General features: G+C 38.8%; 6 protein-coding genes across 13 annotated transcripts in view; 5 read left to right on the top strand and 1 right to left on the bottom strand.

Annotated features, from left to right (window-relative positions):
• LOC102720883 (deSI-like protein At4g17486) overlaps positions 1–2,833 on the top strand; it is a 4,723-nt gene extending 1,890 nt beyond the window's left edge. The window contains exons 2-5 of one of the 2 annotated variants that reach the window (XM_015838948.2): positions 248–535; positions 1,931–2,014; positions 2,129–2,240; positions 2,443–2,833. In XM_015838948.2, the coding sequence (XP_015694434.1) occupies positions 248–535; positions 1,931–2,014; positions 2,129–2,240; positions 2,443–2,446 (488 nt within the window). In that variant the 3' untranslated portion in view covers positions 2,447–2,833. Of the gene's footprint in view, positions 1–247; positions 536–1,930; positions 2,015–2,128 lie in introns of both variants that reach the window. The other variant, XM_040525514.1, reaches the window with a different exon arrangement.
• A 5,326-nt stretch (positions 2,834–8,159) lies between these two features.
• LOC102715031 (NAC domain-containing protein 75-like) lies at positions 8,160–14,148 on the top strand. 2 transcript variants are annotated; one of them, XM_040525629.1, is made up of 7 exons: positions 8,160–8,556; positions 8,633–8,825; positions 9,604–10,271; positions 11,905–12,180; positions 12,782–12,883; positions 13,309–13,395; positions 13,967–14,044. In XM_040525629.1, the coding sequence occupies exons 1-6, from the start codon at positions 8,404–8,406 to the stop codon at positions 13,369–13,371; spliced, it is 1,455 nt and encodes a 484-aa protein (XP_040381563.1). In that variant the 5' UTR covers positions 8,160–8,403; the 3' UTR covers positions 13,372–13,395; positions 13,967–14,044. The 2 variants fall into 2 exon arrangements, with proteins under 2 accessions (XP_040381563.1, XP_040381562.1); XM_040525628.1 differs by lacking the exon at positions 13,309–13,395 and having other exon boundaries at positions 8,162–8,556; positions 13,967–14,148.
• A 4,887-nt stretch (positions 14,149–19,035) lies between these two features.
• Positions 19,036–21,439, top strand: LOC102714748 (solute carrier family 40 member 1-like). 2 transcript variants are annotated; one of them, XM_015838463.1, is made up of 4 exons: positions 19,036–19,650; positions 19,745–20,585; positions 20,665–20,792; positions 20,908–21,439. In XM_015838463.1, exons 1-4 carry the CDS (start codon positions 19,157–19,159, stop codon positions 20,921–20,923), a joined length of 1,479 nt encoding a protein of 492 aa, XP_015693949.1. In that variant the 5' UTR covers positions 19,036–19,156; the 3' UTR covers positions 20,924–21,439. The 2 variants fall into 2 exon arrangements, with proteins under 2 accessions (XP_015693949.1, XP_006657054.1); XM_006656991.2 differs by lacking the exon at positions 20,908–21,439 and having other exon boundaries at positions 20,665–20,796.
• A 7,406-nt stretch (positions 21,440–28,845) lies between these two features.
• Positions 28,846–31,910, top strand: LOC102720714 (acid phosphatase 1-like). The gene is made up of 3 exons (XM_015837921.2): positions 28,846–29,372; positions 30,094–30,303; positions 31,414–31,910. The coding sequence occupies exons 1-3, from the start codon at positions 28,981–28,983 to the stop codon at positions 31,589–31,591; spliced, it is 780 nt and encodes a 259-aa protein (XP_015693407.1). The 5' UTR covers positions 28,846–28,980; the 3' UTR covers positions 31,592–31,910.
• Positions 31,911–32,055: 145 nt separating this feature from the next.
• On the bottom strand, positions 32,056–33,455 carry LOC121054795. The gene is made up of 2 exons (XM_040525525.1): positions 33,071–33,455; positions 32,056–32,377 (listed from the first exon to the last, which is right to left on the bottom strand). The coding sequence occupies exons 1-2, from the start codon at positions 33,385–33,387 to the stop codon at positions 32,056–32,058; spliced, it is 639 nt and encodes a 212-aa protein (XP_040381459.1). The 5' UTR covers positions 33,388–33,455.
• Positions 33,456–46,272: 12,817 nt separating this feature from the next.
• On the top strand, positions 46,273–52,674 carry LOC102720246 (nuclear poly(A) polymerase 4). Of its 5 annotated transcripts, none has more exons than XM_006656101.3 (12): positions 46,273–46,912; positions 47,013–47,090; positions 47,302–47,409; positions 48,815–48,877; positions 48,962–49,123; positions 49,713–49,826; positions 49,912–49,974; positions 50,048–50,377; positions 50,461–50,625; positions 50,986–51,888; positions 52,026–52,062; positions 52,160–52,674. In XM_006656101.3, exons 1-11 carry the CDS (start codon positions 46,799–46,801, stop codon positions 52,029–52,031), a joined length of 2,106 nt encoding a protein of 701 aa, XP_006656164.1. In that variant the 5' UTR covers positions 46,273–46,798; the 3' UTR covers positions 52,032–52,062; positions 52,160–52,674. The 5 variants fall into 5 exon arrangements, with proteins under 5 accessions (XP_006656164.1, XP_015694152.1, XP_015694150.1 ...); XM_015838666.2 differs by having other exon boundaries at positions 51,986–52,062; positions 52,286–52,674; XM_015838664.2 differs by having other exon boundaries at positions 51,986–52,085; positions 52,286–52,674.
• The last annotated feature ends 16,229 nt before the right edge of the window (positions 52,675–68,903 follow it).

The following is a 68,903-nucleotide window of genomic DNA, read 5'->3' as shown; positions in this document are numbered from 1 at the left end:
GTTTAGTAGTGTTATTGTTGTGATGTTTGATCAACTTTTTCTACAATGTATATCATGTACATACTTTAGCCAAGTGTTCTGCCATGACATTTTCGTGCTTCTATGATGATGATGTAAACTTATCTTGGTGTTTTGTGTACTGTCCAGACTTCAGACAATTTGATTGTCACTGCAAATGGTGGTTTCCATTAAAGTCTGCATTTATTTTTAATGATTTTATCTCATTGACCTGTTCTGTGCTGAACAGTCCATGGATCAGAGTTCAGTTTTGGAGCTCACGATCACCCAACAAGTGGTGTTTTTGAGGTGGAACCAAAGTGCTGTCCAGGGTTCATGTACAGATGTTCAATTTTCATTGGCTATACAAGTTTGAATCCCTTAGAATTTCAAGGCTTCATTCAGCGAATGGCTTCAGAATACAATGGAGATACTTATCACCTCATTTCCAAAAATTGTAACCACTTCACAGATGATCTCAGCATCAGATTGACAGGAAAACCAATTCCTGGGTGGGTTAATCGACTTGCAAAGCTAGGTAATAAAATTTATGCTCCTTTTACATCAGTTTATTTAGATCTTTTTAATACTTTACTACTAAGCAGTACATGACACTGGCACTTTGGATAATATCTTGTCAAATAAGATAAGTAAGATTGTGATAAAGTCTATCATTATGTGGGAGAGTTGTTCAGAGCAAAATGAAACAGATATTCAACTTATAGTGTCTGGAGTTTTGAAGTGCCAGCCTATTTTCCTGACTAGTCAGGATTCTTAACAAGTTTTAATGAAAGTTGAAAGGCAGCGAAGCATTGAAGCTTGTGGAAAAGTCATAAAGGTGACTATGCAGTATTGTTTTATACAATTCAGAGGTCTGGATTCAAATCCCTAGGATTTTTGAATTAAATCTGTGCCAAACAGTTCCAAAACAATCCCCTCTGTGAAGCATGTGTTCAGGCATGGGAGAAAACATTGTCAATTGAGAATGAGATGTTGATTTATGTTCATCTAGCATCACCTGTTGGTATGAGCGAGGGAAATGTCTGCACAGATTACAGAGTGGTCATATAAATGATGATGGGATCCAAGATGATAGAATCATAAAGATAGTAATATATGGCAACATATATATATATATATCTGGAATACTGAATGACCAAAATCAGGAGTATGTGATGACTTCACGTGTCAATTGAAATATTAATGGTATTTTTAATATTTATACCAAATTTGAGATACAGGAATACATGGAAATCTATGATCAATAAGGTTACTAATTGTTGCTTTGTTCGTTGTAAAGTTTAGTATATTGAACCTGCAGTTTTTAAATTCATTATTTAATTAGAAAACTCCATCGACCTTTCTCCACTAGATTATGGAGAAAATTGCTAGCATCTGCTGGCAAGAAACTCCGTAGAAGCTGGTCAGGTTCCCATAAACAACATAGATCTTCCAAAAAAAATGGATAATATGTTTGGATGAGGAGGATTAGATTGCAATTTAGTTTGAAGTTATATCAAAGCCTAGCCTACCCTCATGAGATATGTTTCTGTATGAGAAATATGTGAGTCATATGGTGGTTCAGTTTAGATATAGTAATCAATAAATATGTTGTCTGGTAAGGTTTGCAGTGCAGAATTTACCTTTGAACAAAACTGTGCATATTTTTCCAATGGCTACTTCCCCTGTGGTGCATGTAAGTCAAACAGAAATTGATCGAAGTTATCATCTGTGGCTCATCTTGAGTTGACCACCCTTCACAGTACTTCAAACCTATACTTGGAAAGAAACTCATATATATCAACATCTAATTGTTCTGAAGTTGGTAAATACATTTACTGTTCCCAGTTCTCATGTGAATTGTTTCTTTGCAAAGATGACAATTTAGAGTACACCCTTTCCTTAGCATGCATGATAAACCAAATTATTTCAGGTGCCTTTTGCAACTGCCTACTGCCAGAAAGCATGCGGTTGGAGTCAACTGAGACAAAGCACCTTGCAGACTGTCGTTTCTCTGGTAGATACTGTTGTTCCTCCTGTCATAAGTTCCTTGCTGCTTTGTTAGTTGATCATGCTGTTATTCAATCGCATGTTTGTGACTGTGTGCCTTATTGGTTTCCTTTTCCTTTAGATGATTCACACACATCCAGCAATGAGCATTTTGAAGATGATGATCTTGAAGACAAACACCTGCTTTCACAATCTTCTGTTTCTGAAGATGTAATTGTAAAGGAAGTGCACAGGTAACTACTGCTGAGGCTATACAGAATAATGCAGTGTGTAGTTTTGTCATTCATTTTGTACATTGTAATTTTGTATTTGACAAAAATAGTGAGCTCTTTGTATTCTAAGGTGATCTTATTGTGGCTGGTTTATTGTCATGATTGATTTTGTTCGTTCCATTTGTACAACACTGTAATACCCTACCTACTGTGCTCCTTGTAGGTAGTCTGAAAGTCAGTCTGCATGTCTACTCTTAAAGTCGTTTCTTGTTGTAAAAAATGTGAGTTCTAAGTGAGTGGATCTTGACTGCCACGTGTTATCAGTGGCCTGTGCATAGAATTTGTTTCATGTCCATCGATTCCAATGATTGTTCTTTTGAAGTAATTAAGTTGACTATATCCATTGTAATAGAAATTATCCAGTTGCCACATGAAAAAGTTAAAAAGGAGCAGTAACAGGGTAGTTGGCCTACCATATCCATTGCTGTTTGGTTTGGATATACTCGGATAATGTATCATATTGTTCTCTCGTAGTGCTGCAGGAGGTATGTATCATTGAGAGTTATGACAGTAATGGCAGATTAGCATGTCATCCTTCAAACTTTTTGTTGCAAGATGCACTAATTCTTTGTCAGATAAAGATGTTGAAAAAGTTAAGTGCCTAGCAATTTCTGATGGTTTCTGTTTAGTTAAGAATGTTAGACAGTTATAATCCTTCATTTCAATTTTATTTGGTCGGATTGTTCTGAATTTAGGAATCCTCTGACAACAACCTTGAAGATTGTACCACATATATGACCTGGTCAACTCAGTTTAACCTCTCTCACCTGAGCAGAGTTAGATGTACAAGTAGTTGAGGGTTGCTACATGTGGTGGCCAAATTGCTAACTAAATGGTCTCAGGAGGGTTGCATCTGCTCACCTATAACAAAGCACAACGCTCTGCCCTTAATCTATGCCAACTCAGAGTTACCATTAGTCAGGCCGTGTTTTGGGTAAGGGGTAGGTAAGTTAACTTATCTGACATTGAAAACATAATAATAGATTAGTACATGATTAATTAATTATTAATTATTAAAAAAATATAGAATAGATTAATATGATTTTTTATAAAAAATTTCTATAGAAACTTTTTACAAAAAATACTCCATTTAACAGTTCGAAAAGTGTGCGCACAGAAAACGAGAAGAGTAAGTTAACTTATCCATATGGCCGAACGCGGCCTCAGTATGCTTGTCAGGTTGTGCAAATGCAAGATTTGGACAGTTCATATGTAATAATAACGTTTATCCATTTTCTTTTTATTTATGCTTTCATTTGCAAAACGATTTGGAATTTTTTTTTCTCATCAGGATATCCAAATTGTTTCTGTTTAGCTGGAGTCTCAGACGAGGCAGAGTGGCCCAGTAGTACTTACGGACAGACAGGTTTAGTGGATCCACGTTTTGCTTTGATATGTCCCAACAATGTTCAGGTCCGGTTGCCTTTTCCATTGCAAACCTTATCCCAGATTGACGTGTGTATCTAGCTAGGGTTCAAAACAAAATCATCATGTTTTCAAAAAGAAGACCTCAACTAGTACTATCATGTCTACTGGGAAGAAATAGATAAAATGCTGGCAAATTGTTGTTTGACGAACTCAGCACACAGAAAGTTGCATTAATTTCTCTCTTTTCATAAAATGCTCCTCTATGTGTTGTATTTATTAATTTTATGAGATAAAAAGACCTTTTGGACCTTTTGCTTTCTAAAAAAGGATACATATATATCATTGCAAACACGATGTAAACTTAACCTCTTACAATTTAAATATATACTTCATATATGGTCGACGCAAACACTTAATTCATTCCATAATTCAGAATTTTAACATTAGTTTACAAAAAAATGTTAGAGATGCACCGTTCATCAAATCATTCAATGTACTATGAAAAAAATTGGCTGCGCAATAGTTTAGCACAAAAGTATATGTTCTTAAATATAAGACATTGATATTAATCCGTAGTTTGGGAGCACTTCATCACCCTTCAACTAGCTAGCTTTATATTTCTGTTCATCCTTAATATAATACTCTCTCTGTCCCAAAATAATTTAATCTTTCTAGAAGTATGTTATTTCCAGATGAACTTGTTGAAGATGGTGCATTACACCAAAAACCTCATGTTCATATGTTACATTGTAGATAAGATTTTGAGTTATTATGTAAAACTAGGAGCTTGGTAATCTCCAGATGCTCGAAATAACCTAATTTTTTTACTAATGAGATGGTTTCGAGACACTATAATTTAAGTGATGTGTATAAGCATTTTCTTGAGACACTTTTACCTACCTCATTTGAAGAATTTTTCGGTGTTTAATTTTTTAAGTTACTAAACAACTATACATAATGTAAGACTTATACGTATAATTACTATGTGAGGTTGAGATTATTATAACATTTGGAGATTCTCTCGAAAAAAAAAACATTTGAGATAAGTTAGATTTTCATGATAACTAGCTCTTGAATTCAAGGATTGACCATAGCAGAGGCACACATATTTTCTCTTGAATTTGTTTATGATAATATCACAATTTGCGTTCTATATTGTCTCTACTGTCTGAGAATAAAAAATGTTGTGTGTGTATATGTGTGTGTGTGTGTGTGTGTATGTGTGTGTGTGTGTATAGAGAGAGAGAAAGGTGCATGCCCCTTATGTGTGTTATACATTATTTCTTTTTTTTTTTGACGTAATGTTCATAAAGCTTTTGCGCCTCTTGAAAAAAAAGTTACTAATACACCGTGGTGACATGCTTGTGAAACTCTATTTTAAAATTCCCTACCCTCTGATGAGCCAAACAAATAATGCTTTGGCACAATTAATAGGTGTTCATAATGATAAATATATATCACATTTATACAAAAAATTGGGGAGATATGATGCACCAAAAGTGAAAGCATTCAATGTACCATAGGTATAATTAATTAATGTTTGTGAAACAATTTAATGAAAATGCACCCATATATTACCCCCGAAAATTGGCTGTTGGTCTTCGATTTAATTAAGTTGTGTTATAACCATCTTGTAAACCTGGTCGATCATCTCTTAATCCTAGCTTACGGCCACATTCACAGGATCTCTCCGTTCATCAAGGATGTCACTACAATCTCTAGCGCGCTAGCTGGTCTTGAAGGTGCATCAGGTGGATGAACAATCACTTGACAGAATAACATCTCCGTGTCGACATGAGCTAGCTAAAATAATTACTTAGCTTTCATGTTTTTAATATCTTTGGGAGCTGACCCTGTCAAACTTTACTTGATGGGTAGAGAGTATTTTAGTTCCATATAGCATATATATCAAATCCAAATAATTAGTTTGTCAAGAAACAAATTCATAACATAATCTGTGTAGGTATATCGTACACACCATGAGAAAAGGTGTTATTTCCGTTTTTGAGGGTCTAGTTTCAATTCTTTGGCAGCTTATGTGGGAATTTTCAACTACTGCATTCCTATTAAAGTCGATCCATTTTGTAGGATTGAATTCCGATCCTGATGTGTAGTTTTATTTGTTTTGCTTTTTTTTTTTTTTGCCATAGAACATGGCAATAGTTGTATCATTGTTCAACATGGCTATTTCTCTGCCTGGTTGTGGTATGTAAATTAGTGCATGACCAGGCTAACTAAATATTGTTCAATTATAGAAAATGTTATTACTCAATACTGGTATTATTAGAAAGAAATCAAAGTTAGGGTCAGCATAATTAAATTTTTAATTAATAGTTAGATTTGTAAATGTAAACAGAAAATTTACATGCACCCGACAGTTAGAGTTTCAAAAACCATTTTGTTACCAACTATTTTTGGTGATCTCTATGGATCTAATAAAAAAAATTAAATTTGAATTTTGTCCTAATATAAGAATTGCGTATGATTTCACATACAAACAAAAAATAGCACATGCACCACCCCCATGATTCAGGGCGCTTAAAGGCGAGTCAGTAATGGTTCACGACATGTAGAGCCAAGCACCACCTTGCCTTGTCTTCCATCCCCTTGTACTTTTGGTTTATGCTTGAGCTCGTGCAATGCTCGTGACTAATTAAGGTTGTTCCTCGTGCATGTGGCGGAGTCTACTAGCAAAAGCATAAAACCGATTTTCATTTTTTTTAAGTTGTGCTGATGGCTACAAAAACTGAAACGAGTAAAACTAAGGGTTGCTATTTGTAGAGAGGATTTCTAGCCCATGATGTGTGTGCTACCCATGATAGATCAGTACAAATTTAAGAGACTGGGCAGATCAACCAATATTGAGTGTTTCCTATGTAAACTGTTTTCAATATTGATCCTGGGCTCTGTTGCTTATGGATGACAGGTGGTGGATCCGCCGCTATGCTAATTTTTGTCCTTGCGTGCCTTATGCATGAACGTATGGTGATTTTCTTATCCTTTACATGTTTTGCTATTGGAATCTCATTCCTAAAATTAACACGATAGATAAAACTAGTATAACTTTAAAACTTTTTTCTTTTTTTTCAATGTACTAGTAAAAATGCATGGATAATGCACTGGTTTCTAAATTGTGCTTTCAACGCATTTCGATATATACACATACACACATACGATGATTTGACAAATGTGTTTATGTTTTGTTTTCAAAGTTCAAGTCCAAAATTTTATTGGTTTTAAGAGGTTGTGTGCTGCATTTTTTTCTAGTTGACAATGAAGGACTAAGGTCTTAATACACCACATATGTTTTTGTAAAATATGACTACCTCTGTCCCAAAAAGAGTCAGGGGCTGATTTTTGGGATGGTGGTAATAATATACAATAATAGATACATAGGATGAATTTTTCGATGCAATTTCTGTATTTTTTTCTCCAAACTGTAGTGTCAAGTAAAACAAAACTAGAATGTGTTCGGGTAAAGAAGGAACTTTTTATTGACAAACACTAGTTAAAATATGTAATGAACACACATCCTAAAAATAGCAAAACCCAATGCAACACATATTTCAGCATTACTGGAGAATCAATTGGAATAATTTTGCATTTACTACTGTATCAACTCGAGATCAGGGTTTACCCAATCGATGAAAACCAGTCCGGATTCCGTGAAATCCGAATTTTACAGAAAGGTCCGATAACACAAATTGTTTGGTTTTTCTGGTCAAGTTAAAAAATCCAACCTGAATTTTAAATTTTTGACACAATTAGGCCCTATTTAGTTCCCCAAAACTTTTCCTAAAAACATCACATCAAATCTTTGAATGCTTAAATAGAGCATTAAACATAGATGAAAATAAGAACTAATTACACAGTTATGGAGGAAATCGTGAGACGAATCTTTTGAGCCTAATTAGTGCATGATTAGTCATAAGTGCTATAGTAACTAATATGTGCTAATGCAAGGGCATGTAGCCTAGTGGTTGCAATCACCTGAGTAGCACCCAAGGTCCTGGGTTCAAATCTCGAGCATGAATTTCAGAGCTAAGTTTTTAAAGTTCCCGAAATAAAAAAAAATGGATGTATACAGGCGAGCTGTTGTTAAATTCGTTTTTTCATTATTGTCTAAAAACTCCTTCCGACATTCGACGTGACCCTTTTGCCAAAACATTTTGGCAACTAAACAAGGCCTTAATTTGTTTGTGTTTCCATCGATTTTGTTTGTTTATCGACGGTTTTGGTGAATTCCGGAGATACCTGTAGTAAGCAGGTTTTGATAACCCTGCTAAAGATAGATGGCTAGAGAGAGCAGCATAGGTGTAGACATGTCTGTGTGTCCCTTTCTCTTCCAGGAATAGGTGGAGCTAGGTAGAGAGAGAGAGGCAGAGAGCCTAGAGGGACAGCTTGGTCTGGCGTATGTCCAAAGGTGTTTCGTGTGTGCCTGGAGAACCTTTTCCTTTCTCTCTCTAACCTCTCTCTTCTTCCTTCGGTTAAAGCCATATCAACACATGGAATTCCGGTCTCCAAATCTTTATTAATTGCTTCCTGATCAAAACCCCCTCTTGGCTCCCTCCCTTTCCTCTCTCTCTCTCTCTCTCTCTCCTCCTCTTCTCTTCTTCTACCTCTCTCCCTCCCCATGTGAGTGATCCCCTCGTTCCTGCTTGTGTTACATGTGATCATGCACAGGTAGGTAGCGAGGCAGAAACTTAGCTAGCCTGTCGTCTCGGCGAGAGGAAGCTAGCTGGAGCTGCAGGAGGCCATGGATGGTGCTGCAGTGGCAGCAGAAGCAGGCGGCGGCGGCGGCGGCGGAGGTCACCGCCGCCTCATCGGCTCGAGGATCGAGGAGCACCGCAAGTACATGTCGGAGTCGAGCTGCTGCCCCAGGTGCGGCCACAAGATCGACCGGAAGCTGGTACGTACGTACATACATGTGTTCTGAATTCTGGTGGATTTCTGTTGTCTGAATTTGTTTTCGTGCGTGTTTGAAGGATTGGGTGGGGCTGCCGGCCGGTGTGAAGTTCGACCCGACGGATCAGGAGCTGATCGAGCATCTCGAGGCCAAGGTCCGGCCGGGCGGCGCGGCGGCGGTGGCGCTGCCGCCGCACCCGCTCATCGACGAGTTCATACCCACCATTGAAGGGGAGGATGGCATCTGCTACACCCACCCTGAGAAATTACCAGGTTAATTAATCATCAAAAGTTCGGTTAGTTCTTCAGAGGGGTGTTGGATTTGTTTCTTTGTGGTTTCCTTATTTTTGGAGGTTTGCACTTTCTGTTTCTTTTGCTGGCTTCAGTTTCTCACCATTTTTCGGTTTCTTCCTCCTTTCTGTTTCGGTTCATATCTCCTTCCTCATATCTCGCATTTCTAGAATTGTTTTAATGTGTGATACTTGATATCCAAGCATAATACTCCCCACACACACAAAAAAAGAAAGATTAGTATCTATAAGGTAGATTTAATTGATTGATCTGCAGGAGTGTGTTATGCACGGTAGGAATCTAGCTTATAGGAGAAGGGAAACAGTGTTACACCAAATCTTCCAGTACATGTACTGCATGTAGCAAGTCAATTTTAATGTGTTGCTGTGGCAGCACATCTCCTCTCTCTCTCTCTCTCTCTCTCTCTCTCTAAAAAAATCTCTCTCTATCTCTAGAAGAAGAAGAGGAAGGAGAGAATGAAATGTGACATGAGATCTGTCTCAGCCCCCTACACACACATCTTCCAAAGTTAGGTTTTGTCCTCCTCTCAAGGTTGTTATATCCTCCAGCACCCAATGGCTTGACCATTGCATCATCATCACTCTCATCTTTGTTTCTCCTTTCTTTTTTCTCTCATCTCTCTCTCTCTTGCAAAGAGAAACAGATAGTATATAGCAGGTAGCTAGCCAGTGCAAACAGACGTGACATGGGCGACAATGGCGCACACATGCGTGCTGACGTGTGTGTATCATCCATGCAGGCGTCAGCAAGGATGGCCTGAGCAGGCACTTCTTCCACCGGCCGTCCAAGGCGTACACCACCGGCACCCGCAAGCGCCGCAAGATCCAGCCGCCGGCCGCCGCCGCAGCTGTCGACGCCCCTGCCTCCGGCGCCGCCTCGCCCGGCGGCAATGAATCGTCGTCGTCGTCGGCGGCGCGTCAGCAGCAGCAGCAGCATCCGCAGCAGAGGAGCGAGACGAGGTGGCACAAGACCGGGAAGACGCGGCCGGTGGTGGTCGGCGGGCGGCAGCGCGGGTGCAAGAAGATCCTGGTGCTCTACACGAACTTCGGGAAGCACCGCAAGCCGGAGAAGACCAATTGGGTGATGCACCAGTACCACCTCGGCGAGGCCGAGGAGGAGCGCGACGGCGAGCTCGTCGTCTCCAAGATCTTCTACCAGACGCAGCCGAGGCAGTGCGGCGCCGGGGACGCCGCCGCCGCCACCGCCTCGGCGTCAGTCGTCGCGCCTGGTGCCGGGACCGGCAGGAGGTCGACGGAGAGGGACCGTGCTGTAGCTGCTGCTGCGGCGGCGGCAGCTGCAGCAGCGGTGGCGCCAATGGCTTCCTCTAACGTCGTCAACGCAGCGGCGTTCCACAGCGGCGCCATTGATGAATTCAGCTTCGCGCAGTTCAGGAGTAGCTTCGAGGAGGTGAGTGAATCTGATCAATTTTCTAGTAGTTTGCCATAGTTTGGGGATTTGGATTGATTATTCCAGTACATTGTAAAGGTATAGCTTGATAGTTTTGCCTTTTGACACTATCAAACTGAGGGTTTAAAATATCACGGCTAATTTAAAAAGATGAAGGGGAAATTTTGGGATATTCCGAATGAACTACCTAAGAAAGAACTTATGAAATTCAAATGGAATCCGCATGAATAACAATAGTGATGTTTCGTTTATTCGTCGAAGCACATGAAATTATAATGAAACATGTAGAAAAAACCAAATTCAAATATCTTTAGCATAGTTGCATTTAAATTTAGCATTTTACACCAAATCAGTTTTAGCCGGTCGCCCGGTCCATGCCAGCCCCTGGGGGAACGAGACAAGATTTATAGTAACCGTTGAGGTTTTTCGCTTTATTTATCGGCCGTTGGATGTGTTAAACCTCTAGTGCGTGACCGAGATTAAGTATACAAGAAAATATAAACAAAAATAATAGTATGTAAGTGGAAAATAATGTGGACACGAAAAAATCCTTGGGCATATATCACAATAAATTCCCTTTTTGAGATATAATGCCATGGAATTAATCTTTGTCCTAAACGTTTGACTATTTATCTGACTGTGCACGGGACTGCTACGTCCTATTGGATGTATTGACTTTACATATTGGGTTAGTTGGGAAATCGAATCCACATATACTTTTTATTAGTTATTGGACCACTATAAGCAATGCAATTAATGTTTATTTCAATGTATGTAGGTTTTCTTGTAGATGAACGGTTCCTTTTTCTTGGTCAGTGAAATGTAGGTAGGAATAGGATGCGATGTTTTTGTTTGGGAGAGTACGGGCATGACAGCGGAAAATTTTCTTTGCGTCCGGATCAATCTGACCATACAAATGGTAGCATCAGAAAAAAAAGATTTCTTCAGGTGAACAGTTCTTGCTAGCTAGGGCTCATGAGATCTTACCTAAACTGATAGATATTTCCGACCTACATGGAGAATTAAAGTTGGACATGTTTTTTTCATTCAATTAAATGATCAGTTGACATTAGGAACAAAATTACTAACGCACATAAACAGGACGAAGAGAGACACACACATGTAGACCTTCAGGAAAGATCTTGAATCTGGTAGGTATATATATATATACCAGTAGACAATATATATGCATAGTATATTAATGCTGTACTTTGGAATATATGTAATACGGAGTACGTATAATTTAATTTCATCAAACAACAAGCAACCCTAATTAATTTAATACGGACACACTCTGCATATACTCACCCATGCATGCTAGATCAATCTAACAGCAATTGAATGAACAGAGAAAAAAAACTACGATAGTAGCTAGTATAGTTTACTTCGCTTTCCAAATTGGTTCACCTTCCCTATCTACCATCAAAAACTGACAGGTGTAATAACCCATCGATCGAAAGCTCGGGTGTGATGGTCGTGCAGGACTTACTTAATTAATTTGTCCAAGTATATAGATACATATATATATATGCGGTTAATTAATTACTACCACTATATTGTTCTACATATATATAACTTGCAAGCAATTAATTATTTTACAAGTTGAATTAATTAATGTAATTTAATCGCACAGGCGGGAATGGGAGCGTCGTCGTCAGATCACCAAAGTGGCAGGGCTGATGACGAGCGAGTGCTGCGCCACCATCACCAGCAGCAGCACCATCACGACGACGAGCAGGACCACCGCCGGCGGGGTCACCACTACGTCGGGCAGCAGCAGTGCGTGGCGGCGACGTTCCACGTCGTCAGCTCGCCGGCGGACCCCATCGCCACGCTGATCTCGCCGCCGCCGGCTCACCAGGGCACCGTCATGCTCCGGCAGCCAGAGCCGCCGTACTATCACCAGCAGGTACGTACACAGTAACACAGAGTCAATAAGCTAAGGATAATTTTCATTAATAATTTAACCCTCTTTTTTATAAACATGAAAAAGCTATATACTCCCTCTGTTTTATAATATAAGATATTTAACTTTCTTTTGGTTGCAACGTTTGACCATTTGTTTTATTTAAAAAATTATGAAACTATCATTTGTTTTGCTCGTGACTTAATTTATCATCAAAAGAACTTAAGCATGACTTCTTATTTTTTATATTGTACTAAACTTTTGAATAAGATGAATAGTCAAACGTTACAATTAAAAAAGTCAAACATTTTATATTATGAAACGGAGGCAGTATAAACGAAATGATTACTTTATTTGTCATGATAACCTTGGCTAAACATCTAATTTGTGCATGCTTAATTAAGACCTATATTCTAAACAACAACTATAGTTGAAATTAATGTCTACTTCGATCTTTTGGCATTATTGTACGTGCCCCTTGTTAAGACACGTACGTCAGGATGTCCGTAGCTTTAGATTATTAATTATTAGTATTGACTGTTAATATTTATAATTAGTCCTACTGTTTGGTTTGATTTGTGAGAAAATTAATGATGATGAACAGGAGGATGAACGGCCACACCAACCGAGGAAGTTTGATGGGAGGTCAACCTCTGGACTGGAGGAGGTGATCATGGGCTGCACCTCAAGGCGCTCTAAAGGAGGGGTAATAACCATATCTCTCGTACATCTCTAGCTCTCTCTCTCTCACACACACACGCATACACATTGTTTCTTAATTAGAATAATGCAATCGTGGTTTAAGTTTAGGAATCCGGCACAAGTTTTAAGTTCAGAAATAAAGCACAAAGGAAGTATTAACACTACCATGGATCCTAATAAATATGACAGGCCATCGGTTTCGGATAAAGGTTCTCCGTTCTAACATATAGAAAATAATTCATGTTCCAGAGATGAGACCGCATGACATTACTTGTTATTGATGACTAGTCATCTGTGATGAGTTTAGCCTGCACGTATCGGTTCTGATCGACGAACTGCCACAAATTAGTTTGCTCATCACTCACAAGGTCACAAGTTCTACCGCCTCCTGCAATGTATTTACATCTCCACCTTGTACTATTTTGTCAGGGAGGGCTCAGCAGTGATTCTTATAGTGGGGATGGGTTTGGAAAATCTGTCAACCTGGATTGATCTTAGGCATGCACAAAAGGACAGGTTATTTTTTGAAAACCGCGGATCATTGCTGTATTCCAGTTGTCATTTGTTTTATTTCCTTTTGTTTTCAACGATTTTTCCATGTATATGGTTGAAGCTGGTTTTTCATCCCAAAATATTCCCTTAAATTACAAGACGGTATAGATTTGGAAAGTCAATTCTATTATGATGCACATGTAAAGTTGTAAGGAGCTAACTTGATTATTAAATTATGGCAAATATAACCATTCATATTGGCATTCTTATTATGATAGAGAAATTTGTTTACCAAAACTCACATAAAAGGAAACCATAATATGGTAAAAACATACCCCCTCCCCTCCTGTTACAAAAAAAAAAAAGGGGTAAAAACATACATTTGCAATGTCAATTGTTATACAACTTGACGGTGTACTTGGTCCTGAAACATACATTGCTTGTGTGAGAATTGAGATATGCACATTAAACAGGTAAACTATAATTGTAATTTTTTTTTCATGTACACCTTGTTTTGAATTAATAGTTTAACATGCACACTCATGGATAACAATCTTTAATCCTTTTAAATTTTTCACTTTCTTTTTTCTTCCAGGAAACATCAGGTGGTAAGGATGGCACAGAATGGCAGTACCCATCCTTCTGGCCATCTGACAGCCAGGATCATCATGGGTAAAAGAGCAAACGTATCTTAGCTGCACCTTGAGTAGCCAATCTCGGAGAGGCAACCAAAAGCAACAACCAGAACCCTAACAACATCATTGCTACCATGATAGGAGCAGCATATATATATATATATATATATATATATATATATATATATATATATATATATATATATACTTACATGCATGCACTATAGGGCTACAAGCCAAAAGCAATCAACCATAGCAGCATATATATATATATATATATGATATACATATAGGAGGAGTGGCTTCCAAGAAACACACAAAAGGCAAAGTTTGCAACAAAATCCACCACCACCTTTTCTCTCCCCTCTTCTCTCTCTCTCTCTCCTCTGGACTTCTTCTTCTTCTCTATCATCCTGCATTGATCATCTTTCTCTTCACCCAATGTGTCTGGATAATGAGATATGGAAGTTTCATTTGAGTGCTCAAATTTACATGTCTAAAGAGACAAAGATGATATTGAGGCAAAGCAAAAGGGAGAGGCAGAGAAAGAAAAAGGAGAGTGAAAAAAAAACACCAAAACAAAGGTGACATCACAAGGAAGAACATCAATCAGTTAATCGATCGTCGGTTTGCTCACGCGGATTGATGCAAGATCATTGCCGCGATCATTGTTTACCGACGCCTTTCCGACAAAGTGTTTGAATGTTAATTAGTCTAATAATCAGTAGTAATGATACATTTTTATTTGCTTTTGTTGTATTGGTTTGATTGGTTAATTTTGTACACCATCACCTTTTCCTTTTGTCTTATACTCAGAAAAAGAAGCTAACATGTTGGAAAAGAATGAAAGGGTCAATTTGTAAAGATGGCATATGTTCTTATTTCATTGATCCATTTGTTTTTTTTTTGGCAGATATGATTTTTTTAGTTTATCAAGATACACATTTGCCAAGAAATATTCCATGTACAAGAAATTAAACTATCTGAAGATTGCTAGGTAATTAATAAGGTGATGCATTACTAGGCTAGCTTTGGTTCCAAAATCTTCCTTTTCTTAAGGAATATCTTTGGTTCAAAAAAACTCCTCAGTGGCATGCATGAGGAGAGGGAATAAATATGTTTCCATAAGAAATATTCTCTGATACTGTCACATGCAAAAGAAGAGAGAGCAAGCTAGGCCTAAAGAAAAGCTTGTCATATCTCTTGCTCTAAATGAAAAGCTTGATCTCACCTCTCACTCCTTCTGCAACCTCTTTCCTCTCTTCTTTTCTTTTTTTTTCCTTTGCTTTGGAAAAGATTTTAATTGGACCATGGCCAATGCTAATTAAAACCGCTCTCTCTGCATGCATGTGTTTATTTTGCATTATGCATGGCATCTTGTCAGAATCGAAGTTGCGAGAGAATTTTCCAGTGTGTAGTGGAGGAAGAATATGAGCATGCATGAACCTGGTACTGCCCTTTTCAGATTCTTCCAAACTGGGATTAGTGTGAATGTGAATGAAATCACCTTTTAGTATCAGTACCACTTCTTTATCAACAAGCCATGCATGAAGGTGTCACACACATATTGTATATTTGTCAGTAGTTACAGGTAGTAATGTTTATGTTGTATTTTAGTTTAATTCAACATGGTCCACACTGAAATGTCCTAACTTGAACTGGAAAATTTTAAATTATTTGCCTGGTCCAGTGCAATATGGTAAAAAAACAAAGGTGGGTCATCTTTTCACTCTTTAAGGGAAAAACTGAAATGACATATTTACAAATAAAAAAAATTACGAATAAAAATGTTATATATGTGTTCTTATCAATCTAAAAGCACATGCTGAAAAATAAACTATGATAAAAAAAACTCCAAATCAACTTTAAATTTAAAGTTAAAAATTAAAATTGTGGCTAACATGAGGCCGAAAGTTAGCAATATATAGTCTCTATAAAAAAAAAGATAGGGTTGGCTAGGTGGGAGCCCATCAAAGGCTCAGGTTTCTATGGTGCCAATGGAGGTTCTCCGTGTCCATGAAAATTATTGAATTTTTATTTAAAACCCATGAGTCATTGTTGATTTTTAAGGTAAAACCATGACAATATTTTGAAAGTTCTTTGACTTCTGGATCTGAAAAGATTTATTTATCCCAAGTTGATATAATCAAAGCTTCTGATTCCAAGTGGATATAATTAAAGGACAAAAAAATTTAAATAAGTACTCCGAATGCCAGTTTGAAAGTTCAGCTTCTTTATTTTTGGAAGTAGAATTAATTTTGATATCAAGCTGAAAATGGTTTCAATAGGCTGTTCGGTAGTTCTCGTCAGAAGAAAATGCTAAAGTTAACTGTAGCGCTATATGGGCTGGTGCATATAGCAATTGATGGGCCCTGGAGTATGTACTACTGGATGCTGATCTAGGCTTCTGTCTGCAATCACTAATAGAATTTTTTGAATTTTAAATTTTATTTATTAAATAATTTATAAATGTAATTTTTCATTACCGAAATTGACAAAACTAATCTCTATTTTATTGCATCAACTGATATTTATAAAGTGCACCAACAGCACTACTCTCAAAACTTTCGATCTAAAACCAAAAAACTATTCTAAACTTCTAATCTTTCAATTGTAAATCTTACAAAACACACCGAAAACATATCCTCGGAATGTCTCTATATGTAGCAACAAAATCTATCTCTAACTAATAACGAATTTATATTGGACTCGTACTCGAAGCCACCTGGGCCGGCCAAAGCCAAATCGTGCGCACGGGCCGAACCACCGTGATCGGTCTCGTATACGTACAGGACACCGACGTGCTGCACACGTACAGCATTGATGGCGATGCAATACATACATATATCTCCTTTTTATTGCTATAGTAACCGAAACAAACACACACGGCAGCATCAACCAACTAATCATGTATCCATACGTACAAATACATACGTACGCTTTCTCTATTCTTCTTTTTTACTCCTATTTTTTCATGACTTCTCCTGTGCTTGCACATATACCATGCGAATCTCGTTACGATTTCATCCCACATGGTATGCATCTATCATGTGTCATCTTATATTCAACATCATCACCCGGTATTTTTGATCGTCCGGACCTCAGCTCCTTCCTAAGCCTAGTCACGATCCCACTGTCATTGACCGATATTGACCTCCAAGAATCACGACTTTAGTCCAACCATGTCACATGACATCCCGACCATCCAGATCTCAGTTCCTCCCTGAACCTAGTCATATTCCTCGCCATTGACCACAGTTGACCTCAAATCACCTGCACACATAAAGACAGACCAACTGTTTCCGAGCACATATATCGCAACCTAACTCACATTAGTTACACGCACCGACACCAATACCATAATTATTTCTAAACCAAATTCTATTAATTTACAAGCTAATTGTTCATCACAAAATATTGATCATGAATATGATCTTACAGATTTTCAGAGATGCTCTAACAGAAAAACTAGGTGATGGAATTCCATCCAAAGAGAGGATGAGTTAAAGTGGGACAAATCTACTCAGGTTCCCCTGGACGTGGTTGTCTACCTTTACCTAAACAATTTTGAGCAGGCATATTTACTTAAGCCATGTTTATCTATTAGAAAATTCGATGATACCAGTTGGTATTATTTGGTACCAGATAATACTAATTAGTAATTAGTACTAGTATTATCTGATACCAGTTAATATCATAAACTTCATAACTTATATCGTTCAGACTGGATCATGTCCTGTAGTTTGATGCTCTAAATGGCTTCCAGTTCCATCCACGCCTGCAATGTCATTGGTTGCCTACGGTAACACAAATCAACTTGCTCTGACAGAGATATCCCACGGAAGGCGTCTATAATTCCATATGATACATGAACTGACAGCGCTGTATATCATATCAATCGATTACGTCTTTATCTACCTATGTTAGCCTCCAATGGGGCTCGTGTATCAGACAAGAATTGTGACAGTTCCCGTGTAGTTTATCACGCTAGTGTGCAGTTGACCAATGGTTAATTACTACTTAATTCTCTCCAAATCTGAGTTACATCTATAATTGTAAACTTGTGTTGCAGAGACAGAGCAGGTAGCCACTGTCTGTCAGCTAGCAGCCAGAGCTTGCAGGCTGCAGAGCATCTGCATGTCCCTGAGATGGAGACCTCATCTGTTCCTGCCCTTCATCCTGCATGATCCATGCCTCCAATGTGGTGGTTTAGACCCTGTTTGTTCGGGAACTTTTTTTTATTACCGTCATCGAATGTTTGGACACTAATTAAAAGTATTAAATATAGGTTATTAATAAAACTTATCTCTTACTCTGGACTATTTCGCGAGACCAATCTATTAAGCCTAATTAGTCCATGATTAGCGAATATGATGCTATAGTAAATATTTGCTAATTGTGGGTTAATTAGGTTTAAAAAATTTGTCCAATGAAATAGCCTTTATTTATGCAATTAGTTTTGTTATCGGTCTATATTTAAAACTTCTAATTAATATCCAAACATCCGATATCACAAAAACTTAAAAAGTCTTAGATCCAAACAGCCCTAAGAATCAATCTGCACACAGGACAGATCAGACTTCATTTACCTTAACAAGGAGAGGCAGGGTTACCGCATCCTTGCGGTAAATTCGGTTTTACTAGTGAAAGCGAGATGAAATTCAGCCAAGTTTTAATTTGAGAATTTTATAGTCTCTAGGAAATTACCTACTGACAAAAAAATACACCAAAAATTTTAGTACATACTCCCTCCGTCCCAAAATAAAATTATATTTTTAGTATTTGATATTGACTCTTTGTCTCATTTAAAAAATTTACAAATAATATTTTTATTGTTATTAGATGATAAAACATGAATAGTATTTTACATGTAACTATTTTTTCTAAAAATATTAATAATTCTTTTAAATAAATCGGATGGTCAAACATTATACTCGGAAATTTTATTGTTTTTCAAAACTCTACTCGACGGTAAGCCCGGTTAACACGGTTACGGTGGGTAAGAAAAGTTGTGGCTCAGATCGATATATCCACACCCTGATCGAAGTGAGGAACAGAGTGATCAATCAGTGACAGCTCGATCTTTGATCTTGGCTTCTCACACAAACGTCTTCTTGGCTGATCGATCGATCGATCAGGACTAGGTGCGTATGGAGAGCGAGGAGGGGGTCGGGGATAATGGTGACCAGCTCGTGCCTCTTCTTGGAGGCGGCGGCGGCGGCGGCGATGGCGGCGTGGATGCGGTGCTCCTCCGGCGGCTCTACGTCGGTCACTTCCTCGCCAGATGGGGCGCGAGGATGTGGGAGTTCTCGGTCGGGCTCTACATGATCCGCGTCATGCCGGGCTCGCTGCTGCTCACGGCGGTCTACGGCGTCGTCGAGACCTCCGCGGTGGCCGTGCTCGGGCCCATGGTCGGCGCCGTCGTCGACAGGCTCAGGTACCTGCAGGTGCTGAGGCTGTGGCTGCTCGTGCAGAGCCTGTCCTTCGTCGTCGCCGGCCTCTCCGTGACCGGCCTGCTCGTCTACGGCGGCCTCGCGGCGGCGAGCTTCCCGGCCTTCGTGGCGCTCGTCGTCGTCACCAACGTCTCCGGCGCGCTCGCCGCGCTGTCCACCCTCGCCGGCACCATACTGATCGAGCGAGAATGGTGTTCACGTCGCATCAATTCATGATCGATCCCTGCATGCATCTAGAAAATTGTTTCCTTTTTCCTGAGAAATTGCTGCGTGGCGTTCGTGCAGGGTGGTGGTGATCGCCGGCGGGCACCCGGCGGCGGTGCTGACGGGGATCAACTCGGTGATCCGGCGGATCGACCTGAGCTGCAAGCTTCTGGCGCCGGTGCTGTCCGGGTTCATCATCAGCTTCGTGTCGATGCAGGCCTCGGCGGCGGCGCTGGCGCTGTGGAACCTCGCCGCCGTGTGGGTGGAGTACTGGCTCTTCGTCTCCGTGTACGCCGGCTTCCCCGCCCTCAGCGAGAGCAGCCAGCTCTCAAGAAGGCGCGCCGCCGACGACAACGAGGCAGCGGTGCAGCCGCGGACGGACCGGACGGCGGCGGCGCTGACGGAGCGCCTGTCGATCATACCGTGCTGGGAGTCGTGGGTGGTGTACGCGCGGCAGGAGGTGGTCCTCCCCGGCGTGGCGCTCGCCTTCCTCTACTTCACCGTGCTGAGCTTCGGGACGCTGATGACGGCGACGCTGGACTGGGAGGGGATCCCGGCGTACGCGATCAGCCTCGCCCGCGGGCTCAGCGCCGTCGTGGGCATCGCGGCGACGTGGGTGTACCCGGCGGCGCACGCGCGGCTGTCCACGCTGCGCACGGGGCTGTGGTCCGTCTGGGCGCAGTGGTGCTGCCTGCTCGCCTGCGTCGCCTCCGTCTGGGCGCCGGCGTCCGCGTGGATGCTCATGGCCGGCGTCGCCGCGTCGCGCCTCGGGCTGTGGCTGTTCGACCTCGCCGTGACGCAGCTCATGCAGGACCACGTCCCGGACCCCGACCGGTGCGTCGTCGGCGGCGTGCAGAACTCGCTGCAGTCCATGTTCGACCTGCTCACCTACATCATGGGCATCGTCGTCTCCGACCCAAGGGTACATCAAAAACGAATGGCATTGAAGCTCGCTCGTCGGATCGGAGCTAATCTCTTCCGTCTTCTTCTTCTTTCTGCAGGATTTCGGCGAGCTGATCGTGCTCTCCTTCTTCCTCGTGACCTGCGCCGCGGTGATGTACACGCTGCATGTGTATCGAGTGAGGAAGCATCTGTTCCATTTCGACAGGATCATACCCAAGATGAACTGGTGAGCTAGCAGCAGCAGCAGCAGCAGAGTGATGATTAGTCCTAATACGGTGATACTGTTAATGAAGTTGTTGATGACATTTTCTTTTCCTTCCTTCCTTTTTGTGCCGTTGCAGGATCAAAGTTTCTTGAATCTTGATATGGGATCCCATGACCGGGCAGGATTCATCAGTGATTTTCTCGAGCAATTTGACACCGAACAATGTTGGATACTGTAAAATTATCTGTTTTGGCTGAATCTTCTGCTCCATCCACCTGGGGCTCGAAGAATCTCCATGAAACCTTGCATGAATCTCTGTACTCGCTTGATCCCGTGATAATCAAATGGATCCCTGTGTAGGACGACGATTCGATCCATTCCATTCCATTCTATTCCACGGTGATCCGAAAGGGTGGGAATGTTCCAAATGGGGCTTAAAGAATCTGCGTGTGACCTCCTAAGTTGCGTGCCACCATTTGCAAGTTGCATAAAACATGATCCATCGTTTCATTCTCAGATGTCATATGGAGTTATGGAGGCATCATCCCCTCCCCTCACATGCACCTGCACACTTGGACCATATGTTTGTCTGTTTATATGTGATACTTAAATATTTGCCACTAAGATTTCGGGTACCAGTACCACTAGCTGTTTCTTCCTGATTTATTATTAATGCCAGATTGCCACCTAAGGTGGCCTCCATAGCATACTATTTTTATCTTTAAACATTATAAAAGATAACTTTTTTAATGATCTAACTCTTAGCAAATAACTCATAATATAAATGATTTTACAATTTATTCTTACTTAGACATTAAAATATGTGCAAGAGACTAAGAGATAGTCTTTATCTCTCTTCTATCAAAAAATTATAGAGTATATTTTATAGATAGTTTATAGATAACTATTGGAGATGGCCTCAGGTTTATCGCACCGACGATACCCATGTTGTTATTCGGTAACAATGCTTACTGTTGAGGAGGTACGGTGACAGCGGTACTGTACTGTAGTAACCCCACGGGATTTTAATAAATTTACAAAATAATTTGTTTTTTTTTATAAATTTTGTCAGTTTTTTTACTGTTTGCTCCCATTACCGCACGGTAAATCACGTGGGACTCACTGTCATAACTCAATTCTTCGAAAGCAGTAAAAAAAAGACATGGGACCTTAATTTTAATGTTGTTAATAAAAAAGGGACATTTACGATAAATTAGTTCTAACAAAAATTAATTGTAAAGTACTTTTGAATCTTATTTGTCCTTTGTGTTTACGGAAGAACCTATCTGGCCTAGCCGTTTAATAGCAAGTATAATAATAGGTTATAAGCCAGTTAAATACTGAGGCGGAGGAAAGATAGGAGGAGAAAGAGGAGAAGCGGGCCGTCAACTTACGGCTGGCTCAGGCACAAGAACCAAAAAACCCTGTGAGAAAAACAAGTCAGTATTGTATTAATGATAAAGAGTTAACTACTATGTGGATGGGTTAAGAGAAGGTTGTAAAGAGTCTTGTAGCCGGCTTGCTGGCTATATTATTACCCTTCTCTTCCTACTTGTTAACACCAAAATTTGGTAAAATTCTTTATTGGATTCGGATAAGGAAAGACGCAATCACTAATAAAAATTTTATCTGGAAGAGTTTGAATTCAACAAGTAATCGTGAAGACTAAGGTATGGCTGTATAATTTTATCTATTAATTAGAGTTGGTTTAGGATTTTTTTCTTTTATCTCTAAGAGAGTTAGAGTCTAATAGAGACTTATTATTTCTTTTTATCTATTAGGAAACAGGGTCGAATCCAATATGGATTAGAATTAGAGTTCAAATAGGATTTGTTATTTCCTTTTATCTATTAGGAATCATGTGTCATATTCAACATGAACTACTATCCACCCATAGGTATAAATATGTACACCTGAGGTCATTGTAAATCATTACTTCCACATAATATAGATTAATTACTCACGGCGCATCGCCACCCTCCTCATCGAGGTTTCATCACTGGTGAAACTTGGCACCTGACGCGGGGTTGCATCGCATTGATCTCCGGCGAAGGGGTAAGTCCTATGTTCTGCTAGCCATGGAGATCGTATCGGCTAGATCAGAACTGTCTCGATTCGGTCCGATCTTCTGATATGTTTGTACGGTTGCTAGTTATTGTATCAGTTCCAGCTTAGGTTACTTTCGTATCTTCAGTTGATATGGTCGACCATTTTGGGTGATCTACGTTGGTTTGATATTTGTTATTTGACATATTCAATCTAATACCGTCTCGGTTCGGTCTGATTTATTAGATTGCGTTTATCAAATAGTTTATATCAGGTCAATGTATCTTGCTCATTATTTTATTGGAGTTCTAGCCGATAAGTTATCAGTCATCGGCTCGATAGTAATCTAGATTTGTTTAGTATCTTGTCTGACATTGCTAGACGTAGTCTTAAACTATCTCGGTTTGGTCCTATCTTCTAAGATTATTTCCAGTAAATTAAGCTAGATATTTTATAGATCTTGATTAATCGTCAATTAGTTATAGTTGATGATCTTTGCTGATCTACATGTTCATTATATTTATATCAATAGAGCAGCTGATTGTCTTACTGCATTATGTTTACACCAATCGGCTTGATTTATTTAGATCAGTATTGTTTTGTGTTGTATCGCCTTATGAGAATTACACGTTATTTGTTTTTGGTCGATCATAGCAAAGTATTCACTGTTTACTTAATTATTATTCAACTATATTTGTATCGGACTCCTAGCCGATCCAAAGCTTTCAACAACCGTTTGTTCAGCATATAGGCTTAACGTTGCTACATGAACATTCGATCGACTGGATTCTCGGTTACCTATCGGCTCGATAGCCGATCGATTTGTTTTAATATTTATCTTTCTAGTTACAGGACCAAACTGACTGGCACGCCCGCGCATTCTAAGAATTTAGGTTCTGTACTGGAGCGATCTAAGAAAGACTCCCAGACCAACGTGTGTGACACATTATCGGGTCCACTTTTGATGTCAACACTCGTCGACGTGTAGTAACAATATCCATGTATCAAATGCATGTATCCCCATCACGTGACATTAGTTAGGTGGAATGTGGTTTTAGCCCTATGTGGTACCCATGTTGTGGTGGATGAGCCATGTGAAAATCTAGTTATCAATGTTTAGCTAATTAATATTTTTATAATTGTTTGGTCCTACATGTCATTATGTTTCCCTTGCTTCGGCCACTTACCCCTCCTCTCTCTACCCCAACAGGAACACCCCAAGAACTTTACCCCAATAGGAACACCCTAAGAAAGGAGTGACGACATCCATCGTGAGCTAGTGGAGAAAGGGATGATCTTGTAGAGGTCGGTGATGAGATGAGCTCATGGCTGGGAGGTGCTAGCATTGAGGTGAGCTCATGGTGGCAAGAGTTCGGTAGCCCAAACCATTCTCTTCTCTCATATCTCCCATGCAGGATGGCAACAAATGAGCTTGTGGATAAGAGTGGTGGTGTGATGAAAGCAAGGCTAGCTAACAGCTGAGAGATTTTGATATCCTAACCTCTTTTTGAACTTCTTTATGTGACTCCATTGACTTCCTTCCCCCTATCCTAAGAAGAACACCAATAGAGTAGTCATCCTTGGAGGACGGTGGTAGTGTGGACAACCCTAGAGGCAACTCGGTTTCATCACGTACCCCATCCTTGGTTTGTCATCTTCCAAGTCGTTGTTGTCCCCAACCATCTTAGCGACAACTTAAAAGGGATTCGACGAAGGCCCGTGGAGGGGCATGAGGAGAAGGCAGCAATGGAGTGTTCTCTAGGATCAGTTTTCCATCCCCCTCTAGGACTGTGTTCATTTGCGGAGAGGTAAGTTAACTTACCCAGGCGCGAAAAATATAATAATAGATTAGTACATGATTAATTAATTATTTAAAAGTATAAAATAGATTATTATGATTTTTAAAACAACTTTTCTATAGAATTTTTTTAAAATACAGCATTTAGCAGTTCGAGCGTGCATGAGAAAGATGATGGGGATAAGTTAACTTAGAAGCGACGACGAACGCAGCCTAGATGCTACCAACTCTTTATAATGGCTACCACACCATCTTGCCATCAAGCCGCACATTTTGAGGTTGACTCAATCTCTTTTCTCCATCTCTAGATCTGCCCCGATGACATATTGTGAGTCATCACCTCCATCCGAGGAGGCCATCAACCTAGAGTACCTATGACTTGAGCTCTAGGCCTAGGTCCATAGTTCTCTAAAATTATGTGAAATCTCACTATAAATTTTAAAAATAGTAAGATTATATTAACTTAGCCTTACTTTCCTGCCCCTAGGCAATGGTGGTGCTATGAGGCAGTGATGTTAGAGAGAGCAGTGAACGTCGAGGCCAACTAGAAAGGAGTGAGAGAGTAATCGAACTTGAGCAAGAGAAGACCAAGGAGGTTTGCATGTATGCCACATATAGAGTTGCACCATTTTCGATTTGAGGAGGGTGCTAAGTCATCTGATTTAAAAAGTTAAAAAGTGTAAAACATTCAATCATAGAGTTATGTGGTAAATCAAACTTTTGTATTGGCAGAAAGTCTTATCATATTAAATCCTATGTTTCTGTCCTCCACTAACTTAGCCACTGTGCACTGTTCATGTTTTTATGCCTCGACGTCACTCGCAAATCGTGACCGTTCGGTTCACTTCTTGCAAAATCTTGCAGCAGGTACGTTGACCAGCCAAACCAACAACAAAAAACAGGCCCACGTTATCAGGGCGTTACTATACCAGAGAGCCAATAGGAAGGAAAAAAACAGGCACACGTCATCGGTAGATTAGTATGCCAAACTTTTGTAACTTACTAGTAATCATGCACGTGCCATGCACGTTTTCCATGTTATATGTCATAGTAATCATATAAGGGCATGTCTAAAAACTCATCGTACAAAGGACAATCTCTCAGACTGACTCTAGACTAATTAATTTCTCATTTACTCTCTAATTAGAGTCAAACACATATACAAAGCAGATTCTATGATCATCTTTTCATTTTATGCACCAAGAGTCGATGTTTTACTAACTCCATGCAAAACAACCGATTTTCTCTCTGCTATCGTCTCTCTTCCACGTCAGCGAGCATGCAGTGATAGAGACGACAATAAGAGCCATTTGTATGTGCCCTAAGAACACTCAAAATTTACTGCATTTTCAACAATATATAATACAAAGTACATAAACTATATGTCGATGATAATGTATTTTGACATACTATTTTAGAATACACATTTAAACACTAAACAATTCAAAGAAGGTAACAATCCCAAATATAAAATTTGTCATCGCTTGATAAACACTTAAAAAGCTAAAAACAGAACATTTGTTTTTATGCCATTGAAAAGGACTGCAGCATTAATCGGAAAAAAGGACTCCACATCTCCACCACGTACACAAGAGCTCATCTTTGCGCACAATTTCAGATATACCCTTGGCTTGATCTACAATTAAAATAGCATTTAAATGATCACCGATGGGTTTATATCTCCTGCGATGCAAACAGTAATAGTTTATAGGGATTGCAAAACACGTAAATCATTTGTTAAAACTGTCTTCATATTTTCCTTGACCAGAACACTTATTTGGAGTGGACCATATTGCTAAAATATGCACAACCAAATGCAGCCGCTAAAAAGATCAATATTTTTGAAATCCGACTACCCATTTATCAGACCACTATCCTTCATGGAATTCCACAAAGGAGACTCTAGTCCACTGTTAAACTGGAAAAAGGGAATCAACTCCAAAAAATGGAAAAGCCATTCCCTAAAATTGGATTGGCATATACCTTTTTCATTCAATGGAATCATGGAATCCATGACAACAGCTTTGGTGAAGCTACAAATAATAAATAATATATATCCATAATTAAGATGAAAAGGGTTAAAAATATGGATATCAGTAAATTCGGAACACAGAAACACCGACCATAAAAGTATGGTTCCTTATCACTGTAATTATTAGAGACCGGATTCCAAGCAAATTTAGAGCCTCCATTGGCCCGAATATTTTGATCAATCCAGGAAGAGCCTTATAATCCAAAAGCTTTATGGGGATCTTTCTATAGAAAACAATATATCACACAATCAGAATCATAGTTTGTTGGATAAAATGCACCAGCACACTGCAAAATTTAAATTATGAGAGAAAACACATATTTCCGCTAAGAGATGTTACCAAAAGGGACTGCAGAAAAATGAATACATAAGGACAGAACATCTTAGGCTCTTGAGTAGTCTTCAATTAAAATTTTGTGCAAAAAAGGACTATTAGCTGCCTTGAAAGGGGAAGAAAAATAGAAATTCATCTCTGCTAGGTTTGCAGAATACACTGCAGGCACAATGGAACAGGAAATGGGAAAAACATTAGCAATACAAATCATTGTAACATCAACATGACCATATCTAAAATATAAGATATTACAAGAACCTGTCACCATTCATCTAAGGATACCATGTGTTGATTGCTTGCTAGCTGCATCGAGTAGTGCAGAATGAAGAGAGCAAATCAAGCAAAAAAATACATATCATAAATACACCTGATGTATTATAATGAATGAATGCACCTTCCCTCTTCTAGATCGCATCTAGTCCTCTTTTGTGAAGTGCTCCCAATTCTCATTGTTAACATGTTGACAGGGAGCAAGCATGCAAATTGTCATGGTGTAGGGAGCAAGCGAATATCAAAAGCAGAATCTGGAGGATGAGAATCACCTTGGCTATTTTTATACTCTATTTGTGTTCAGTTGAGCCATGCATACTATTACCATGGCATAGGAAGCAAGCAAAATCATGGGCAAGGTACCTGCCTTTGGAGAATGGATGGCTCAGCCGACAGTGACTGCAATGTTGTCCACCTAGAGGAGTTATCGTGACCGATGCTATGACCTGCAGTGTCGTTCAATACTTCAATGCCACATCGCTGAAGGGCGACCATTGCATCGGTGGAGGTCACGCGTACCATAATCGATGACAGTGATGGGTGGAGGTTGTGCATATTGGTGGCGATGGCAACAACTCAAATCTGCCATCAAAATCACAATATTTTCAACTAAAATGTGCAGCTTATATGATAGTCATATTCATGTAAGAGAAAGCAAGCCTGCAATGTGAGCGAGAAGGAGAGAAATGCAGATATACAGATTGAACTGATATGGATACTAAGACCAGCACATAGATAAAATGTCATATCTGAATCTGTGCTTGATCTCTTCACTTCCATCTGCAGAAGGAAAAAGACATGTCGATGTCAAGCCTCAACCTACATGTTCTGCTTGAGGAGGCATTAGTGCAGATAAGAGTCAAAGTTTTTCACTCCCACCTGCAGCGGCCACCATGTGTCGGGGAGCGTTGGAGCGGGGCGAGCAACGGCCTCCGCGCGTCGGGGCGACCGCCTGGAGCGGGGGTGGCGTCGTGCGTCAGGGTGGCGGTCGGGAGCGGAGGCGGCGGCCGGGAGCGGGGCGCTGGCGTGCGTCGCGGTAGGGCAGGCAGCGGCGGAGCAGGACGGGTGGCAGGCTCCGTGCATCGGGGCGGCGGCCGGGAGCGAGGGCGTCGTCCTGCATCGAGAGCCGGGGGGAGGGACAGGAGAGCAACTTCGCTGGGTGGTTTTTACGGAAGAGAGCGTGGTCAGGGGGTGTGTCCCGCGTAGGATTGCAAGAGAGAGTTGTTTCATATCATTTTGGGCCATTAGATATATGCATCTAACGTTGGATAATGGGTGGAGCAACTGCTTCTTTTTATACTAGTATAGATAACAGAGAAAATAATAGTTAAGGGTCCATCAGGTTAACGAAAAAAAAAAAAGAACACTCGTGGAGGAGTGAGCCAAACTCAACCAATCCCCCCGTTGCGGACACCTTGTCCATCTCGAGGCAGCGCGGGCCCCACCGCCAGTGGGATGCGCGGCTCGTGCGGACGAAGAAAAAAAATAGCTTTCGCAGGAAACCGTACGCGGCCACACGTCACTGACAAGCGTACCCCGCTAACCCGTGGGCCCAATTTGTCAGTGGCACGGAAGGGAAAGGGGTCACAGGGTCCCATGTGACCAAGCACCACCTCTATTATACGAGGCGCCCCCCGCCGCCGCGACGCCACCGGAATATTCCGCTCCGCCTTCCCTCTCCCGATATTCGCCGGCCGGCCGGATCCAGCGACGCCGCCGCCGGCCCACGATGCGTTGCTTTCACCTCCTCTTCGTCGTCGTCGCGCTCCTCGCGACGGCGGCGGCTGATGCCAAGCCCGTTCTCCGCGCCGTGACGGACGCCCCCGCGGGCGTCGCCTCCGACTCCTCCGACGAGCTGTACTGCGACGGGTGGAGGCTCTCCGTGGAGACGGGCAACGCGGGGCCGTGGAGCGCCATCCCGTCGCGCTGCGCGGGGTTCGTGCGCGCGTACATGGAGGGGGAGCGCTACGCGTCCGACTCCGCCGTCGCCGCTGCGGACTCCCTCGCCTTCGCGGCGCAGGCCCTGGCTTCGGGCGACGGGGGAGCCAGGCCGGCGTGGGTGTTCGACGTCGACGAGACGCTGCTCTCCAACTCGCCCTACTACGCCGTCAACGGCTGGGGGTAAATTCACGCCGCTCCCCTCCACTGGTCCTTCCGTTATTGCTCGTGCGCAGACTGAATCGATCTGGACAACAGTTTACTGGGGTAATTTTGCGACTGAATTGAAAGTCTCCGGTTTGAGGCCATCAAGAAATTCCTATGTTCTCGAAAGTTGCTGCCTGATACTAATTGGTGAAAACTACTTCTGATATGTGGCATTATCAGGCTATATAATGAAAGTTGCTGCTTTATACTAATTGGTGAAAACTATTTGCTGATACCTGTTCTAATATGTGGGCATTATCTGGTTATATAATGTGCCAAGTACCAGGACAGATGGTATTCTGAGGTGGATTTGGTTTTAGTGCCACGCATAGCAACAGGAGATGTGAATTATGACGTTTGCTGGTGAGACCACAAGAATTAGAAGCATTGGATTGTTTGTGTTGTGCCAAAGCTTCCATTGAAATTCAATGCACTATAATACCAGTAGTCATTATGATTTCTGCATGTAACTGGGATGATAGCTTATAGTGTTCGATCTTTCCTCTGGAACATTGTGCGACATGGTATTCATTTTATAATTTGATGGAAATCAACTTTGTTCAAATCATGAAGATAGGCAGCCCAGCTGTATCTTCTTCTTTTGAAGGGATTTATGGCTCTTTCTGGAGTGTGTCTATATTAGTGAGAACTACCGCTGCCTTACCTTTTCATGCTTCCTCTGATTTGCATTTTGTAGATCTCAGGAGTTCAACGAGACCTCGTTTGATGAATGGGTAGATGTAGCCAAGGCACCTGCATTGCCATCCAGCTTGAAACTGTACAAAGAGCTTCAGGGTCTTGGGATCCACATCATCCTCTTGACTGGTCGAAGTGAATTCCAACGTAATGCCACAGAAGTGAATCTTTTCTTTGCTGGCTACCATTCGTGGGAAAAACTCATACTGAGGTATTTCATAGAACCCTTGTATCAATGAGCTGGCTACTTACTATTCATCATTTTGCATAGGATGCTCCAGTTTGGACCAAAACACTACATGGCCATAGGATCATTCGGTATACTGTATACCTTTTTATGAACTTAGGCATCTTGAAGAGGTTCTGTCACATGTAATTTGTCAGTATTACATACCCTTCGAAAGTTACTGGTAGAACTTTTCTTCAATATAGGGACTGGTGCCAGTTTTCCATGGAACTTCAGAGTTCAGATTCAATACCGATATGATAAATATGTTCATCTTTTGAAAGAAATATTTTGTCCTCTTATTGTTTAGAGTTTAGACACATAACTGGTGTATAGCATCAAACCCATTTTGTCCATTGGTCATCTTGCCAGAGTGGATTATTACACTTAAGTAAATTGTCTGTCATATTTTTCAAACTACCGTTTGATTTACGATTCACCTTCTGAGGCATCTGCATTAATTATGAATGAAAGTGCATACTTTGCCTTCCAATGTTATATTTCCTTGTCTATTATGTTGTGGCAATTCATTTTCTCTGTTACACATGCTGACCTGCGTGTTATACAACTTTTTTTTCCTGGCAGCATAACATGAAACTGTATGAGTTACTACTTCCTCCGTCTTATAAAATAAGGGATTTTGGCTATATATTTACATAACCAAATCTCTCCTTATATTATGGGACGGAAGTATGCGTTCTTTCTTCAAAATATTCTCAGTTTTTTTATGGCTTTTATGCACACACTTCTCGAACGGCTAAACATTACATTTTTAGCAAAATGTTTCTATATAAAAGTTTATCATCTCACTTTTCTAAAATAGATTTTCAATTTGTAATAGCTAATTCAATCATTTATATCATTAAATAGCTATCACAAAAATAAAAGAATCTTCATCTTCTCAAAACATCTTCTCAAAAGAACGTAGCCTAGTATAATTTAAAGCACCAACCTCATTTGTCATTAATCGAACTGATGCTATAGCTATCCCAAAAATAAAAGAATCATCTTCATCTTCTCAAAAGAACGCAGCCGTAGTATAATTTAAAGCACCAACCTCATTTGTCATTAATCTAACTGATGCTTGTGCTACAGGCAATCCCCTGACATCGGCAAGACAGCCGTGCAGTACAAATCAGAAAGACGAGCAGCACTGGAGGCTGAAGGATTCAAGATACTTGGAAATTCTGGGGACCAGTGGAGTGATTTACTGGGATTACCGATGGCTACTAGATCATTCAAACTTCCAAATCCAATGTACTTTATCAGTTGATTTTTTTTGTCCATAATTGGTGGATAAGATTTATCTCCAGACATGTTGAGCCTAGTGGGGTTTGGGACCAATAATGCCCAATGATGGTTTTGTAATGTATATCTTTTGCTCAAAGTCAAAAATAATAATAATGTATTAATTTCCGTACTATGGACTCAACTACAATTATGCATATTTCATCTAGATACAAATTGATGAAACAGCTGAAACTGTGTTGGTTCATGTCTCTCCAGATTAAGTTGGCTTGATCACCATGTATCTACCGTTGGCTCACCATTCCAGCATGTAAATGATACATAATGATCCACAGAAGAAATTAAAACTGAGCAAAACTTTCTTCTGGTAGCTTTGTTTGCATGAGAGTGGAGATACTCCATACTCAGGTAGTCAGGTCCAGCGCTGAAGGGCTCATCTCTGGTGAATAAGCTTCATCTCATTTGCAGCAACCTGCAGTACTGCCCTTTTCAGCTAGCATCTTGACAGCTCTTTCTTGCTCTGGTGTGCAGGTGGTCTGCTGCAGATGTGAAGAGGCTTGTGCCCCTTGCTCTTGATTGCAAGCGATCGGACGAGCACCTGGGCGTCTTCTTGGCGATCGTCTTGATACAATGCCCCGGAGCGTGGCGCGAATTCGACGACCGGTCCGCGACGACGCCATGGCACCTGTGCTGCAGCTTCATCCTGGTGATGTAAGGTGTGGTCTTCTTCGCAAGGTCCTCGACGCACCTGGCGTCGCAGAGCGACGTGAAGGACTGCGACTTGCCTTGGTAGTAGCTGGAAAGCCCTGTCCTGTAGCATATGAAATGTACTTGGTAAGTGCTCATGATTCATGAACTGAAACGGTATATATGCAACATATAACACCACTAGCATAGGATAATCTTGTCTCATGAATATCGATAGAGTTCATGAAAGACTCGTTGACCTTTGGTACAACATGCAAGCATCAAAATTTGAGTCTAGTTATAGTCGTTGAGTACTGCTACCTTCGTCCCGTAATAACTTTATTTTTTTCGTTTCCAACGTTTGACCATTCCTCTTATTTAAAAAATTTATACAAAATTTTTAAAAAATTAGTCACGTATAAAACACTATTTATATTTTATCATCCATTAAAAATAAAAATATTAATCACAAAAAAAATTAAAATAAGACAAAGAGTCAAAACATTATATTAAAAAACTAAAAAACGATTTTATTTTGGGACGGAGGTAGTAGTATCTAAGGTGCTAAGGTATCAAGAGATATCAAAATTTACACTAAAATAATTTTGATACCTACTGTTACCTTACAAAGGAAGGTAAAATTATTCCTTCAAATATGGAACAAGTAGGATTTCAAGTTTTCACAAGTAGGATTTGAAGTTTTCAGCTCTTTCAAAGACATTCGAAGAGTATCTCAACACTGTCAATCCAGACTGAAACTGAAACTTGCAACCAAAAAAACTAAATCATAATTAGAAAACCACTCTCGTGGCAATACCTGATTGGAAGCTGCGCCAGCAGCGGCGCCGCCAGCTCGTAGAGCGGCCCGCGGCGGCGGCCTCCGCCGCCGTGCCGGTCCCCATCCAGCTCCATCGCCTCCTCCTCCGACTCCGACGACGAAAACGAACAGTCACAGCCACCACCACCCCCACTCCAAGGCGCCGTCGCCGTCATCGACGACGACGACGTCACCTCGCCACCTTCGTCGGTCAGGCTCGACGACGCCGGCGACCCGCTGCCGCTGGAGAACCCGGACGCCGTCTCGACGTCGCCGGCGGCCGCAGCAGCAATAATCATCCCCTCGACAACACCCATCTCGCATCAAACTACGTACGTACTCGTACTAGTATCACCCAGCACAAGACAAGATCGATCGATGGATGAACCAAGAAAGCTAGCATGGGATTAATATATGTAAGAAGGGAAGGTGACGGGTTGGATGGATGTATTAATGGTTGGAAAGGTCAATTAATAAAGAGGAGAGGAGATATACATGCATGCGCGCGGAGAAATGGTTTCCGTGGGCGGGAGGGCATCTCTATCTCTATCTTTTCTCTTATCTATCTATGGGTCCGTTTGAGTACTCTTTTTTAGCTGTGCCTTTTTCTATCAGAAACTGTTCTAAACGATCAACAGTTTTTGATAATCTGTATGATAATCTGTAATTATAGATTCTAGAAAATAAAGTAAGAATATAGAAGCTGAAAACTGGATTTAGAAGTTTTTTCAGATTCTTAGAAACTGGCTACTGCTACTAAACAGTGCTCCCCAAACAAGCCCGCTCATGTCCCGCCTGTTCCTCTCCGATCGACTTCACTTCAGCAGATAGGCCTCATCGTCTCATTCCCAACCGGATTGGATATATCATGCCTTGTCAAGAAGACAAAAACGTATATAGTTCGAAATTTGAAGATGGTTTAGCTGGTCAATATTAATTATCTATGGAGGGGTAATAGGTACTTCTCTTCGTTTACTTTGTCACCGTTAACCGCTGTTTTCGTTAATAACATTTAAATGATTAGTGAAAATTGTGTGGCTGTATATTTGTACGTCGATGTCAAAATATAGCACATTTTAATTTAGATATACACAATATTTTACCAACAAAGAAAAGTCAAAGTTAGCAAATAAATAGTAACCGGTGTTAATTATTAGAAACCAGATGGAGTAACTAGACAGCATCATTTTTCCAACTATATTGGAAATTTAATATCAGTGTCTAGTCCAGGTTAGTAATATACATAATTGCAAATACGATGGTTAGATCGCACAAGTCCAAGCTACATAGAAATTAAGGTCTTTTTAGGAAAGCCATGGTGCCCATGGATGTGTAGTTTGAGTGAAATTATTGTGCGGTTTAAATTTGCCGTTGATCTACTCTAAACAATGACAATCTGTCTGTCTCTGCTGCCTTTAGCACAAAATATGGTATCTTCCATGGTTTTATAGCTATTTTACATAGACGTCAATTAAAAAAATAACAATTCCATCTACGGAGTATATTTTTAACGACGCATGCTTATCTCTCTCAACTAATTACTCCCCAATTTTATGACGTAAAATGAAATTCATCAAATTTGAAGCAGTTCAAAACTAAAGCACATTCTCCTATCATAGAAACGGATCGATCAGGTCCTACCAATTGTTTAAATGGCAGTAATTAATTATTGATGACTAGTACCGTTTTCTCGATCGAGTGTTGTATTAATGCGGTCGTAATTGATTAATTTGTCACCGTACATAAATCATAATTAACGCCATATATAACGCACATGCTGGGATAAATTTATGCATGTGTAACTCTGTGTATGGTAACACTTTTCAGAGCAAGGCTAACAATATAGCCAACAAGCTGGTTATAAGGTTTCTTATAGCCTTCTTTTACCCCACACATATACTAGTTAGCTCTTCATCATTAATGCTGGACTCACATGTCACTCTCACAAAGTTTTTTGGGTTCCTGTGTCTGAGCTGACTACAAGCTAACAGCCTGCTTACACTCTCTCATTCACTCTCTCCTCCACATAAGTATATATCTAGCTTATAGCATGCTATTATACTTGCTTGCTCTAATAGATATAGGCGGATAAACACTGAAAATAAATACCCATGCATGCGGTTGCGTGCATGAGACGGTCGAGACCGTTTTCACGATCGTTGGCTGTGCAGTGTGCGTACGTACGTACTACGGAGATGTCCAAACCCTATCTATCCGGTCAGCTCACTAGTGGATAACTCATAAAGCTGCCAAATTATATCAAATTAGATATATGAACCAGGATTAATTAATTGTGTGACAGCAGATAGCTCTCTTCAGTTGCATTTATATATATATATATATATATCCTTGCGAGCCAAGAATGCTTTAATTGTGTGAAACTTTAATTGTGTGAAACTTTATCAGCTTTTAGTCTATATTAATTGTGTGAAACTTTATCAGCTTTTAGTATATATCCTTGCGAGCCAAGAATGCTTTAAAAGCTGATAAAGTTTCACGTGATATTTATCAACAAAGATAATGTATTTTGCTATGACAATGAAAGTCGGGACCCATATATAGGTCGTGTGGATTTTTCTGGTTTGCTATGAAAGTGAACAGTGTTTTTCTAATAAATCTGTGTAGATGATATATATTTGAGAGATGAGGTTTAACCTTTCGTGGTAACCATTTCGGGTTCGATAAGTGTAATCGCCGATAACATTTGAAAATTTTATTGAAGAAAGAATCTAAAACACTTCCTATAGTACTACTTAATTTCTATTGCTATTTGAGAACAAAGTTTATGAAAGTGATAAATTTTAGTTTGTTTCGAACCTCCATCAAAGCTGGAAAAAATGAAAAAAATAAGACACAATCTAGGAGGTAATTTCTACTTTTTAAGTGTAAAATCATATAGAAAATGTTATGCAAAATTATATTATTTTTCTATAAATATCCACATGATTTTTTTACTTTTTTTAATTTTCACATTCATCACGTTGGCTAACCAGGTAGTGACCATAGATCAGAGTTTACAATATCATGATTATCACCGTGATTATCAGACATATCGTCAGGGCACAATAACAATAAACTGTGGATTGGCTCAGTAAATATGGAGGGGATTCAAAAAATAAAAATATGGAAGAAAATAAAAAAAAATGGTGATATATCACTATAATTGCAACATATCATTCGGTTTTCACACGAAACAATATCGTCAAAAACTATCGTGATTATCGTTTCCACCGAAACCACGGTGATAGATCGGTACCTACTGCGCGGTTTGACCCCAAAAGCGATTTTTTTAAAAAATAAATTCAAATTCATGTGGTTTTTGCACAATTATCGTCAATATTCATGATATACCGCTAATGCGTGGTTTTGGCTTATGGAATAATAAGTGGACCCTAACGTGGATTAAAGCGTGGAGTTCAAAATTTGGATTTGTCATGATTTTCCGTGGTTCTTGTGCTATTGCAGGGATCAATAAAGCTGAACCCTAAATATGTGTATAAGGAAGTACTAGGGAACTCAAAATATCAATCTACTCCCTCCGATTTTTTTTAAGTCGATGACTTTTGGATCTACATTTAACTATTCTTATTCATTTTTTGGATATAAAATTATAAGTGTGCTTAAAGTTCCTTTAGTGATAAATCAAATCATAACAAAATAACTAACAATTATATATTTTTTAAATAAGGTGAGTGGTTAAGCATATACGCAAAAGTTAACGGTATCAAATAAAAGAAATAAAGATGATAAGGCTTAGTACTACGGCCAATAGATCAGTCTAGACTCGCTATCGCCTTGAGCTGATGAGAAAAGTTAACCTCTTGTCTGCACAACTAAGGGATGAGGCTCCCATTGTCGATTTCATTGTCGTCGAAAAGGATGTTAATGAAGAGAACTGGATGAACATTACCTCAGATGCTCTTTCTATTTTTGTTTGACCGTGTTAGCAAGGTGGCAACTTTTGCCGAAATCCTTCAAACTACAATAGTAATTATGGATAATACCCCATCCATATATTTTTATATGATATATTGACTTTTGAGTTTAACATTCGTTTGTTCAGAATTTATATGTAAATATGAAAAATTATAAAGTATACTTAAAGTTCCTATAATAATAAATCATATTGTAACAAAATAATTAATAATTATATAATTTATTTGAATAATATGAAAGGTCAAACGTGAATATAAAAGTCAACGGCGTCATATATTTTTATGGAGGGAGTAACATTTAATTTACTCGTACTCCCTCTGTCCCTAAATGTTTGACGCTATTGACTTTTTTATAAACATTTGAGTATTCGTCTTATTCAATTTTTTTTTGCCAAATATGTAAAGCTATATATATGCATAAAAGTATATTTAACAATAAATAAAATGATATAAAAATAATTAATAATTATGTAAATTTTTTGAATAAGACGAATGGTTAAATGTGTATGAAAAAGTTAATGGCGTCAAATATTTGGGAAAGGAAAGAGTATTATTCAATATTTAAGAAAAGAACCTCCATATTAATTTTCCATCTCAAATTCAAACGTGGTCAGAACTCAAAGCTGCTAGATTTAGCATAGTACGGTCATTTGGTTATATACTTCCAGTTTGAGTATAAAGACGGGGTTATTTAATCCATTTTCTTTTAGAAAAAGGCATGTCAGTGCAATTAAGAGCGCAACTAGCGTTATGCAATTGAAAAAAAAGGATGAAAGATTTGTGACAATTAACAAACTCGTTCTGTTGGTGGAAAAAAGTCACAATATCTTTCAAGGTTCAGCATCGATCATATCTCAGATGATCTCAAATGGTTCAAAACTCATAAAACATTAGAAATACTCGTAATAAATCATTAACGGTTTTGAGAATAAAACCATCTAAATCATGAAGCAATGTCTTTTGTGTATGTGTAACCACTAATGATTATTTTTCAATCGTTCGTAAATCGCTTTTAATATAGTTGAAGTTCCCGTAAATGAATTTAGGGTTATTAAGTATTACCTATGTTTTATAATATAATATGTTTGACTTTTTCGTTGTAACGTTTCACCAATCGTGTTATTTAAAAATTTAGTACAAATATAAAAAAAATGACAAGTTGTGCTAAAATTTTTTTTGGATAATAAAGTAAGTCATAAGCAGAATAAATAATATTTTCATAATTTTATGAATAAGATAAATGATCAAACATTAAAAAAATCAAATATCATATATTATGAAATGGATGGAGTAGAATTCTTCAGTGCATATGGATGGATGAAAAGGCGTTTTTTTTCCTTCGGACAAAAATAGTAGAAATAAAATTCTAATTTATACAATAATATATATATGTTCTTGCATCAAGCTCCAAATTGCGTGTATTGTTGTCGGCCATAAACAATACAATGTGATGGATCCCATGTGATGATTGGACAGCTATTAAAGCAACAAAATATGGCATATTAGGCCACACGTTGGCGTTTCTCCGCCGCCGTCGATCTGTAGAAATGGATAAGATTATAAGCAGGGATTCGATCAACCTCATCATTGCTTGCGTTGGACGAAAGAGATAACAAATTATCTTATTTTATAATAGATATTTTAAAATAATAAAATTAACTATTGTAAACCTAAAAAACTACTTTAAAAATATGAGACGATAAATTTATATAGAACTTTTTTTACCGTGTGCGTAAAAAATCGAAAAAAAAATTCTGTTGCACGTAAAAGTTCTTTCTCGATGATGCATGCAGACACTTTCGATAACATTCCTGTGGAGATGGAGAAGGGTATTAATTCGGTGAGAGTTGGACGTTCTATTTGGCTCTGGATTATTTCAGCTGATATTTTTTTATTCAGAGGATAATTAAGCTCGTCATTTTTTTTTCGAAATTTGTTGACGTGGTATATATGCGGGGAAAAATTGATGCTATAGGATTTGATATCGTATATATGCTTTTTCTGGGATGTTCCTGGAACAGTATTAGCTAACTTACGCCCCTCTCTCTCTCTCTTCGCTCGTCTGCCACCTCTCTGACATCTTAAAGAGTTAAAATGGGAGCTTTCTTTTATTTTTGGACTCACGTTTCACCCTTTATCTGATTGAAAATAAATTTAATTTATTACTAAAGAAATTTTAGAAATAATTTATAATTTTATATATTTGCACAAAATTTCTTAATCATAAGAATGGTTAAACGGAGATAGAAAAGTAAACGACTTGAATAAAAAAAATCCTGATGTAATGCTACGTAGAATTAAATATATATATATATATATATATATATATATATATATATATATATATATATATATATATATATATATATATATATATACACACACACGTACTTGCTTCGATTTATCGATCGTACATGCTACATAATTAGCTATATATATACACTCCTATATATATATATATATGTGGGGCTTTGTGAGAAACCCATGAATTAGCTGTGGATAGAGATGAGCATGGTGGATGATGCATCCTGTATGATCGTATCGTGTCGCTATCTAGTAGTACACGTTACATAGCCGGTCATATAAATCTGGGACGGGTCCCTTTCTTGCCGCGCGCTTTTTCTCATTTTTCTTGGACGAACGCACACTCACACAGCACTGTGCTGCGCTGCACTGCACTGCACAGACGATGACACGACGAAGTGATACATGCGAGACTAGTGGTAGAAGCTATAGTACGAGAGGCGAAAACAATGGCCTCCTTTCCCGTGGGCACCGCTGGTATTTCCAACTTCCAAGCTGGATTGCATACGTAGCGCCGGCCGCGTCGTTTCCTCTGGGGAACGAGTACGTGGCTTATGGACAGACTCATTATCAGCCAGCCAGCCACGTTACTTTGACATAAGTCACATCAGACACGTCCGGTATAAGTACAAGCCTTTTTTTTAGATTAATTTTTAGACATGTGTTTAACTGTACGTCTTATTTAAAAAATTATATATTATTTAAAAAATTATATATTGATACGTACAATTATATATCATGTTTAAAATATTTTTAGTAATAAATTAAAGCACAATAAAATAATTAATAATTATATAATTTTTAAATAAAAGGAATGATCTTATAACATCATGAGCTACGGTTGAGACGGTTATCTCTTGCGGCAGAGACATGATTTTCGAAGACAATTTTGTTCAGTGCAAAATATTTAATGCAAAGTATCTTTCCTATCTATCCAATATTCTAGCGTTCGACAGTTCATGATCTAAAAATACGTTACACCGGCATTTATAAATTCGATTTAGGCATTGTTTGTTTCGGCGCAAGATTATTAAAATCTAAATTATAAAAATAATCTAAAACTAACCATTAGATTATTGCACCGGTTTATTATAATCTTGAGCTTATATTATTATAATCTTATAAGCTCATCTAATGATTCATTTTCTAGCTTATTAGGTGGCTAAGAGCATCCCCAAAAGATCATCTAAATTTGGTCATCCATAGATGATCATCTAAAACTATTTTATCCTATATATCTCTTTGTACTCCAGCAAATCATACGTATATGACATCCTCCATATTTCTTTGGAGGATGGAGAGAACGTCCAAATATAGAATTTCTCTCTCCAAATATGGATAACATCTAAAAATAGAGGATAAGATGAATGTTCTGTTGGAGCTAAATCTTCACCTTTCATCCTCTATTATTAGGATAGAGGATGTGATAGATGAATTATTGGGGATGCTCTAGACGTACTATCTTTTTTGTGCTCTAAAGTAATTACCCACCTTACCACATATATTGCCTATACTTCAGCTTATAATAATCTAGCTAAATAATCTAAATTATAATAATCTTAAACGAAAACAAATAGATTCCCGTAAAAAAATGATATTACTGCTTGGGCCGGACGTGAACTGATTAGAATGACCCAATATGTTGCAGGTCAGTAGCATCCAACGCCGAAGAGTAGCCTGTAAGAATGTTTAGCTCTGTCATTTTGCCTCCCTCGACTCATCTCTAAATCTGATTCACATCCCTTCATAGCAAAGCCAGACACTTTGACTCCTTGAACTCTACAAGCCACTTCAACAGAGCTCCCTAAGCGGTTTTGCTATAGAATTCGTGTGACGTGGCATTTGGACCGGATGACCTAGACGCTGACCACGGTCCATCCTCCCATGTTGTCTCCTGGTGTTCTTCTTCTTCCCGACAAGTCGCCGCGGCAGCGCTCAGGTACCGGCGCACGAGGGTGCAAACGCGCGTGGCCGCGAGGGAGCGAAGGATCTTGCGGTGGTCGACCTAGTCGAGGGAGCGGTAGTCGTCGAAGACATCGAGGATGGAGGGAATTGCCAAAGCCAGTGGAACATGTCAGCGGGGACGAGTGGCGTAGGTTCGATTCCTTGTTTTCTTCTCTAGGGCTACTGCCAGAGCCAGTGGAACTAGCGGGGGCGAGTGGCGCAGATCTAGCCGGCATCCGCGTCGGCGGTGGCATAAGGGCTGGTCGACGGCGTGGGCAAACACAACTGGCGATTTTATTGTGTTTTGTTTTACTTTTTCTGTGGAGTTTGTTGCATCGGTATTTTCTTTTGGGTTTTTGTGCAGGTGCGTTCGCTTGCATGCGTATTTCTTTTCGTTTTTTCTTTTTTTCCCAGGTGTGTGCGATCGTTGAGAGACATACGTCGCGCCTAGAAGAGACGAAGGAGAACGACTCCGTTTTTAAGTAGTAGAGATATGGGCCTCACATATTTTGTTTTAATTTTTTAATTTTTAACTTTCATCAATAATGCCACATCAGCACCAAAACATGACTCAATACTACCTTGGAAGTTGATATGCACCAATTTTAGGAGACGAGGGATACATCGTATCTGATTTTATAGTTGAGGGACGAAAATCAAACTCACCCTATAATTAAGGGAGGTAAAAGGACCTTTCCTCGCCTCGGGAGTTATGTTAGATGATGGGCCAGGCCTTTTAATTTCACTTGGGCCCATGCATGCTTACAATAAAGAGGCCCAATATTTAATTCCATTCTCAAGGGAGATAAATGTGCCAGCGTGTGTTCTCAACTCAAGGGACGATATCCTATACATGTGCAATCATCCTTGAACTCTTAAATCATTAATATACTATAAACATATGATTGATATGTAAAAATAACACTATTTGTCATAGAAAAACTTTCAAATTATTATATTTTTAATAAGTCTTATGATTATATAATTAAAAAAAGTAATGATAAAATCAGTAACGGAACTAGGGATTTATTGCTTAACAATAGAGTATAAATCTTTTAGATAAAATTTAACTATAATATAGTAATTTTGTAATGCAATTTTTCGGTCAGACGTGGAGCTTAATCCCAAGCCACCCCACGGCTAGCTCCGCCTGGATAAAACATAAGCAATAAAGAATGTTTAATGTCTAGCTACAACGACGAATAAAGAACATAAGTAAAGGACATAGACCCATAGTATTGAGTGCATTTTATATCATAAGGTTTTCTAATACTTTTTACATTTATATAGATGTTAATAAATCTAGACATATATATAAATATTTATTAATACATTGATTAATACATAATATGAAATGGAGGGAGTCCTATGTTTACATTTATGGTCCAGTTGTTAATTTTGTTTCCTTTCCTTCTCAAGAGAATTAATACTACCAAGGACGAAGTATTCTCACGTTGCCCAGTGGCTCTACTGAGAAAAACTGATAACCCCTTTTTAAAAGCATAGTACACCTTTAGCTCAACATGTTTGCTCATTAAGCAATCACATCTTACGTACAATCTTATCTTACATCTTTCAATAATACTATCTCAAACATAATAACAATCCAGCTAAGTGTGATGATCACGGTTGGCCCAGGCATAAGAACAGAGAAACTACATATCTGAAAATACTTTTTTGTTAAAAAAAATTCAAAAGTGGTGAGTGGTACACTGGGTGGAGCATCTAAAAGCTATGAGAGCACAAATGCTTTTGATTTGCTTCACTAAATAAAAAAAAATTGCGGTGCATTGACTTCTCTTTGTTGGGTTTGGTGGGGTAGTGTGGTTGGACCGAAGCACAAATCCTCCTTTTGGGGCTGGTCAATGGCATTAATCCTCAGTGCTGGGGTCTTTGCTTTCGGTGAACCAGCTCCAACAAAGTTTGTAAACTCCTTTTTTGTTTGGACTAGAACCGTGTTTATAAAATAATTACTATCTTAGTCTTAAAATAGTTTAACTTATATTATAGTCTTTTTTTGAAAAAATAAAAATAAGGTGAGAAGTTGTTGTGATTGGTTGAGATGAAAAGAAAAGGTAAGAAAATTAAATATGGGAACATCATAATTGGTTGAGATGGCGAGATAGGTGAAGATAGTATTATGAGACAAATTTGAAATTCTAGAAGTATTTTGAGTGAAAGGGAGTAGTAATGTAACATCTCAGCCCGTTTGAAGCATATTATAGTGTGGGTTTGGCACATGTGGTATAGAACTAGAAGTGTAGTGGTGATTTAGTATCACATTGGAAGTTTGGTAGGTGAGGGTCTGCTTATAAGCCTTGGTGCTTCATTCATGGTATCCCCGGGTTAACCCATGAAGCGAGGATGAAAGTGTAAGCGGGATATCATGCGAACGTGGGTTCGCTCAATGTGTAGAGCGGACTAATATGGATTTTGAAGGCAAGGTGTTATAAGTAAAGACTATTATTTTTGTTATTAGTATTGTACTATTTAATCTCCCGTGTCGCCAAGTTATTGACTATGACTGACATCATGCTTTGTATCCGAGTGTTGACGTAGAAACTCGAGTTTTAACGTATCACACACGAAGACTTAGAAATCTTTGTGTCACTTCTGTGAAATATCCAAATTCTTACAACTTTAACTGAAAATAGACATGTTAGTCAGATCATATAACATCAAGATACAACGGAGCTTCCTTGCCGGAGACCGCCTTCTTGTTAGCATCGACGAACAGCTCGTACATCCTGTCCGGGCACATCTTCACCACCTGATGCCACAAAGAACGGCTTCGCTTAGCACGGCTCGACATGCGTTTGTTGGATTGGTCGATGGCCATGTGTGCAATGTGTTCTTGAGTGCATGCATACATGGGAGCAACTATGGCCGTCAAAGATGCCGAAGAAATGGTGCTTGCCGGAGTGGTGGAGGGAGCGCCGTCGCGAGCATCGGGGGAGCGTCGTCGGCGCGGGCGCACGCCGGCCAGCAGAGCGGCGACCGCCCGGGTGCTTGTGGCTGGCCTCGGTCTGGGGCCGGCGCCACCCGTGGAGTCAGGCGGCGGGGTTTGGCGGCGTGGGGCTTCGCCGGTCAGGGAGGGAGCCGTCGGCCATGCACGGCGCCGTCGGCAGTGCCTCCTCCTGCATAACAGAATGAGAGAGAGGGGTAGATACAGAGGCAAGCAGTCAACACGTGAGAAAGAGCAGAGAAAGGCACGCAAAATGTGTGATTTACTCGGCGGTATTTCGGTCATAATTATTATTGATCGGTTGATAATTATTATTAGTGAGTAAACAAATGCGAAAATATCACTTTAGAGAAAGGGAGTCGGATACAAGGTCATTTCATCCATTTCAACGAAGTCCACGGTTTGGAGGCCATTTGAACGAAACCACCGGGATTCCCGTTACCGCGGTAACTGGGGCTTCCGTGGGGGCACGGTACGGTACATCCCGCCGGTTTTGAGTTTAAATTTAAGGAGGATTTAAAAATTTTGAGGAAATTTAATGGAAAAATATATATTTTGTGTAAGTTGATATATATTATAGTTTTGTCAAAGAAAAATTCATCAAAAAGTGTATTTCCGACATAACTAAAAATCATAACCGAGAATTCTAGGGAAAAAAAATTAAAAAATAGCCTATTGTTTGGTTGTTACGTGTGAAGGGTGATATTACGGTGTGAAGGGTGATATTACGGTGTATGTTTGGATGTCGTAATGTCAAGAATTTAGAAAAGGTCATGTCAATATTTTCTTGTTTTCCCTATAACATGTCCTAAATATCACAAATATAGTCACAAAATATTTTTCCTATTTTTTCTGTATTTTTTTCAGATTTTTTTATTTTTTTTTCATTTGACATCTCGCAGATTTTTTTATTTGCAAATCTTCATTTCCTTGCCTCATAGTAACCACGGTTTTGGCTGCTAAAACCACGCGGGAAACCACCGTTTCCGCCGTTCCGGCGAGCATAAGCCGCCGTTCCCATGCAAAACCGCGCGCGATGCCCGTGCAAAACCACGCGGTAACCGTGTCTAACATATAGATTTAAATTAAAATTTTTTGTTTTTAAATTTATCGTGGTTTTTACGGTATCCGCGGTTACCGTGCGGTAACCGCGCTGCCGCAGAGCTGTGGTAGGAACACATACATGGAAAGTAGAACCCTGAAAGCCACTCAATTTGACGGCCTAAGACCCTATTTGGATCACTCCAACTTTTTTTAAGTTTATGTCACATCGAATGTTTAGATATTAATTAAAAGTATTAAATATAGACTATTAATAAAATCCACCTCATACTCTAGACTATTTCACGAGACTAATCTATTAAGCCTAATTGTCCATGATTAGTGAATGTGATGCTACAGAAACATTTGGTAATAGTAGATTAATTAGGTTTAAAAATTATCTAATGAAATAGTCTTTATTTATACAATTAATTTTGTTATCAGTCTATATTTAATACTTATAATTAACGTTCAAATATCTGATATGACCCTGACCTAGAACTTCGAAAAAAGTTCATGATCAAACAGCCCGTAAATAACAAATTTCCCGCAAATTTCTCCCTTGCAGAGCAAAAGCTCCCCTCGTGTAATAAGCTTGGAAAGATCTGGTGTCGCGTCGTCGGCGCCACGCGTCCACCGCGTGTCCGCGTGCGCTCCCGCCGCGGCGGCGCCAACAGAATTCAACCACCCCCACCCCGACGCACCTGCAGCGTTATTATCCCAAGCCTAATAATCCAATTAATTAATTAATTAACTATCGAATTACCAATAAACCCAACTAATAATCACTTAATCCTCCTAACCGCGAGCACGGAGACACCACCCTCGCCTCGCTCCCGGGAAAAAATATCCCAATTTTAAAGAAAGAAACGAAAAAAAAAATCTGAATCCTCCTCGAGAAATCGACACAAAACTCACGGGCTCATCTCTTTCTCTCTCTCTCATCTCTGCCTCTCTCTCTTCCCACCCGCCTCGCTTCGCCCGTCTCTCTCTCTCCTCCCCCCTCCTCCTCCCCCCTCGCGGCCGCCACCGCCTAGGGTTCCGCCGCCGCCGCCGCCGCCCACCGGGCGCGGCGGGGATCGCCGGATCCGCCGCGACCGCCCCCCGATCTGGAGGCGCCGCCCGTCCGCACGGCCCCGGGCGCTCTCGATCTGACCCACCCGGCGGGGAGGGGTTTCCTACTCCGCGTGGGGGCGGGGGTGGAGTGCGCGGGGGGGCCCGTCCCGTCCGCGCGACGGGCGCGTTCGGATCCGTGTGCGCGGGAGGGGTGTTCCTTGTGTAATCGATCCTACTAGGAGTTGTATTCGCTGAGGGGTTAGGGGGGGTTGCAGATTGGGGGTCGGGAGGGGATCGTGTGCTCGCCCAATTTCGTTTTGAGTGTTTTGTGCGGCTCTATTCGAGTTTTCGGGGCGGCCTTTTTGAGGCTGCAAGCGCCGATCCGGCGCTAGTTAGGGCTATTGATCCTTCCTCTCCCTCTCGCTTGGGGAGAGGAGGTTGTTTTTGTTACGGTATCCACGAGAAGGTTTTTAGTGAGGTTCCATGGCGGCCTCTAATGCCGCAGCCGAGCCCCCGAAGCAGTACGGGATAACGAAACCGATATCGTTGGCTGGGCCGGCGGAGGCTGACCTCCAGAAGACGGCGGAGTTGGAGAAGGTGGGGACAATTTGGCTTGCCTTATTTGATCATTTGCTGCTTGCTCTACGTTTATATTTCGCGGTTAATATGATGATCTGTTTGTGGACCATAATTGCAGTTCTTGGTTGAAGCCAGTCTATACGAGAGCCCGGAGGAGTCGGCTAGGCGAGAGGAGGTGCTAAAGGAGCTCGATAAGGTAACTAGTTCCGCTGCTATTCTATTTTAATTGTTTCCTGCTTTAATAGAAAAAAAATGTTGCTTTTTTTATCTGTACTTTAATCTTTAGAAGGTGGTGTTAATTTTCTAAATGCGCTAAATAATGCCATGTTTAACACTACTGCGCTTCTATAGAATATGGTTGTGGACAAAAATTCATTTGCTAAACGCCATTCTTGTTTGACTTGCAGATTGTAAAAGATTGGGTGAAGCATTTAACTAGCCAGAGAGGTTACACTGATCAGATGGTTGAGGAGGCAAATGCTGTGCTCTTTACGTTTGGGTCATACCGTTTAGGGGTAAACAATCATCCCTTGTTTCTGTTATTTTTCTACAACATACACCTTTGTAGTTCTCTTTACCTTTTCCATCTCATCATTTGACTTGTTAGTGGGAGCTGGACATGGTGTCTTTTGCTGCCATTTAATAGAGGAAGAGAGCAAATTTCTCTGTGCCATTTATGTTACAACTGATGAATGAACGGGTGTGAGTAATTCTAACAAGCAGAAGAATTTGATAATCTAAATGAACAAGTTCTTAATTCCAAAGTAATTTTGTCGAATGCCAACCTGTATCTTTGCTGCCACGAATTTTTTGACCACAGATGGAACCAGAAGTAACTGCATTAGTAAAATTATGTTTTGTGGGGGTACTAAAGGTGAATAGTGTACAGTTTGTGCTCATGTAGAACCTGGATCCTGGGTTGTATTATCGTTATATTGTGTGCCTCTTGTAGTGAAGTTAGCATTTTGGAAAGCCATCCCTTCACAAATTGTGGACAATGTTCCATATGCTCCATTACCAGTTAGTTTTTACTCCATCCTGTCAAAACTATTTGTTGTTTAGGGCAGATTTGGTCAAACTTCTAAAGTTCTGAAAAGCAATTTCATGTTAAAATAAATTTATAGAATCTTATAAGTTTTTTATATTATGATAGTACTTTTTGAGGAGAATCTATGTATATCATTTGTCTTGGATTTAAATTTAGCATTTAAGAAATTATCGATGGTCGGAATTTTAGAAGTTTGACTAAATCTTGTCCTAAACGACAAATATTTTTGACTGGAGGGAGTATTATCTTAGCATCATATATTGCTTTTTAGCACAGTAAATCTCATTGCTATATAAAGTAAGTGCTAGTTAAGTTATTTCATATAACTTAATATAAACATTAAATAATACAAGCAACAGTTTTGAGTTATGTATAGCCCTTCAACTAATTTAAGTTGTGCGAGTACTTACGTACTCCCTTGCATAGTTTGGTAAAGACTATGCATCTTGAGTTTGATCAAGATAAATGGACCTAGTGATGGCATGAATATGATATTGTTACAAGCTAAACTAAGAGTACAATCCAAATATTCTGCCAGAATAGTGTTTGTAGATAATTGTGGCTACTCCTTAGGGGTGGTAATGGGCAATGCGCCCTCCATTTTGGACTAAAAATTTAAGGGCTGGGTTTAAATGGGGTGGGCTAAAGTTTTATGGATTTTTGAGCTAAAAACTGAGCTGGGTTGTGAGGACCCAAGGGTCTTGGCCCATTACCGTGCCTACTCTGAAAACATTTTTTTTTTGGTTCTTTGTTGCAAAGCTGTTTTGCTTTTGTTTCTTCTTTTACTTGGTTCACGTTTTTCTTAGTCTCTCTATCAATATCTGTGCTAGATTGATTCAAATTTACATAATTTGATGTTTCTGCTTCTGTAGGTTCATGGACCTGGAGCTGATGTTGATACTTTATGTGTTGGGCCTTCATATGTGAATCGTGAGGTGATGTCTTTGAATTCTTTCTGTCATGTACTACCAGTTTAGAGACGTCATGGTTGCTCTCTAACATAGGCACTCTCTCTGCAGGAGGATTTCTTTATTGTACTACATGACATATTGGCACAAACCGAGGAAGTTACTGAATTGCAACCTGTACCTGATGCACATGTTCCTGTTATGAAATTTAAATTCCATGGAATATCAATTGATCTTCTTTATGCCAGTGTCTCTCTCTTAGTAGTGCCACCAGTAAGTGTCTTCAGTTTAAACATTAAATTAAATGTTTACATGACTTGTTCCTGTATGCATATGCAAGATTTTTTTTGGGCACATGCTATTCAGAATAGCCATTTTCTGATATCTAGGATAATCCTGAGTTCGGCCAATACGTAGTATAACTTAGTGGTCTCCTGCCATACGTAGGAAATGAGTCTAGGCAATGAGAAGTTCTATTTTGAGCTTTATCCTCGCTGTGTTGTTGTATAGCCATACGGAGGAAATGAGTTCAGGCAATAAGAGGAGTTATCTCTTTGCTATGCACTTTTAGTGGCTAGAGAATATTCACGCTGCCTACATTTTTACATTGCAACATCCGGGATGTTTAGGAATTAGGATGATAATCTAACCTTTTTGGTGTTGAACTTAGCAGAGTGGTTAAAACTTGAATATTCTTTTCACAAGTGCACTGTTTCTTGTCTTCCTGTTTTTTCACCACTTTTCCAGTTTCTTCTCCAGATGCCCTTTATTAAAAACAAAGGAAGTTTTCTAGGGATCCATTTTGCCCCTTGTTACGCTCTCTTTTATCAAGAGATACATTGTGTCTAACATAATGCTGCAGGAGTTGGATATATCACAAGGATCAGTACTGTATGATGTTGATGAAGTAACTGTTCGCAGTCTTAATGGGTGCAGAGTAGCTGACCAGATTCTTAGGCTTGTTCCAAATGTTGAGGTTGGCCTGAGCGGTTTACCATCTATGCTTGTTGTCTTTGTTCTTCTAGGATAGCTTCTAACGATATTCATATACTTAACCGTAGAACTTTCGAGCAACACTGAGGTGTTTGAAGTACTGGGCGAAAAAAAGAGGAGTTTACTCTAATGTAAGTACATTTTGTCATTATTGTTAATAACAATTGTTTTTGAGTTAGGTTAATGACTTGTATTCCTTGCCAGGTTACTGGTTTTCTTGGGGGTGTCAATTGGGCTTTACTTGTTGCACGTGTCTGCCAGCTCTATCCTAATGCTGTGCCAAGTATGTTGGTCTCAAGATTCTTTAGAGTTTTTACTCAATGGCAGTGGCCAAATCCCGTGATGCTTTGTGCTATTGAGGAGGATGAACTTGGTTTTCCTGTTTGGGATCCACGTAAATATCACCGTGACAGATCTCATCATATGCCCATCATAACCCCAGCTTATCCCTGCATGAACTCCAGCTATAATGTTTCAACAAGCACACTGAGGGTTATGATGGAGCAATTCCAGTTTGGCAACAAAATTTGCCAGGTAATTCTCTTTGCTACTACATTAGTTACTGTTTTAGTGAATTCTTGCTGCTTTGACTATGCATTCTTCACTCTTCAATGCAGGAAATTGATATGAATAAGGCTAATTGGTCTGCTCTTTTTGAGCCTTTCCAATTTTTTGAAGCCTATAAGAATTATCTCCAGGTTGACATCATCGCTGAAGATGGAGAAGATCTTAGACTGTGGAAGGGATGGGTTGAATCTCGGTTGAGACAACTGACTTTGAAGGTAATACATTGCTTAAGTTCTTTGTTGTGTAGCAGCATATAAAACCATTGCCTTCGGAGCTATTTGATAGCCTGGAAAAGTCTGAGAATTTTTAGGGGTCAGTTGGAATGTTTTGATATTGACAGTTGATTTAGTATGTTTATACAGTACAAAAATATCAACCAATTTCGTGGGAAAGCCTAGGGCAGTTATTGCAGATTGACTTGAGAACTAGTAGGGTGATTGTTTTTCATGCCTTTTGTTACCACTAAACAGACTCTTTTATTGAATGCCCAGAACGAACTCTACTAATTATTATTGTTATTTTATATTTTTCATGTGGTTGACTGTAGAGTATCTTCTTTTTTTTCACAAGCACAGATTGAAAGAGACACATATGGAATGTTACAATGCCATCCTTACCCTCATGAGTATGCTGACCCTTCTAGACAATGTGCTCATTGTGCTTTCTTCATGGGCTTATCAAGGAAAGAAGGTGCGAAAATACAGGAGGGCCAACAGTTTGATATTCGTGGCACAGTAGATGAATTTAGGCACGACATCAGCATGTATGGGTACTGGAGGCCTGGGATGGAGTTGGCTGTTTCTCATGTTCGGAGGAAGCAAATTCCATCATATGTGTTCCCAGAGGGCTATAAGAGACCTCGTCCTTTGAGGCATATAAATCATCAGCAACAATCTAATAAAAATAATGTTGAAGATGGAGCAGCGAATAGATCCCCAGATGGTCAGCCCAAAAGAAAGCACGATGCAGCTGGGGCTTATGATAGTGAACCCGGCAGAACTGCGAAGAGGACCTCAATGAGCCCCTCAATTAGTCCAAATCGGCAGAGAACCTCATCACCTCCATCTGGCAATATTGCTGATGCTTCTGGTGCAAGTGGTGGAAGTCCGGTTTCACTTGCCAATGGTCCAGAACAGGCAAATTGTTTGAATTCACCACTGGCATCTGAAAAAAGTTTGGACTCTGTTGCATCGGGCTCGAAGTGTGTGGAAGGGGTTTGCTCTGGTGACTCTTCTAAAGAGCGTGATACCTGCATTCCCAGTATCAAGAACTGCACCACTACAACCGAAGCTGTATGTACATCTTTAAAGCGTGTTGCGGAAAAAGTTGTATCAGAGCTCGTTGGAAGTGAAAGCTTGGGAAGCAACAAAAGTGCGGAGTTATTGGAGAGATCTGAGGAGATGGAGAGTGTTCTTGTTGAAAATGTGCATTTCGGTGGGAATGGAGTTGCTCAGAGTGGCCTCCCCGAAGAGTTAGAGGTCTTGCTTCTGGTGCTTCACTCCTTATTTGAAATTAAGATTTCCATAGATATGATCTGAACTTTTTTATTTGTTTACTTCATTTTGATATATAAAGCCAAACAATGGGATTGAAGTGGTTTCTAAAGCTCATGCAGGTGTGAACCCGGATGTACCCCAGAAGGCATCGTTGAGGCATGACCCTAAACTCAATCCTTGTGCGTTCAGTATCTGAATTGCTCTGTTTTCTTTATACCCTGCTGTTTGGTACTTGTTTGCTACTCTATCGCAGGGTTAGTCTGACATCAACTGCTTGAGGTTGGAAAACGGTGTAAAAAGGACAAAAAAGATAGCGCATCTGCTGGTGCTGGAGTCTATGGTAAGTTGCTCGACTCACAAAGTTTCCTTTTCGACACAGATCTGCAAGCAAGGGGGACTGTTAAGGGAAGATGGCGATAAAACCATGCCAAGCAACGATAAAGCAGCAGTCAAGGGAGCTTTATTACAGGGAAGAGCCCTAGATCTATGGCAAGTTTTACAGAGCTTTGCTTTGTGCTCCATAACGACATGTGTCGTTTTGACCTAGTCGTGGAGCATCTGGCTTCATTGTATGGATGCTGAACTGAACTTTGTGTATGGCGGCATCCCTGGGTTTGACATTGTTGGTCTTTCAGGGATGCTCTTGCCCTGCTGTAGGTCTAGATTTATAGAGAGAGCTGCTCATGTTTGTTTCTCAATGCTCCAGTGTACTCGATTTGTCCCTTGTAATATAAAGATTTGCAGGCTGTTGCTTAAATCCTTTCGCCATTCTTGCATTCTGTTGTGTTTGATTCTGATTGTTCCTGGAACCATTGTGTTAGGATGCATTTAGTTCCTGGACGAGGTGGGTTAGGTTCGATCTATCTAGTATTCAGGGTATCCTTGGATCGTAGGATGAGTTGGTTTTTATTTTTTGTTTGATTGTGTTTGGTTGTATGGTTGGGCTGGATCCTGTTTTCTAGTTGGTGGACGGGATAAGATGGAATAGGTTGATTTTTGTTTTTTTAAGGGATAAGATGAGATATAAATTATCTCTCATATCTAAAATAAAATATTGAATACTAGGATCATATATGAATAAATTAAGTAATTTGATATATGAATAAATTAAGTAATTTGATGTATTTTTATACAAGTATATATTTTAAATAAATTTAATAAATAAAATGAATATTTTCTTTGTGCTTGTGGTCATCCTGGGATGATCCTTTTCATCATTTTGGTTGGCTTGGATTGGATTTGAGAGAAATATTTTTCTTCTGAGTTTAATCCATCCCATCAATCAAACAAGTCAGAGATAGTTGGTTGTATTCTAACCTATCCTATCTATAGAACCAAACATATCCTTAATGAAACCGTTAGCACCATGTCACTATGTTATTTTTTCGCTTCTCTTTACGTTTATAAGCTTAAATTTAATTTTTTAATCTTAAATTTAGAGTTAATTTTAGAGTTGTTTTTATGTAATTTATTCTTTTAGTATTTGCTTTTAGATTACTAAGAATATATATTTAAGGATTATTTATAAATTAGTTTTCGTCTGTAAATATGCCGTGTAGCTAGATGGACGTATTATGGGACCAAATAATCCGGTCTCCTAGGCGATATAGTAATAAGAGCCAGCTCAATAGAAGGGCTAACGTCTAGCTCTAAAACTTGCATAATTGTTATATTAAAAATATATTATATTATCGATGTATAATCACCTAGGCGATATAGTAATAAGAGCCAGCTCAATAGAAGGGCTAACGTCTAGCTCCAAAACTTGCATAATTGTTATATTAAAAATATATTATATTATCGATGTATAATCACCTATAGTACGTATAATGTTTAAGTATAATGTTTTGGAGCTTCTGTTCTACCGCTTGTAATAACTTGTTTTTTCTTCTCTCCTATTTTCTTTCTTCATATAAGCATATAAGCAAAAATATAACGTAGTAGTTCTTAGAGCCCACTTTACATCACCTAGGATCACCTAGGATGTGTTTGGTTCTAAGGTTAGGATGGGTTGGGACAGAGCAACCATTTCCTAATCTGGTTAGTGGATGGGTGAGTGAGTTGGACGTAGAGAGAAATATTTCGTTTAGATTCGAGTCCAACTCATTCCACCAAAATAGTCAGACTGATCCATCACAGGACGATCACGACGCACAGAGGAGATGTCTATTTTATTTATTAAATTTATTTAAAATAAATTATTGATATAAATATATATCTAATTACTTTAGGTTATTCATATGTTAATCTTAATATTTAATATTTTATTCTAGATATGAAAGGTAACCTCTGTCCCATCTCATCTCTTCAACCAAATAAAAAAATAGATCCAACTCATCCCATCTCACCCGTTCCACTAAAAAAAGAAAATAAAGTTACAACCAAACAGAAAAATAGGACCAACCTATCATGCAATCCAAAGATGGATCCAACCCATCCCACCTCATCCATGAACAAAACGCATCCTTACTGACTGTAATACGACCCTTAATTTGCGTTCCAAGACATCCATTACTAGAGCAAGTCCAATAGTATAGCTAGCTAAAAGCTCCAATTCATTTATAGTCAATCTAATAGCCAATTCATATAATAGTTATCTACAAAACATTAATACATGGTCCCACATATCATACACATATTTTATCTTAGAGCCCATGTGCAGCTGACTATAAATTAGTAGTCCACTTTTCTTTTTTTTTATCTCTTTAAAATATATTTATAGTTAGCTTTTGTACATGCTCCTGTAGTCATATGGATGCATTTCTCGTTGGCGCTGACGATGGTCTCTTGAAACGAAACGGCAAGAAGCGGGCATTGCAGCATGTGGCAAAGCTCCGCTCGTCTTCCAAGAAAACAAAATGATTTGGAGTAGTCCAGGATGTACTTTCGCTTGAATCTGAATCATGACCCTGGAACAGTGATCGAGGAGGACCCTGGAAAGACGGCGGTCGAACCAGATGGACGGCCACCTCACTGCCTGCCTTTCTGCCCAACCTACTGCTCCGACTAGTATATTTACTGGAGTACTACTGTATACGCTACACACATCATCCATGATCTATCTTAAACAAAACGTCAATTTTGCAATGCCGATGCGATGAGTCGTCGTCCATCGCCTTGTCTTCGCCTCCATCCATCTCCTCTTTCTTTTCTTGCATCGGTAATCGCCCACACAGCCGCTGCTGATACATTTGTTTTTTCTTCGAACGACTACTAAATATGTATATGTGAACACTCTAGCTAATATTAGCTAATTAAGCTACATGATTAATTAAGCTAATTAGGCTCAAACTATAGGTTAGCCATCCGATGATCAGTATTTCTTAATGAAGGAGTTCTAAAATTTCGCTATAACAGCATGGCCAAGAGCAGCCCAAAACGAACTCTATTCCCAAAATTGTGGGCCTGTAAGGAAATATTAATTAGCCTCCAACAATTAATAAACCCAAATACATTCTCGAAAATTAGAATAATCCCCTTCCCCTTTATTTTCATTCTTTAGGTTCCGGAGAGCTTCTTGTTCCAAATTTCAGCTTTTATTATTGGGAGTCAGTTTTGAGATATTTTTATTGGATATACGACTATATTTGCACCTCAAAATCTAATTATAATTCCGAAAATATTTTTTTTTGGATGAGTTGTTTTTTTTTATAGCATTTGGATGAGTTGTTGGACAAACGTACGTTGGTGATGCTCTAGCATGGGGCTACCCGGCCGCTGTTAACTAGAACAATCAACACCCATTTTTATCGCATTTCATCGTCATGCCAGCTACGCTAATGCATTCTGTTAACATAGGACGGAAGTAGTGGTAATAAGTTAATTAGTATATATATATACATAAGATTTTGAGATTTAGCTTTACGCATCTTAGGATGATATCTATTAACAATGGATGCAGTACATAAGATTTTGAGATTTGCATGCACTATGTGCACACACACGCATGTATATAATCATCTCCATTCTTCACTCGTGTGTGTTTAGGTTGTAACTGACACACCATCTTTTCACTTCTCTGGTAAGCCAAAGTTTAAAATTGATTTTAGGATTTTTCACCGAAGTTTATTTTCAGTATTGTTTTTAGATCTCTAAGAATATATATATAAAATTTTTATTTATAAATTACTTTTCATTTATAAATATGCTATTTACTTTTTTTTATGAAAAAAAAACCAACCGATCGAGCCCTGGAGCTCGAGGTGGCCACTCTATGTCTAGTCATGTTCTTGGAGCTAGGGGCCCATCAGGCATGCCAAGTCAATCAGAGTCCATCTGTACTTTCACGCATGCTTGATTCGTGGCTTAATATTGATCATACCTAAAAAGCCATTCTTCATCTCCTTTTAATTCCAGTGAGGAAAGGTTGAACTACAAGGACTGAACCAGTATAGGTGTGCATGTATGTACTTCATATATACACAGGATCACTAGCTAGGATAATTAATTATAGGACGTACCGGCCAAATGTTTCGAGTATAAAGCCAGAAATTAACTATTAATCCATCTCACCTTTGTTGATATATAGGTTATGGTGGTAACCGTCATGCATTACATTTTTTTTGTGGATCGACTTAATTAGTTCATTTCCTTCCTTACAAACAACAACAATGATTGTACCGGAATCTCTCTCTATATATATATATCACAGTAACACTGCGTGCTACGAAGCAAAGCGATCAACCAACCAACCTCCACATTAGCCCATCCCCTCCCACAACCATCGCCGCTAACAAAAGCTAGTGGAGTTAAAAATAATTGATAGATGCGAGTGTTGAGTTAAAAAATAACTTATATATGCGTGGAGTGTTTACAATGATACGCTGTGGAGTTAAAATTTAACTGATGACAACGCGAAAGAAATATGTGCGTTTACTGGTTGAGGAGTTAAAAATTAACTGACGACCCCCATAACTTTTAGTCCCCATGAAGATTTGCGGAGTTAAAAATTAACTCATATGTCTAGCATGTGTTGTGTGTTATTCGATAAGTTAAACTTTAACCGCATAGTATAACAACGTGATGTGTGTGCTTGTTGGTGGACGTGTCAGTTAAAAAATAACTCAATATGTGTGCAACGTGCTCTTGAGTTAAAAATTAACTCGCGTTCACTGGCTTGTATTCGTGCTTCAGTAAATTAAAATTTGACTAAAAGGAGTCAAAGCATAAATCACTTTATTTGAGGTCACCCTGCAAGTAATTTAAAAGTTAAAATTTAACTGCAACGTCCAAATGTGAGGTGGTTGCTCTGTTGATGGGTGACGTCAGGGTCTGGTTTGGTTGTGGTGGTGTGTCACGCGCTGTTTATTTCGTAGCGCTCAAAGAGATATATATATATATATATATATATATATATATATATATATATATATATATATATATATATATATATATATATATATATATATATATATATATATATATATATATATATCACACTCGATCTTCTCCATTTTTTAATCGATGATATCGTTGGTTTGTTATATATGCTTACATTTAACTGTTTTTCTTATTAAAAAACCATACATAGTTATTATTGTTTTGATTGGATTTATTACTGCATGCATATTTTGGTAGCAATTTGCATTTAGGTATATTTATATAAAATTTTTAAACAGAATAAATGATCAAACATGTAAAAACGAATCAACGACGAGTGTCTATTAAACATAGAGAGGGAGCTGAATATATGTTAGGTCAGTAGTATATATATTCTGAGTGCTACTTCCTGAGTGCGCCATTACATACACAACTACTGGATGTGTTTAAACATGTTTGGAAAAAAAATGTGCTTTCTACTTGCGGGAAGAGTAGATAAGCACTCCCCATATTTGATGAACACATGCATCTAGCTAGCTGGTGTAGTGCATCCGTGGTCCAAAAGTAATTTTATATATATATATATATATATATATATATATATATATATATATAGGTCATTAATTTTGAGCCAAAACTCCTAGCTAATCAATCGATGGTTAGATATCGGTACAAAGTGGATCATATTGATGCAAGCTGAAAAACCGAATGATATCTCAACGTCTTTAAGTACCTTTATTTTTTGGTTGATGCGACGAGTAAACAATTTTGACGTGTGTGCATGTATAGGTGAATGGGATGAGCTCTTTACATTAGATTATTGTTAATGTTTTGTCCTCTCTTGTGCATATATTTTTCAAACCGATAAACGGTCATTTTTTTTAAAACAATTATATATAAGAGTTCACCGTCTTATTTTTCTAAAGTTGGTTTTTAACTTTATAATAGTTAATTATATCGACTATACCATTATATAGCTATAAAATATTAGATAATTTTTCTTCTTTCATGCATCGTAGAAAAAACAAAGCCACGATGGTCTGATTATTATCTGAAACGTAGTTGTCGCGGCCGGCTGGAATCAATAGAATCGAATCAAAATCAAATAGAGGATATAATTCAGGTGGCACGTACGTTCGTCAGTGCGCAGCAATTGCCAAGATGCAGACGACTGCGTGCACTGCATCTCTGTATGTATGCTCACGTAAGCCGTTTCTATCATCAGATCTCTGAATTATCCAGCCTCTGCAGACAATTTGTATGTACTGCTTGCAGACTGTATGTGGAATGACTAGGGACATGTTTTAGTGTTGATATCCTTCTTATTTTTTTTGTCTAGTCTAGTAATTCTATAAATTATACATCCATTTATGCTTATGCTTGTATTTGCAGGATAAACATTGAATTTTCAACCTTAATTTAGAGTCAATTTGGGTTTTTATTTACCGAAGTTTATTTTACAGCCTTGTCTCTTAGATCAGTAAGACTACGTATATAAAATTTATTTTCACAAACTATTTTTCGCTTGTAAATATGCCGTTTGGTTTATTCCATGAAAAAAAGCAAACAATCACCGTTTAAGTTACTCACTTGCACCCTGTGTTTAATTGAAGTGCTAGGTTGTTATATTTTTGGAGGGAGCGAATGATAACTGTGCATAAAAGACATATTTATATAGAAGGATGGTAACTCATTTCATGGACATCGACTAACCACTTGTAGTCCATGGTCCTATGGAAAGCGGCTATTTTCACAAATGTAAAATAAGCCACCGATGAAAAATTATTTGCATGTGTTGGTATTCTAAGGATGTGTTTGGTTGTCATATTTTGGTGAGTTGGGTAAGAGCCATCATGTTTTTATGAGTTTTTGGTTTGTAGATGAGATGAGATGAGATAGACATAGGTAGAAAATATTCTCTTAGATCCGGGATGAGATGATCTGCCAAAAATGACTAGATAGCTCCATCACACTTCACCCACGATGTACCTACGACGGACGGTTATTTGTATTGATATGATTTTGGTGAAATGACATACATAATTACATTTATTATTTATCTATTATTATTTAGAATGATAAGAGCAATTCAAATATTACTTTTATTAATATTAATATAATTATGATGAGTTATTTTTTAAATATGAACAAAATTGTTGTTTTATTTGAAATACCATAGTGAAGTTGACTTCACCAACACAATATGAGAAGATAACCACATGAAGTCATTCCATATCCATCCCTCCATTCAAACATGTCACGTGATGACTCTATCCCATCATATTCCTTCATCCAAATAAAAAACAAGGTTAAATTCATCCCTTAAACCAAACAAAAATATGGAACCATTCTAGGTTGACTCTAACCCATACTGTCTGGTACACAAACCAAACACATCGTAAGTAACCTGGCCAATTAATTGTACTTACCAATTTTCAATTTTTTTAGCAACAAACTTATAGTGAATTTATGGCACCTAATGGATGATCTCTTATTTGTACAAATCTACATGATTCCGTTTTTGTCATTGATGCCTCACTGACACGTGACCCTTAGATAGCTCTATTTAACTATTTACAGAAAACAAGCAATCAAGGGAATATGCCGACTTTTAGGGGGCAAGTAAAAATTTTATAAGGTCAATAACTAATAAACCAGTTAAAACATATAATCCATCGACTAGTTTAATTCAGGAACCTCTCTCTCTCCATGTATAGCTTTCTTAATTACCATCTCATATATATTAAACACTTATTGCAGATTCGAGTTCTTATTTGGCACTAAATGATTTTGAATGAAAAGGTCACCAAATACGAAGTTATAAATAACATTTCCTCATAGGTTGTTTCAAGCATTCAAAAGTTCTTTTTTCAAAATAGATATGAGATCTTGTAATGATTATTTATGTGCCTAAACGATATTAAGGCAAAAGATTTTCAACTACATAGTTGTATATTTCATCGAGATATACAATTTTGATGTAAAGTTTGTTATTATATGGCCACATATAAAAAATGTTAATGTACATATGTACTGCTTCTACTTCTAGAGGCGGATGACTTAAATGATTAACTACCGCATCTAGAAATAAGGGTGTTTCTAAGAGACAATTTTCTAAGTTGTTTGTCTCTGGAACCATAATTGATTTGTAGGGATCAACGGTCGGCTCAAGAGACTGTCTATAGAAAATAATTTTTACGTGTGGTCGCTTAAGTTGACCTGCTCTAGAAATCATGAGAAATTTTTCTAGAGAAAGTTGACTTAATATAAGTGACTATTGAAAAATTGATTTTGAGAGACAGGTGGTGACTAGAGCCATTGAGCTTACCCCATATATATATATATATATATATATATATATATATATATATATATATATATATATGAATCTCCAATGCGTGTAAAAAGAAGTGTTTCGTCACAAAAGTAGTTTTACAGTAGTGTGTAGCCAGGAGCTGCAAAACCCAAGTTTTTTTTAATATTCTTATGAATCGTGCTTATGAGAATATACAGCTCATCTACTGCAAAACTCAAGCATTTTAATATTCTCATGAACTGCTTATCAGAATATCCAGCTCGTCTAAGACAAGTACAGTATAGTCAAGCCATAACCGTCGGCTGGCTCCTCGCCCATACCGTGGGCTGCACCTGCACCGGATCGAGATTGGAGGGATCCATCATATCATGCATCCACACCTTTAATTGAATCGGTGTATCTTCACGAGAGTGAGGGAAGAGAGCAAAGCAGTCGATCGATATATCGTCCAAGCTAGCTAGGCATATGTAGTGTAGCTAGCCCATGCACGTGCTGTCGACCAACACTTTGATGGCTTAGCTAATCGCCATCGATCGAGAGGCCTGGTCAAGTGTGCATTTAATTGTCGGAGAAAAGGAAGAAGCAAGCTTTGGCTAAATTCGTGTGGACGACAGCATGCGACGTACGTCTAGTCCTAGCTAGCTACTTACGCAGCACCTTCTTCACCTACCTATTTTTTTTTCCGCTTCTGCTAGGCCACTGCGACATCTGTGACGGCACACCAGTGACGGGCCTAAAGATTGGTGTCACCTTTAACAGGTCATTAGGTTTGCCGTCGTCGGTGAGCCATCCGGCCGTGGCCCATCACAGGTATCTACTTACCTGTGACGGACCTAAAGAAAAAGCCGTCATTGGTGACTTAGTCACGGGTTTCTTATCAAACCTGTCACTGGTATCCACTTACCTGTGATGGACCGCGGTATTATCTTAGATTTGAATTTTTAATCTTAAATGTAAAACTGATTTTGAGATTTTTTTTATCTTAGATTACTTAGCCTTGTCTTTCATAACGATATAAACATGTATATAAAAGTTTTATTTATAAATTATTTATATTTGTAGTATGCCATTTGCCATTTTTTAAATAAAAAAAAATCAAAGATCTCATCACCTCCTTCTTCGTCGATCTGTTTGGTCACGGGTCACGGCCTTCTCATGGATGGACCAAGAAAAGGACGGCACATACACTCGCAGATATATCATATCGGATATATGCAGATATATGTTGATGTTAACATGCATCCAAACACTACACACACATGTTGCAAAGTGGCCGTCGTCGACATATAAAGCTAGTTGAGATATATGACCAATAAAAGTCTTGTCTTTAATTTATCCTTGATTATGTTAACAAAAAGGAATGAATGAATTTAATGTAAAGAAATTATCTGCCGGTTCTAAATATTACCCCCTCTGTTAAGAAATATAAGGCACGTTAGTGTTTTCTTTGACACAATAGTCAATATATTAATTAATTTTCCTCATAATATGTACTCCACGTACAACTACCAAACTTATATGAAAGTATTGCTTAATACAAATCTATCGGTACCACTTGTACGATACTCCCTCCCTCTGTTTCATAATATAAGACTTTCTAGTCTTGGTTAGATTCATATATATATATATATATATATATATATATATATATATATATTATATCTATCAATTGATGAATTTAAATAAGGCTAGAAAGTCTTACAATATGAAACAAAGGTAGTATTAAATATATGTGTCATTAGATTAATTTATTAGTTAGAAATTTATTGTTGACTTCCCCAAATACGTGCATGCTTTATTCCAACAGATGGAGTAACTATAATTTTTGCAATCATCTAAAAAAACAATTTCACAGAAGAAGCTAATATGTTTCTTTTTGCGAGCTGTAGCTAATTTGTTCTTGTTCCATAAAAATAATATGTCGAGCTACACAAACGTTGTGTAACTTAAATTTGCAGGGCAGGGTCTACAAATGTTGGACTTGTAAAAAGAATAGCTAACTTTTTTCCTCAATATATTATTTCTCGTAACATCCGTTTTTAATACTAATTGGACATGCAAACAAATAGCTAACTTTTTTCTCAACATATTTCTCGTAACATCCCTTTTTAAATATTAATAGCTGACAAGAACTTTAGGGTATGTTTGGGGTTTCTCCTAGAATCTCTAGAAGTCACGAGCTCTCTCAAACAATACTCAACTTATGAGGATTTAAAGTTACATAATTCAGAAAATCAGTTAGAAGCTGGGAAACTTAGTTTTTCTATATTTTGAGAAACCTCCCATACTCCTTCAAACAGGCCCTAAGAGAGGTTTTGCACTATGGATGATGTACACTAGATCTGAAAGCTCTCCGTTAATTGCACATTATGAGCAATTAATTAAGGTCACGAAAATCTCTTTTCTCTGAGAGAGATCGCGATCGATCGATGGAGCTAGGTCACGGCTGATGTCATTCATCTTGGTCGTGTGGGTGAGAACACGACTGCTCAGCCGAATTTAATTTCTGCGCCCTTTCCTGCCATTTTGTTTCTACTTGTCCGACACTCTACAACTTCACTGTCAAAAGAGTTTTCGATCGATCGGCTACGAATCAAAGATCAAGTATAGTCTAAAACCATTAACCAAGATATGACCAAAGACGATCGATATATAATTAATTGTATGCATAAATCTATCTTTGCATGCGTCAAGCCGGCCGGCCCACCATATGCGTGCATGCGTTGATTAATTAATTTCGTTTTTGTCCCAACACATAAAGCAGCAGTGTTCAATTAAGCATCGCCAGCTGCATGTGCTTTCGATCTACTGCTACACCTGAAATTATTCTTTCCTTGTGTCTGGATAACGAGCCAGCTCGGCTCGGTTCGGTCCAGCTCGTTAAGATAACGAGGTGGCTTGACTCGGCTCGTTATCATAACGAGCTTAAAACCCAGCTCGGCTCGGCTCGTTATAAAGCTCGAGCTGGCTCGTTAGGCTCGTGAGCGATGCATAAAAAGTTAACCTAAATAATATTTTAATACGTTATACAAACAAATTTTTATTTCAAACATGCAAATCATATGAAATTGTATTTAAATATTAATGTTTGAACCAACAAATCACATAGTGAACCTATAAAGTACTAAACACATGCATTCCAGGGTAAAATCAATGAACACCGGTGAATCTTGTGTTTTTGGTCTAGCTCGTTAGGCTCGCGAGCAGCTCATGAGCCAGCTCGAGCTGGCTCGTTATCTCTAACGAGCTAAAATGCTAGCTCGGCTCGTTAGAAAAATGAAACGAGCCGAGTCAAGCCGAGCCGAGTTTATCACGAGTCGAGCGAGCTAACGAGCCACAAGCTTTCTGTCTACCCCTACTTGTGTCAGCTAAATGGCTGTTTGGATCCGAGGACTTTTTTAAGTTTTGGTCACATCGGATGTTTGCACGTTAATTAGGAGTATTAAATATAGACTGATAACAAAACTAATTGCATAAATAAATGCTATTTTATTAGATAAATTTTTTAAACCTAATTAATCCACGATTAGCAAATGTTTACTGTAGCATCACATTTCCTTATCATGGACTAATTAGGCTCAATAGATTCGTCTCGCGAAATAGTCTAGAGTATGAGGTGTGTTTTATTAATAGTCTATATTTAATACTTTTAATTAACATTCGATATGATATGGACTAAAAAAAGTCTATGGAAACAAACAGATTCTAAGTCTCCTTTTAAGCATGCTTAGATTGCATGTATTTTCTGTAAAGTTCGGCACACACCACGATTGCAATATTGAGATTAATAATTATGCAGTTTGATCATATATTTTAATTATTTGCTCTGCTTCAAATTGTAGGGACATATATATATGTATATGCTCCCAAGTGCGTTGCCTTGTCCCCAGGGTTTACAAATACATATATAGTGAAGCAATGATGTGATGGAGAGAGTAATTGGAATCCATATCACTATATGTACCTTTATTGTAAAAGTGTGCCACTCATTGCTTGTATTGACAATTGTTCATCGCCATGAACTATAATATAGGAAAAATGTATACAAGATCAATCGAGTACAACAGCACTACTAGGCACAGGATCATCAGAGGCTAGGGGTGGGTGTCACCACCATGCTCACCGGTTTCTAAAGGGTCATTAGTGTTGGATTTTAAACCGGCACAACTTTAGCGCAACTGATGAACTATTTTGATTTGCTGTTAAGAGATGTATATAGATAATAGAGCATGAGTAAGGCAAAGAAGACATTGTGAAAATGATTGAATTGTGAAGCTGATGAAAGCCGATTCGGTTTCAAAAGAGATTGCCGTAGAGAGTTAGGAGGATTACATGCCGGAGATAGATTTAGTTTCCTTTTATAAATTTATTTTTTTTCTTGTTCCTTTTATGGATATATCTTGACCGATTGCTTGTAACCGAGTCTGACTCTAGATAGACTTATGTTATAAATATGTTTACCTAGGGGCCTTGTAAAGGGAATAAGAAAAACAATGCAACTTTTGGCCATCACCACCCTTAGTAGTAGTGTTCGACGGAGCAAGCTCTTGGCTGGGCTACATCAACATTGATCTCCAGCACATGAGTGAGTTCTCATCACCCAATAAGGTATCAACTAGATCAATACTTTCTTGGTTCAATCTATTATTCTGATCAAACATGTATGGTTGCTAGTTATCGTATCTATTTAATAAATTATTTTGTCTCTTGAATTGTTCTGATCAATCACTTTAAATAGTTTATATTAGTTTGTTATATACTATTTGGTATCCTCAATCTTTTACTATCTCGGTTAGTCCTACTCTATTAGATCATGTTTATCAAGTAATTCCTCCATATTTTAATAGATGACACCATTGATTTTTTTTCATATGTTTTGCTATTGGTCTTATTCAAAAAAAATCCACAATTATCATATATTTTGTTGTGACTAGATTTGTTACTAAATACTAGCTAAATGTTTATGTGTTGCAACATGTTACTGAAAATAGCAAAATTAACTCTTGTTGAATTCATTTTTAAATTGGTTTAAACAATATCGCACGTGTGTTATACTGTGGCCCACTTAATAGAGATGGTGGTGTTGACAGACTCGCCACTACCATTGTCTTCTATTGTAGTACAGATATTTTAATTGTAACTCGTATTTTCGTATATTTACACAAAAGTTTTAAATAAGATAAATAGTCAAACGTGTATCAAAAAGTAAATGACATCATCTATTGAAATACAAAGGGAGTAGTTTTTCTCATATTGAGTTATCTTTCTCATTGTTTCATTGGAATTCCTATCGATGAATTATCTTGTTATTTCATAAAATATAAGTTGTCAGCTTATTAAATCGATAGTTAATATAAATCTGCTAAATGTTCTTTTTTTTCATTATTCGATATAATCTTATATAGTCTCGGTTAAATCCAATCTATCTTTTAATTATTCTTAATAAACTAGATTAATTATTTTAGCAGACTTGTAAATATTAACATTAGGCCATAGCCGATGGCCGTTAATGTATCATATTATTAATTAATAATTGTTAATATGTTCTTACCAAGTATAATCTTATACAATCTCGATTAAGTCTTATGTATCTAGATTGTCCTTAATAAAATAGATTAGATATTTTATATGTATATGTTAATTATTAATTTACATGCTTCTTAATCTCCACAATATCTCACATGTTTATTGCCTTCACATTGGTAATGTAGCCAATTAACCTATCACAACATTTCTAGATCAATTGACTGGTCACAACAAAATCCATCGCCCTATCAGCCGATTGACTAGTAAAAATAACCAAATTCTTTGTCTTCCTTGTTAATTGCAAATGTCATATTAACTGGAATGCCTCGAACCTCAAAGTTTAGGTCCTGCACTAGAGTCAAGCAAATCTATTAGGCCTTTAGTGTGTTGGTGTGAATTTTGCGTCAATTAATATGCATGTGGCACTGATGATGGATTGAGAATATGCAATGTTAGGTTTCTATCAGCCAAAAGAAGAGAATACAATCCATGAATCAATTCCATGGCCTTCTTGTCACTGAAGGCTACGCCACCACCATCAATCGCTGTTCCACTAGGCCACTGCTGACTAGTTGGTGGATCAACATATGAAGGAGGGAGGAAGAAGTAGGCACAAGAGCCACATGAACTCATCGTTGTCGAACCTGAGGTGTTCCCATCGCCTCCTATCACTTTTCTTTCCTTCTTCTCTATTGTCTAGTAGAGGTGGTGGTGCAATGCTAGATTTGCAAGCCTCCAAGCTCGATCTTTGAGGCTTCAAGATCTAGCCCTTTCATTGCCTCCTGCATTGCACCAAAGATAATTGGGAGGGTTGAGTGGGTGAAGCTCTCGACTAGGCTCCATGTGGTCACCGCACTCCATGCAGCTGGATCTAACGGCCACATTTCCACGGTGAGGGAGAGACAGTTGCCTCTACAGTGGGGTGTGCTAGAGGAAGTTTTTGCCATACCGGTGACTGCTGTGTTGGGAAGAGAGGCTAGGGAGAAGCGTGATAGATGAAAGAGGGAGGGAGAGATGCGGCTAAGGTCATCCAAGGGCAAAGTGATCTCCATACATAAAAAGTTTTTTCTAGTTCGATCCTCACCCCGTGTTTGGCTCAACTTTTTGTCGAGCAAATATAAAACTGTCACCGATGACTTGGTCATTTGTATTGGTTAATTAAAACCTGACACTGAGCCCATCAGTGCTAGTTCTACTAAAATTCAAGACTAATGAGTATTTGTTATTGCATCTTTTGTTCCTTTTAGGCACATGTGGGGTTAAGTTGGTGGGAACAACCTGCCAGTGTTGATTTTTCCAAAACCAACACATATGGTGCAATACCTATTTGGTGTTGTGTACTTGAGCATAGACCAATCTGTGAGTACTTCTTAAACTCATCACTATAGTTAAACTGTATGAAATTAAGTACCCAAGGATTGGTCCTGTGTTCATCCTTACCAGAGATGGACCAAACACCACATCAGACATGACACATGTTTTCTAAAGACAAAAGGAAACATAACCATTATCGGGCACGAGACAAAACTTCCTAAATATAAAGGAAAATAATAAACCGTCTCTATTTAATAGATAGAATTAAAATGCCAGGCCATGGTCTTCACGATTCCTGCTTGAATTCAAACTCTTCTAGATAAGCTTTCCATTGGCTGAATGTGCTCTTTTCTTAATCGAATCCACTAAAAAATCTTACCATTAACACCTAGGTGGTCACACCTCCTACCTAGGCCCTCAATTGGCCCTGATCGTGTATATAGGTTTGATCTTCTCAAAGGATAACAATTGTACTCCTACTCTTAGTCATTTTAAAAGGGATTCTTGCAGGTTCTTTGAGGTTCTCTAGCTACTCTAGTAGACTAGTGTTCTTTCAAGTTTCTCCATCCATCCATGCTATGAGGCTTAATTAAGGTAGGTTGTTATACCTTATGGCTTTCAACTCTTTCCCATAATAGACAAAAATATTGTTTACATTCATAAGCTTGAGCTAGCTACTTGAAGTCCTCGTCGAGTCTACTGTAACAATAGACATCCCATGGGGCTTCTTGCTAGGCCTACTTGCAATCCCCATAGTCCATTTAGTGTGTCTAAAAAACCACATCCGAGAGAAGCTAGGTCTCAAATAGGCCATATCGCTCCACATTAATGCTAATAGGTAAATTGATAGAATCTTAAATACCATGGACGAGCTCCACAGTGTCGGCATGATCCACCTATCTTTGGTATTAGAACGCTACTTGGCTCTTCATGGAGAAGCAAGGGGTTCTTGCAACATGATACATAGAGTGCAGTTTTTGCCTCCTTCTCGTTTGCAGCCACACGACACACTCTGGTCAGGAATGACATGTTTGCTTAAATTTGCTTGGCTCGTTGAGACATACTCGAAAGCCCCTAGGAAGTCCATATTCATGGGTCCCTACTTAGATTGATGCTACGATCTACTTCCTAGATGGGTAGATTTTTCTACCTCATGCTTTAGCGTAGAAGTCATTTGGCAGTTTCCAAGCAGCTCTAGGGGCACAACCACAACTTGGGTCAACTGACCTAACCAAAGTCTTACACATTTTGTGTTTCTGGACAAATGATGAACATACAGACCTGCCTGTAAGACCTTGGATCTGGCCTATGCTAGAGTGGAACTAGCCGGCAACCCATGCAACCTTTGGTAGCTTGTTTTATGAACTAAGAAAGCTTGCCAAGTAGGGTTCCCCATGGTCTATACAAGGACAACATATAATATTGATTAACCTAATTACTAACTAACTACTCCTAGCATGACATCTTCACCTGAGGCTCACCTCTTTAAGATGCACCGATCACCATGTGCTCCTCTGCGTCA

Source organism: Oryza brachyantha, chromosome 6 (assembly GCF_000231095.2).
Source record: "Oryza brachyantha chromosome 6, ObraRS2, whole genome shotgun sequence".
NCBI classification, from domain to species: Eukaryota; Viridiplantae; Streptophyta; class Magnoliopsida; order Poales; family Poaceae; genus Oryza; species Oryza brachyantha.
The sequence above is the reverse complement of the archived record's forward strand: the minus strand, read 5'-3'. Positions and strand labels throughout refer to the sequence as shown.

Bases quoted from the DNA above. Each gene is read 5' to 3' on its own strand.
- LOC102720714 (XM_015837921.2), top strand. From the start codon at position 28,981: ATGCGTTGCTTTCACCTCCTCTTCGTCGTCGTCGCGCTCCTCGCGACG. The intron at 29,373-30,093 runs GTAAATTCACGC...TGCATTTTGTAG, and splicing joins TACGCCGTCAACGGCTGGGG to ATCTCAGGAGTTCAACGAGA. The intron at 30,304-31,413 runs GTATTTCATAGA...CTTGTGCTACAG, and splicing joins TGGGAAAAACTCATACTGAG to GCAATCCCCTGACATCGGCA.
- LOC121054795 (XM_040525525.1), bottom strand. From the start codon at position 33,387: ATGGGTGTTGTCGAGGGGATGATTATTGCTGCTGCGGCCGCCGGCGAC. The intron at 32,378-33,070 runs GTATTGCCACGA...CATATGCTACAG, and splicing joins CTGGCGCAGCTTCCAATCAG to GACAGGGCTTTCCAGCTACT.
- LOC102714748 (XM_015838463.1), top strand. From the start codon at position 19,157: ATGGAGAGCGAGGAGGGGGTCGGGGATAATGGTGACCAGCTCGTGCCT. The intron at 19,651-19,744 runs GTGTTCACGTCG...GCGTTCGTGCAG, and splicing joins ATACTGATCGAGCGAGAATG to GGTGGTGGTGATCGCCGGCG. The intron at 20,586-20,664 runs GTACATCAAAAA...TTCTTTCTGCAG, and splicing joins TCGTCGTCTCCGACCCAAGG to GATTTCGGCGAGCTGATCGT.
- LOC102715031 (XM_040525628.1), top strand. From the start codon at position 8,404: ATGGATGGTGCTGCAGTGGCAGCAGAAGCAGGCGGCGGCGGCGGCGGC. The intron at 8,557-8,632 runs GTACGTACGTAC...GCGTGTTTGAAG, and splicing joins ACAAGATCGACCGGAAGCTG to GATTGGGTGGGGCTGCCGGC. The intron at 12,884-13,966 runs GTAATAACCATA...TTTTTCTTCCAG, and splicing joins CAAGGCGCTCTAAAGGAGGG to GAAACATCAGGTGGTAAGGA.
- LOC102720246 (XM_015838664.2), top strand. From the start codon at position 46,799: ATGGCGGCCTCTAATGCCGCAGCCGAGCCCCCGAAGCAGTACGGGATA. The intron at 46,913-47,012 runs GTGGGGACAATT...CCATAATTGCAG, and splicing joins AGACGGCGGAGTTGGAGAAG to TTCTTGGTTGAAGCCAGTCT. The intron at 49,124-49,712 runs GTAAGTGTCTTC...ATAATGCTGCAG, and splicing joins CTCTCTTAGTAGTGCCACCA to GAGTTGGATATATCACAAGG.